The following is a 69837-nucleotide window of genomic DNA, read 5'->3' on the forward strand; positions in this document are numbered from 1 at the left end:
GACCAACTGAATCAAAATTTGTATTTGAATAAGATCCCAGGCAGATTTGCATGCACAGTAGATTGAGCAACATTGGTCTAAACCCCAAGGAGAGAGCCAACAACACAATCTGAGATGAAGGAGTTGATTAGAGGATATCCAAGCTCCCAGACCTGACAACTCCAATCCAATTCCACATGTGGCTGCTTGGTAGGGGCACAGGGGCCCAGGCCAGCTGGAATAAGAGGAAAGGGTGGGTGAGAACCCTCCTGACTGCCTCCCCATTGTCTTCTCCCCCTCGGCCTGCACAACCAGCCTCAGGCAGAGCTGACCAGGTTGGGTGAACAGCCAACACTCAGGCCTTGTTGGGGTGCACCTGGGTTTGTCACCTTGGAGATCTTTCTGCAGGACCTGGGCCAGGCCCAGAACCTCAGCCTGCCCGGACCCAGCTGGTCAGCATAGGGGTTTCCTCCCGGGGACCCAAAGGCCTGTGGCAGGCCAGCGGAAAGATAGCCCAAGGGGCTGGGACCTGGGCCAGTGGTGCAGCAGAGGAACTGCTGGTGGATGGAGCAGGAGGTGAATGTGCCCCTGTGGAGCACGGAGCCGTCTATAGGAGACCCGGTGCAAAGGGTGAGTTGCAACCTCAGTCCAGAAAGCTTCCCCTGGCTGTCTCTGCAGACCTGGGGCCTGCTGTAGGGTCACCTGAATGTCCTCTTGCTCCTTTTTTAGGGTGAAGACACCTACAGTCAGAAAGTAGGTGGCTGATTCTCCCCTCCTAACCCCTTTCTATACCCCACCCCCCATACTTTCTACAGCTCTAGATATTTCAGTCTAAGGTCTGGTTCAGCCTCACCTGCAACACAGCTGGGACAACTCCTATGTTTGCTAACATTGCTAGTGTGTGTCACCACTCCGTAGAAACAGGCATTTGTTTTTTAATTATTTTTATTTATTTTTGGCTGTGTTCTGTGGCTTGTGGGATCTCAGTTCCCCAGCCAGGGATTGAACCTGGGCCACTGCATTGAAAATGCTGAATCCTAACCACTAGACCACCAGGGAACTCCCAGAAACTGCCATTTTGTGACACCCATTTTATAGATGAGGAAACAGATGGAGAGTCATAAAATAACTAAGGTTGGGAAACAAATCCTGTCACCCCACTGCTCAGCCCTACAGCCTATCAGCTGCTTCTACTCCCCAGGTAGAGGAGCAGGGCAAGAACCCTGATCCTAAACCTGACTCTGCCCATCCTGAGCACTTCCAAGCCCAGGGTAACTATAAGACAGCAACTTGTTAAAAAAAACCCCAAATGTATTTATTTAATATATTCATCACAAGGGCTTAACCAGACACTTAATTTAAAAAACAGAAACAAAACAAAAATGACACCACAGATAAGACACAGGGTCCTGTACAGAAATCGAGGAAAGGACAGACCATCTAAAGAAAAAAAAATAAAAAGACAGCACAAGGAGAGCTGGACATCCTGGGTCAGGGCTCTTGGCTGGAGACCTGCTTTGAGTACGTTTCTTGCAGGTATTTCTTAAAGGCTGGAAGAGAACAGGCAGGTCTCAGTGAGTGATGGGGACAGGGATTAAGGTGGGAAGAGGGCAGTGGCAAGGATACACATGTGGGAGGAGTTTAGGGAGTTGGGGAGGGGTTTCCCAGCACAACAGATTGACCCTCTGCTGTCTACCCAGTCAGGTTTCCTGGACTGGCTCTGCTTCCAGGGAAGCTGGGGAAGGGACTAGGGGCCCTTAATGAGCAAGTCATTTGCACAAAGTTTTGCCTTCTACTTAAAAAGCCTCCACAACCTATACTAATGTGAAAAGGGTTGATTTTTCCTGATTTTATAGCAAACAGGCAAACCAGAAACACCAAGGCAGAGGTGGAACTGGTTTACCACCCTCCCACCCGCCCCTGCCCTTCCCAGTCATCAGGACATATTCCCAGGTCACTGGAATCCTTTGGTTGTTTGAAGGAGCCTTTGAAGGTTGGGGAGGGATGGCCTGGTACCCTGAGAAGGACAAAGGACTCACCTGTGGGGTTTTTCCAGAGCTCAGCGGCATGTGTGTTCAAAGGGCTATCGATGTTAGGTTCTGCAGGTGGAGAGAAAGAGAATGGTCAGGTGGGGGTAAAGAGGTTGCCTGGGAGGAGTCCTGAACTGTCCCAGGTTTCAGGGGAGGGGCTGGTCTTGGCAGTCACCTCCGAGCAGGCTCTGGATGGAGAGCAGGATGGTCCTGACATCGTACAGGGCGGACCACTTGTCTTTCAGGATGTCCAGGCAGATGTTACCCTGGGTGTCCACGTTGGGATGGTAGCAGGGCGTGAGGAACTTCACCGTGGGCGCGTTGTAAGGGTAGCCGCTGGGGAACTCCAGGGACAGCTTATACCTCAGGTCTTCGTATACCTGGAGAAAGAGATTCGGGGAGTAACCCTCCCACCCTGAGCCTCAGTTTCCAGCCCAAGCCCCACATAAGGGACTTGCCAGGATCCCTGAGTTTTGACAAAGCATTAAACTAGTCTGGTGCTTTCTCTCACATCTGGTGGGGTCATCAGTGATCCTCTGGTCTAAGGCCCATTGGCCTAAGTCCTCAATTGTCCTTCATTCTTTTCCTTGCTGTCTGGTCTCCTGTCAGCATCTAAGATGGAGAGCCCTGCCTTAAACACAGCCTCTTACTATACAGAGGGAGACCAGGGCCACAGGCTCAGGGCACCAGAGCAGACACAGGGGAGTGTCCTGCCAGACAAAAGACTTGAAGCAGACCTGTCACTCAGACACCTCCCACCTCTCCCTGGACTCAGCTAAGTCACACTCACCTACCCCAACCCTACACTTACTGTGCCAGCTGCTCCGTGGATGGTCCCCACCCATTTGAAAAGGTTGTCTGATTCAGGGAAGGCAGAGATTCCTTTATCGCCAGACATCTGGGGAGGAAACACAACACATGCTGGGTTGAAGAGTATGCTTGTGGGGGGGGGGGGGGCCAGTGGGTGTACTCTTTCCCCTTAATCTCATCACATTTTGATCCAAAATAAAGAAACCAGGTCAAATTGATAGGCTTTCCTGAGGAAATGTCTAGATCCTCGGGGCTGAATGTGGCTCTCAGAGGAGTATGGGGATTATGGAGGTTCATCACCAGGCTAAGAAGGGAGGGGTTGTGCAGGGAAACAGAAGGCAGCTCTGTAACCATGATGCTGGCTGCTGGGAATTCAATTCAACGTGCTACTGAGTGTACTGAGTGCGGGTTATATACGAAGCCCAGAGACTATTCACAGACTAGGAAGATAAACAATACGGCCATTGAAGGATTTGACTTGAACATCCAGGGTTAATGTAGAAAAGATCACCCAGGAAGGAGGCATTCCAAGGTACGAGAGGATTAGAAACATTAAGAAGGATGGAGAGTTGCGTGTGGATAAACCTTAGAGCAGGGAAGTAGGACCAGGCAGGACAGGGGGAGGGCCTTGTAGGAGAGCTGTATTTTAGGGATAACCTCATTGTAGGGGGATGGGACTGGGAGTAGAGACTGTCTGGAGAAAAGGTGTGTAGGTGGGATGGATTAGTTTCTTCCCAGAAGAGAGCAAGCTGGACTCATCTTTTTACCACCATGCCTATCAAAGAGCCTGATGTAGGAAAGAAGGCTACCGATAAGTGACTGGGAGGTGGGAGGGTGGACCAACTGGTTGGGGCTCTGGGCATCAGTCACTCACCATGAGGGTCATCAGCTCCTGCTGTAGCCTGCAAAAAGAGCACTCGGGGTCACTTGGGAGTCTAGATGGGCCAGGGCTCCAGGTGGTGCATCTCCTCCCGCCCCAGTCTCTCTGGAGCAGCTGTCACGGAGGCCTCCCTCTACCCTGAAATCGGACTTAGTTGGGGGCAGTCACTCCCAGTTCCACAGGACGGTCGTGGTGAGTCCTCACCCTCCCTAATTCCAGGCTCCCGCAGGGGGCTCTGGCTTATTCTTAACCCTGTCTGCTTCTCTCGCGTCTCTCTGTGCCGTATCTCCATTTCTCCCCTACTTCCTTCCTCCTCCCCTGCCGCCCTCCAGCCAAGACACCGAGGGTCCCTCCCTGGGGCATCTTCATCTTGGCTCACCGACAGAGGATCCTGGCAGCATACCCCTTCCGCCCCTCTTCGGAGGGTCTCTAAAAGCAGGCGAGCTCCTGGCGTGTCCCTCTACCTCCCATATCTCACCCGTCCCAGGAGGAGGTGGGGGTCTTCCGGAAGTCTTCGCTCTCGGCCCCAAACGCCCAGGCCAGGCCCGGTGAGTGTTACCTCCGCACCACTCACCTCTTGCCCACGGGGCCCCGGGCGGCCCCCCCGCTGGGCTCGGCTCCTTTACGGGAGGCGGCGACGCTGGCGGCAGCTGGGTCGCGGTTCTGGGAAGCCATCCGGGCAGCGCCGAGAGAGAGACAGGAACTCAGAGTACACGGAGACTGCAGCTGCAACTGCGGGACTGCGAGCCCGCCCGCCCGCGTTTGAATTGTAACCCTCCGGCAGCGCTGACCAATCAGCGGCTCGCTTGGGTTTGATCCAGCCAATCGGGCACTCCGGAGCGCTCCGTCACTGCGCAACTGCTAGGCCTACCCACCAGAGTACCACTATTGAGCGGCGGGATCCTGCTTCTGATGGACGATTGGCAGGAGAGGCTGTCATTAACTAACGAATCTGTAGCGGATTGGCCGTCTTTGGAAAACGCCGACCATTAAAGGGCCTAGAACAGGTCCACGTGGGATGAATCCCTTTAGGTCAAACGCCTGGCTGCTGTAGGAACACCCTGCACGCCCGGCCAGGATCCCTTACTGCCACGGGAAGGAAGGGTCTCTAATCTTGTGGCCCTGGTACTCTTCCCTCAAACCGGAAACCCCAGCTCCTCCACCTGTTATTAATGTCCTGGGCACTTTGGTGGGGGCTTTAAGAGTCTGAACATTAGGCGAGGGTTAAAACTAGAGGCTGATAGAGCCAGAGACTCCTCATTGGAAAACAGGTTCATCAGCTGCCTCTCCAACAGTTTGCTGTGTTACCTTGGGCACATAATTTAGTGTTTTAGCCTGTAAAATGGGGGTAATAAAAGCCACCTTACATTTTTCTTCTGGTTTGTCATCAACTTTCCATGGTGCCAGCCATCACATTCTGCTACTTCCATACCTTAGTTGGGTGAGGAAATACAAATAGAGGGACAGGGCTTCCCTGGTGGTGCAGCGGTTAAGACTACATCTGCCAGTGCAGGGCACGTGGGTTCGAGCCCTGGTCTGGGAAGATCCCACATGCTGCGGAGCAACTAAACCCATAAGCTACAACTACTGAGCCCACACGCCGCAAGTAATGAAGCCTGTGTGCCTAGAGCCCAAGCTCCGCAACAAAAGAAGCCACCACAATAAGAAGCCTGAGCACTGCAACGGAAAGTAGCCCTTGCTCTCCACAGCTACAGAAAGCCTGCGCACAGCAGTGAAGACCCAATGCAGCCAATGAATAAAAAAAGAAAAGAAATAAAGGGACCGAGAAGACTGGCAAGATACATGTTGTCCCCACCTTCATCTCACAAAGCAGATATGCGTATGGGGCACTGGGCTTCCTGGGGCTAACCTGGGATGGGGGAAGGGTGCCTGGTCCTTTTTTCCTACACCCACTTCCTCTGGAACCCTTGATGTTTTGTCAGTCCCTACCAGGCAGACCTCACAATAGGCTCACCATCTGTGTTTATTACAAACTGTTTAATTGCTTCTTATCCCAATAACTTTACAAATATAGAACCACATGCCAGTCTGGGGGTGCTCTGCAGTGAGTCACTAAAACTAGCCCAGGCACAGCTTTAATGCTGCTGAGATCCATCTAGGAGCAGTCCCAGCAGTGGCCTCAGCCATGTGGGTAAGACGGCCTTGGAGGAGGGCTGCCAAGTGTAGCCAGGGGACCTGGATTCAGGTCTGCGGAGGCGCTTCGACAGCACGATGCTCATTCTCTGTCCGGAGGGTCTCCATGTACTTCCGCATCTTCTCAACCATCCAGGAGGGCAGGACAAAGGATTTCAGTTCCTCTAACTTCAGGTCCAAGCATCCTCTGGAACAGACATCAAGGAGGAGAGTTGGAGCAAGGGAGGATGGTAGGTCCAGGCTCATCCCAGGGGTGAGGGGAGGGTAGAGACTACTGGTTTTACCTGTAGTCATCGCTGGCAGCGAGGTCCCGAATATCCTCCTCAATGAGGAGGTAGGCCTGGGGCAGGAGCAAAGGAGAGTCATCATTGCCTCTGAGTCATTTCAGTCCAACTCGATTAACACTTTATTAAACATCTGCTTAATGTAAAGGCTGGGGGGGCGGGCGTGCAGTTATAGTTTATATACGTAATTTAGCAAGGGAGAGTAAGTAGGGAGAGACCGGGGAATAGTTCTTTGAGAAAATCCTTCACGCAAGTGGAAACTTGATGGGTGGGAGAGTGGGGAATGATGACTAATTTATTTATAGCTGCTGTCTCTTTTAAAAAGGGACCCTGAAGTAGCTTAAAATGAAACGGTCAGAGAGCTAGCAAGATACACATGGAAACAGGAAATAAGAATTCTGCAACTAGGATAATTTGGTTTTGAACTTCGTGGCTAAAGGGAAAACATGATAAACCGCACTGCTGTCCAGTAACTGGGCTGTGTTGCCTGGGGGCCTGCAAAGCTGCCTTGGCATGATGCCACAGTCTACAGAAGGAGAGAGCCCTCTTGTGAGCTTACCACGTGGGGGATGCTGTTAATCAAATGAGAAAGTCTTCTGCGAGAGACATTTCTTTCCAGTCTTAGGGGCAGGAATAACTGTGTGTCCCTTGAGTCATTTGACTGTCTTCATCTTAGGGGTACTGTGAACTATGTAACAGATCAGGTGTCCTTGAGTGGGACCTGGAGCTGAAAACCTATAGTCGTACACTGGTCTCCCAGGCTGGCAATTAAAAAAATACCTTTTTTTAAAAAAAAAAAAAAAAAAAAAAAAAATACCTTTTTTAAAACTAGTCTTGCTTGTGGCTTAATTTTAGATCCTGCCTTTCCTTTTTTCCCTATTTCTTATTTATGTTATGTGTCAATGGTAAGCTTCCTGAAGTCTTTTTTGAGAGTGTAGCATAAATATAGTAGAAAATTAAAAAAAGCTAGCTTTCGTTGCCAGAAAGGAGATGGCACACTGGTTTGCAAGGCCGTTGGATTCTAATAGGAGCAGTGCCAGTGGTGGGACTAGGTGAGTCTTCAGGTGGGTGACAGTGCATGTATGATAAATCCCTCCACAATAATTTTATTTTATTTTATTTTTTGGCGCACGGGCTTAGTTGCTCCGCGGCATGTGGGATCTTCCTGGAGCTGGGATTGAACCCGTGTTCTCTGCATTGGCAGGCAGATTCTTAACCACTGCGCCACCTAGGAAGCCTTCCACAATAGTTTTAGAACACATGCAACGATGATTTTCTTAAGGTTGTTGCTTGATTTGAGCTGAGAGGTCTTTAGGTAGAAGTGTTTCTGGAAGGGGCTGCCAGGTGTGGCAAACAAGTTTCACTGCATGTGCTAATTTCTTCTGATAGTGGGTGCTGCCTGGAGCACCGTGTTGAGAAGAGATTCCATAGCTGCATCTGGTGGAAGAGTTGCGATGGAGGAGTGAAATCTGTCAATGGGCAGCACATGACGGGAAAGCACTGTTCAGTGTGTCCTGTACCTGCCATTCTTACGTATAGCTAATATGATCTACGTATGAGGGTGCTGTGGGAGGGGGAGGTGTGTGGGAAACCTGGGGACGGGAGGGAAGCCAGGGACTACAGTCTGGTCTTCAGCATGAAGGAATCGACCCTCTCTACTCTTACAAGTCTCCTTTCTCTCATCTGTTGGGTGTGGAGTCTCTCAGATTTGGAGGTAAGCTGCCACCAACAGCCCTGGTCCCTGGGCAGGGTGGGCCTCTGGTGGTGGCACATGCGAACAATACTCACCATCTTCCCCCCGGTTGCCCGCATGTGATGCTGCTCAGCCAGCCAGTGCTTGTCCTGGGGGTCAGCTGCATACTGTGAGGGATGAAGTCACAGGGGAAGATGTTAGCCTGGTGTGATGGGCTTTTCTCATTCGGTCCAGGGCATACTCTTGGCCCTTGAGCAGTTCTTAGCAACGAGACCTCATCCTAGCCTGGTGGATGTAGAGCGCTCACCAACCTCTTCAGAGCAAGCAGGGCCAAGCCCAGGAGACCAGGGTATGGGACTCAATTCCCGGAGGTTTAATACACTTCTCATTCCTGCCCCCTTCCTTTTTTCAAAATTTAAAGTTTTTTTTTTTTTTTTTCTGGCTGCAATGCGTGGCATGTGGTATCTTAGTTTCCTGACCAGGGATCGAACGCAAGCCCCCTGATTGGAAGTGCGGATCTTAACACCACTGGATCACCAGGGAAGTCCTAAATTTTTTAAAAATGTTTAAATTTTGGCCACGCCACGCAACTTGCAGATCTCAGTTCCCCAACCAGGGATTCAACCTGGGCCATGGCAGTGAAAGCAGTAAGTCCTAACCACTAGACCACCAAGGAACTCCCCCCTTCCTTTCTCAAAACCCAGCACTTCTGGCAACTGGTCAGACTGGTGACTATTATTTTAGAGCTGTATTCCTCTTTTAAGAAATGACCTGAGGTGGCTTACAACACATATGACTATTATGGTGACCAAATTTTCTAAAACAAAAATCAGGACACTTCATGCCCTGGAGGAGGCAGAACAGCACTGGGCTTAAGAACTCAGTTGTGGGGTTCAGAGCTCAGCCCACAGGGAATGCATGTGGTGGGGAAGGTTGCAAGTGAGCATGCGAGGGTGGCCAGTCTCGCCTGGTGGGCTTTTAGGGGGTGGCAGGTTAAAAAAAAAAAGAAAAAGAAAAAGAAAAGAAAAGACAAGAACTTGGTTCAGAAATTCTGGTTTCTGCTACTTATTAGGTGGTGTAAACATAGGCAGTGATTTCCTTGAGGCTCAGTTTCTTCATTTGTAAAACAGAGTATTAATGCTTATCTTATAGGGTTGTTCTTAAGAATAAAGGAGATAGTGCATAAAAGGTGGTAAGTATAGTGCATGACAGATAAGTGCTCAATAAAGGCAGGTTTTATAAAATAGGCAGGTCATTTGAAATGGAGACCAAACTGGGAAAGCTGTATGGTTACCACAGATTTAAATAATTAAATTAATTAGTTCACTTCCCAAGTAATATAAAAATCAAAAACTTAAAAGTGTGTACTTTCTGACCCAGCAATCTCATTTCCAGGGATTTATCCTTTGGATTCATCCACATATGTACACAAGGATGTTTGGTGCAGCACTGTTTACAATATACTTTTTCTGTAAATATTGATATTTTAGGCTTTGCTGGCCAAATACATCTTTGTCACATAATCTTCATTTTCTTTTTTTAACAAAATCACCCTTTAAAAATGTCCTGAGCTGGACAAAAACAGGCTACAGGTTGGATTTGGCTCACAGGCCATAGCTCGCGCTGCCTTAGAATGTAAGCTCTACGAGGGCAAGGAGTTGTGTGTGTCTGTTTTGTCCACTGCTGTATCTCTGGCAGTTTGAGAATGCTCAACACTCAATAAATATTTGCTCAATGAATGAATGGATTTTGGGGTGAAAAAAAGTCAGAACAATATATATAGTATGAACCCAATAACATAAACAAAATATCACTAAAGGACAAGGACACACACAAACACACACTCACATTCATGCAAAGACAGGAGACTGAAGGATGCTACCATGCTGCTGGAGGTGACCTTTAGGGGAGGAAAGTCAGAGTCAAGGGTGAAGGGGAACTTTGTGTTTTGCTCCCTATTAGCTTTAGTGTATTGTTTGAATCTTTTTAAAATAAGAATGGGTTTATGTATTATTTCTATAATTTAAAAAAGTTAAAAAGGAAAAGAAAATTTGAATAACGCCTTTAGAAGGACAGAAAAATGGGCAAAAGATAGAATAGGCAGTTTACAGAAGAAGCACAAATAGACTCTAAATGGATGAAAAGATGCTTATTATCACTAATAAAGAATTAAAACAACAAAAATATTTTCCCTCTACTTATTAGCCTGGAAAGATTAAAATGAGAGATAGCATCCACTGGCAATGCCGGTATGGGCTGGGAGTTTATTACAGATGATGGGTCTAAAAAAGTAAAAAAAAAAAAAAAAAAATTAAAACAGATGATGGGTCTAAGAATCGGGAATGTATGCTGGTAATGATGACCATTTATTGAGCCCTTGCTATGCCAGGCACTGTCTGGGAACTTTACTGGGCTTTCTCTCTCGCTTTTTTTTAATAGAGGAAGTCGGGTTTTTTTTGTCTTTTTTTTGAAGTACAGTTGATTTATAGTATTATATTAGTTTCAAGTGTACAACATAATGATTCAATATTTTTATAGCTTATACTCCATTTAAAGTTATTACTCAAAATGACTATATTTTACTGCTTTCTCTCTGAATTCTACCAACCCTAAAAGGCTAGTCTGCATCATTCTCATTTTTTTTTTTTCTTTCTTTTTTTTTTTTTTTCTCCCGCCCCCGCCGCCCCGCGGCCGCCCTCCCTGCCGCCTCCATTCTCATTTTATAGAAGACAAAACAGGCTCAGAAATGTGAAGCCACTTGTCCAAGGTCACACAGCTAGTAAGTAATGGAACCAGGAAGGAAATGATACTCTTAGCCATTGTGCAACAGGAACTGGAAGTAGATCTGAGAGCACAGCCATCTGGTGGATGATACAAGCAAGGGTCTTGGAAGAGGCAGATCTTACAGAACAGTTAGGTGGAGAAAAGGGTAGGGGAGGAAGGTCATCAAAGAGAACAGCAGGACTGAAGACACTAAGAGAGGAAAATGAAGTAGCAGCAAGCAGGCCAAACTGTCTAGGTGTTGGGAATCCCCAAATGTAAGACTGAAAAAATAGAGGAAGTAGGTGTGTCCTTTGAAGAACTTGAACTTGCACCGAATGTAGGAGACAGAGCCCATGATTCTGGGACCCCAAGAAGCTGTGCAATTCTGACAAGGGGCACCAAGTCTTGAGCATAGGTGCCAAAAAATATAACTCGAACACATGTACATTACCTTTTTTCTAAAATATGTGGATGCTCTTGTGACTGATAAAATACAAATTCATTTAAGAGGGTGAATTCATGCCCCCACCCATGATTTTCTCAAACAGTGGAGACCGAAGCATAGCTCAGGAGAGGAGTCCCCTCTTTGAAAAAGGTTAGAACCGCTGCCTTGCTCCGATCTCTTCATCTTATAGACAACTGAATATAGTAGTGGTTAAGATCTCAGGCTTTGCAGAAGACAGAATCCTGACTTACCACTTACTAGCTGAGTAATTCTGGGCAAGTCACTTAGCCTTCCTCAGTCTTTGTTTTTGTTTTATTTTAATTTGTAAAATAAGGATAACAATACCTATATCTCAAAGGACAACTCCAAGAGATAATGTAAGTGTAGCACTTAAAACCGTGCTTGGTAAACAATGAACATACGAGGAAAGTAGCTGTTGTTACTGCAGCACAGAGGTGTTGAGTAAATTATAAAAGGTAAAGGTTAAAGGCAGAGAGGCAACTAGAACCCAGATGTCCTGCCTCTGCAATCAGTGTTTACTCCATGGTTCTCTGTGCCATCGAGAGTTCCCAGTGCCACCTCCTCCACTGCACTGGTCTGCCTGACTCCCAGCACTCACCTACCTTAAAGAGATGTGGGTGCTTGATGTAGATTCTCCCTCTGGTGCCCCCCATCCCAAGGGCCCTGCAAAGTAACAGATGAGTGGTAAGGATCCCAGCAGTTGCGGATCTAGTGGTGGACCCGTGAGCTCCCCACTCCCTCAGCACCAAAATGCTTCAGACTTACTTGTTGGCTCGAGATCCCAACACAAAGGTGGTAGATTCATTCAGCCGAGCTGGGTCCCACTGTGCAAAAAAACAGAGAGGCTGGTGAGGCTGAGGCTTATCTGGTGGGCAGGACAGAAACACTCCTCCCTGGCCCTCTCCTACCACCACCCTTGTCCATTATTCATCCAACAGCTGATTCAAGAAACTGAGTACAGTACTTTTAATATGCTAGGCCCTCTGCTACATATGGGGGTGGGGGTGGGGGTGGGGAGCAAAGGAATGAATTGGAGGTAGTCTCTGTTCTCCAGGGAGCCACAGACATATGTACAGATAATGATACCATCATGAGATGGGCAGTGACACAGATGAATGCAAGGCATTATGGGAGCCAAAGGGACGGTAACAGGATGGCTTCCTTGAGGGGGTAATTCCGAAGTTGGTTCTGAAAGGGAGAGCACAAGTTGGACAAGGCAGAGGGGAGGAAGGAGGGGCAGCATGAACAAAGGCAGGTGAGAGTTGGGTTGGCTTGTTGGGGAAACTGCAGCAATTGTGTTGCTGAAAGAGACTGAGCAAATTAGGGAGTGCCCACTGATGAGGCTGGAGAGGGAAGCAGAGAGGGGCTGGGGGCCCTCGCACACTATGTGGATGGCTTTTCATTCTGTTCATTCTGTAGGCGACAGGGAGTCACTGAAGGCCTCTAGACAGAGAGACCCAGGTTTGCGCTCAAGATAGTTCGCTCTTCTGCAATGTGGTTAACGGGTGTGAAGTGGCGAGACTACAGGCTGGGCGAGCATCTTAGAGGTAGTTGTAATTACAGCAGTTTTGAAAGATGCAGGCCAGAGTTAGGACAGCAGTAGGATGAAGAAGTGAGAATAGGAACCGTGATACATGTATTTAGGAGGTAGAATCATCCGGGACTTGACTGGATGTCGGGAGAGGAAGGAAAGGGAGAGGCAAAGGTGACTCAAGTAGATAAGGTCGAAGTAGGTCTGGGGGAAAGATTCTGATTCCAATTTTGGATACGCTGAGTTTGAAATTCTATGGAGATTCCAGGCCGAGAACCCTAGCAGACAGTAGTATGTAGAAGTTTTAAATTAGAGAGAGAGGTGTGGGACAAAGAAAGAGGTAAGGCAACTTCAGCACATACAGGTCCCCGAAACCAGAAGAGTGGCTGCTTTAGACCATGCAGAGAGAAACTTTCGGTGGAGAAGTGGACAATGGAGAGGTTCTGGGGAACGCCCACTTGTACAGGTCACTGCTGAGGAAGGACTCACCAGGGAGAGAGAAGTGGTGTTTGGAGAGAAAAAGAAAGGTCTAGGAGGCTCTAAGGGAGCAGAGTTGAAGAAGAAAGGCATGGTCACTGGTGGAAGCAGAGGGCTAGTGCAATAAGGGGTGGACCGTTTCTACTGGTCACACCCTCAACCTGGACAGTGGAGCTTTCACCTACCTTACCGGGCTTCCATGTATGATTTTAGTTGAAAAAAGGATTCTACTCTTAAAAAAGCTTGCAAACAACTGTTCTGAAGGCAATAGAGTCCAACAGTTAAGAGTACAGACTGATGTCCATGGACCTTGGTTGGATTTGACGCTCGGTTCTGCCACTTATGCAGTACGTGACTTTGGGCAACTCTGTGGTCCTTAGTATCTTCAAGTGTATCAAGTGTATAAGATAACCAGATAAATAAGATAATTTCTACCCACTAGGAAAGAGAGCTCCTGAAGAAGGGTAACAGAATCTACCTCATAAGGTTATTATAAAGATTAAATGAGGGAATCCATACAAAAGATTTAGGGCAGTGCCTATGACATATTCAGTACTGGATAAACATTAGTGATAACTAGCTTTTACAGGAGAAGGCTTCAGCAAAGACCAAGTCCTCACTCTGTTTTGCCCATAATTTCAATCCCTACTTGGGATCTTTCTGGAAGGCTGAAGTTGGGAGGTGGGGCAGGAGGTGAAAGTGGCTCTGGAATGGCGTGCACATGTCCTTCGCCACCCCCAGCCCCTTTCCCTCAAGGTGGAACCCAGAGCCTGGATTGGGTCTCCCTGGGACAGCGGTCAGTGCCATGCTCACATAATCATACCTTAGGGCCTTCCCGGCGAATTGGTTCACAGGATTTTGGCTTCCATCTGATTAGAGGGAAAGAAGAAAGGTGAATTCTCCAAAATCAGGTCTAGAAAGGTTGCCTCTGCTGGTGGGAACTCCTTGTACACTCTCACTCCAGCCCTGGGTAGACTGCTTCCTGGTGCCCATTAGAGAAGGTGCAAAGGGGAAAAAGCACAGGGACTAGAAGCCGTTCTAGGACTCGCTCTGATGTCACCTAGCTGTGTGGGCAAGTCCAGGAACCTCTCTGGGCTGTAGTTTTCTCATCTGGCAGAAGGAGACAACAGCTGCAACTCCCTATCTTGTGTTAGTGAGGAATGAACTTGCTTCTGGCAGGGGACAATCTAAGGCATGAAGATTACACTAGTCCATCTCCGAAGTCTGTGGTTTCAAACTATCTCCATCTTTCTTAACCAGACCAGTGTGGCTTCCCTGCCTGCCCCCTGCAACGCTGTGCGGCTTGTGGGATCTCAGTTCCCTGACCAGGGGTTGAACCCGGGCAGTGAAAGCCTGGAATCCTAACTACTAGGCAACCAGGGAACTCCCAGACCAGTGTGGCTTTGTCTGTTTTACATATTTGGCTTCCACGTAAAGTTCTCCTTGAAAAAAAGATTCTGTTGCTTCAAAAATCTTTGAAAATGACCATCCTTGAGGCAGTGTAGTACAGTTTTGCCCTTTATTAGCTGTCTGACTTTGGGCAAGTAATTCTGAGTCTGTTTCCTTATCTACAAAATCAATTATACCTTCATTAGAGGGTGGTTGTAAGGATTAAAAGGTAAAGTATACATAAGGGGTTTAGACCAGTTATGGCATATTACAAACATTCAGTTCACACTACCAATAAAGAAACCCTGGTGTTATAATGAAGCTGTGCTGAACTGTCCTGGGGTAAAAACAGGATATGACAGCCTCCTCCTCACTGCCCCTTTCCCCGCCTCTCAGACCAGAGAACGCTCCTCCATGGGGACCTGCACAGATGGATCTGATTTCACCAGGCAGGGAACTCTGGCCTCTTTTCCTCCAGGCCCACTCCCTCCCTGCTCGTCCCTTTGGCTCTGTTGGCCCCTACTCACACCATGCCTGCGGCTGCCCGGTCATTTGACAGGATGTGTCCCGGAGGCCGTCCCTTCCTCTGCCACAAAGAACAGCTGTCAGAGGCCTGACCCTGTGGGAAACCCCCACCCCACTGGCAGGTCCAGGGTCACTCTGTTTCCCAACAAGACCACATGATGCTTGAGAGTGAACAGGGAGGTTGACTGTTTCCAGGGCTCATGCCTCTCATGCTAGAAAGGCCCAAAGGTGCACTGAGGAAGTCCACCCCCTTCAGGAGCTGCAGGGCCTTTTCCCAGCCAGAATGAGGAAATGGCTTACCTTTTTGGGAATGGGGCTTCCTCGGTGGGCACACTCCTCTTCTGCCTGCCGGCCACGCTGAGGGAGAAGGGAAAGGAGTCAGTAGGAGGCCAGTGCCTGGGAACTGCAGGTGCCCTAGGGCTGCAGGAGACAGAGCCCCTGGACCACACCCTCTAGCCCATCCCTGAGCCCCTATGTGCGGGACCAGGTCTAAATAGCATCAGCAGGCATGATGCTATTTAGACCTGATCCCACAAATGGGTGGTCTGTGGAGCCTCCCCAGACCACAGAGTTCACCTGCCTCCCAGTCTGATCGGTCTCCCCCTCCAAGACCCTAGGACACAGTGACTCTGACCTTTATTCCTGGAAGCTCATGGGTCAATCTGGGTACTACTTTTTCTCCATCTGAAAACAGTAGTTTAGCCTGAAGGGACAAGACCAAGTGTTAAAAGTCACTCTTATGGTGGATAAGCCTCTCTGCCCCCATTTTTATAGATATAACTTCAAACGGGGTTAAAACTCTTTCATAGTCAGTACAATGGGACCCTGAGATATGCACACAAATAGATATCTTTTTTTTTTAATTAAAACATTTTAAAAAAATTTAATTTTGCTTGCGCCGGATCTTAGTTGTGGCATGCATGTGGGATCTAGTTCCCTGACCAGGAATCGAATTCCGGCCCCGAGCATTGCGAGTGTGGAGTCTTAACCACTGCGCCACCAGGGAAGACCCTAGATATCTTTTTTTAAAAACTTGAATAGTTAATGATCATTGCTGAAAAATTAGAAAAATGTAAATACGCAAAATTAAAAAAAAATCAAATCTGAAACCTCAGTACCCACAGGATACTATTAACATTTCAATGTAAATTCTTCCTTGCTTTTTTCCATGTAAACATATGCTGTATATTTTTTCTAAGTAAATGCAGATATTAAACATATTCCTCAGTAAGCTGCTGTCTTTCATTTAATAAATAATGAGTGCCTAGTACACAAGTGCTGGAGACAGCAGTAAACAGCACAAGCAAGGGCCCTGATCCCGTGGAGCTCATATTCTGTGGGTGATCGGGAAGATAAGCAAGCAAACATAAAAACAAGGTGATTTTGGATCATGAATTCTTCTCTGAGAAGGAAAAAACCCTAGCTAGGCAGATGTGACAGAGAATCACCAGAGGGGAGGACTACTTCGAGTGGGTGACCAGGGAAGGCCTGCTGAGAAGGAAGCCTCTAGGCTGAGATGTGAGGAGAAGGAGCCACGTACAGATAAGGTTGAGGAGAAGTGCGTTTCCGCTGCAGGAAGGAGTGCAAAAGCCCTGAAGTGGGAACAGACGTGGCTCATTTGAAGAAGAAGAAGATGGCCTCTGAGTAAGGGCGAAGGAGAGAGTGGAGAGTGAGAAGCATGGGGAGGCTGGCAGGGCCTTGCAGGCCTTTGAAGAATCGGGATCACATGGTCTCCTGGAGCAGCATTCGACAGTCCTGAGTGCTCTCTCCTTCCGGAAACAGTCTTTTACTGGCTCCTGTGGCCACACTCCCTGGTTCTCCTCCTACTTCTCTGGCCACACTTTCTTAGCCTTCTTTGCTGGCTCATTCTTCTCAATCCGGTTCTTTTCATTAGAGATTCCGTCTGTTCTCATTTACGCTCATGGCTTCAGTTAACAGCCATCAACTGATGACTCCATAATTTTCTGCCTTCAGCAGTAGCCTCTCCTTTGAGTTCCAGATTTATATATTGGTCTGTCCCATGTCTATGTGTGGATGTCTCAAATTTGCTAAGTCCAAAATTGAACTCTCCTCCAAACTCTGTCCCTGTTCATATCTCAGTGTGTAATTTTGCACACATCTGTGTGGTAATTTAATTCAGACCTGTCTGCCTAACTAGACTGTAGGTTCTATGAGAGCAGGAACCCTGCCTGTTCATTTGCCGTGTTCATTCATTCACTCAATCACTCAATAAACAATGCACACATATTAAGAGTCATATTCTAGGTCTGGGAATAGAGTGGTAAACAAGATCAGGACTCAACTCTTGTAAAGCTCAAGATTTTAGCAGGGGTTGGGGGTGGGAGGGAGGTAGAAAATAAACAGGTGAACTATTAATAATTTTGGATAGAAATAAATGGTGGAAAAAACAAGTAAGGTGAAAGAGATTAACTGAAGGTAGGGAGGGAGTGAGATAGCACGCAGGGGTGGGGTGGGGTGCTACTTTAGATGGTGTGGCCAAAGAAGGCCTCTCTGATGAGGTGCTATTTAAGCTAAATCTAAAGAAAAGAAGGAACCAGCTTTGTAAAGAGTTAAGGGTAGAGCATGCCAGGCAGTGAGAAGAGCAAGCACAAAGGCCCTGAGCTTAGTGCGCTGGAGAAGCAGAAAGGATTCCAGTACAGCGAGAATGTGGTCAATGAGGGGGAGGTGGGATGAGATAAAGAAATATGCAGGAGTGGTCTAGGTAGGGCTCTGTGGGTCACGTAAGGCATTGGGGTTTATTCTGCCAGCAACGGGAAGTCACTAGAAGGTTTTAAAGAGGAGAGTGACACAATCTGATTCATCTTTAAAAAGATGGGTCTGGCTGCTGTAAGGATGGAGTGGAGGAAGGCAAGAGGAGAAGTAGCTCAGGGCTGAGATATATGTTTGGAAATCATTAACAGTTAAATTGGCTTCAAAGCTTCAGGACTAGATGAAATCACCTAGAACGAGAGGGAGCCACAGAAGAGATGGGATTTGTGAAGAAAGCAAAACAAAGAGCCTTGTTCACCACTCAGCTCTACAAGGGTGAAGTTGTAACCCACTGCAAGTAGACAGCCGCCTCCCTCCCCCCACCCCACACCGTTCTTTGTGATTAGCAGTAATCTTTTGCCAAGACCTATGCTTGACTGCAGCCCCCCACCTCCCATCATATATAAACAGGCTTCTCCCTACCTCTTCAGAGCAGTCCCGTCAGAGCCTCTGAGAGGCTGTCTCCGGGTATAGTCCTCAGTAAGTCCCTGAATAAAACTTAAAACTCACAACTCTTATGTTGTGCGTTTTTCTTTAAGTTGGCAGGTCTGGGAATGAACTTGGGAGTGTGTCAACAGTGAGCGGTAGAGAAGAGCTGGCTGAGGAAAGTGGGGAGCAGTGACCGATGAGGCTGGTGCAAAGTCAAGGCACTGGAGCCAAGAGAGGAGGGCTCCAAGAAACATGATCCACTGCAACAAACGCCACCAAGAAGCTGAGTAAGCTGAGCAACATGGAAGCTACTGGTGACCCTGACACAAGAGGGGTTTCAGTGAACTAGGGGGACTGAAGTCAAAACAAAGTGAGTGAAAGAATGAATGGAATAAACAAAACAAAAGAAAAAAAATCAAAGAAAACGAACCAAACCAAACCCAACCCCCCCAAATCAGGGAATTCGCTGCTGGTCCAGTGGTTACTACCGAGGGCCCTGGTTCAATCAGCTGTGTGGTGCTGCTGGGGGTGGGGGACAGAAAAAACAAATGAAAGAATTAGTGGAATGAACGAGAGGTAGCAAAGCAGAGTCAGGGATAGCAACCTTTTCCAAAGTCTGGCTGTAAAAGGGAACAGAGAAACAGTGTGGCCTCTGAAGGGGACTGTGTGTTCAAGGGTGGTCTGTTTTCGTTCTCCATTGTACTCTCAGGGCCCCAGTGAATGAACATATGTGTATAAACATACATAGGGAAAAAAAGGAAACACATTAAAATGTTAATAGAAGTTATTGTTGGCAATAACATTATGAGAAATTTTAATTTTCTTCTTTGCAATTTATATTTTCTAATTTTAATATAACATCAGCAGCAGGTAACATTTATTGAGTCTTTGTGATTGATCTGAATGCTTTAAGAGTATTGCCACATTTAATTCTCACAGCAATGCTATGAGGCAGAACCTCTATCTCCACTTTGCAGATGAGAAATCTGAGGTTTAGTGAGGTGAGGCAACTTGCCTAAGGTCCCATAGCCAGTCAGTGCTGAAGCCAGGACTCACATCTGCGCAGTCAGAATCAAGAGAAAACTTGCATTCCCAGCCACTATGCCACATTTTTCTTAGCAAATGTGTACTACTTGAGTAAATAAAATGAAGAAATAAAAACAACTACCCCGTAAAACAAAATCAAGCAAACAAAAACCCCAAGGCCATGGGCCATAGATAAGATCAGCCATTTCTCCCTAAGAAACAGCTGTAAGAGGTAGCGAAGGAGATTAGGAAACACCACTGAGATGGGCAAGATGTGGTATGAAAGGTGAAAACAAGCCAATCAAGTCTTAATCCCACTAAAACCAAGAAACCATCTAGTCTGATTGCATCATGTCCAGTCTGAAGAATCTTTTACTGTAACAAGAAGTTCTGCATGCAGTTTAGACAGAGGGACCCCAAAGAGCTTCTAAAGATCCTGAAAGTGAGGCTCTGCTGTGAGGCAGCAACGTGCATCACACTATGAATGTCCCCAACACGTACTCAGCATCCAGCACGCCCTGTATGTAGCCATGCTGTGCTGGGGGTTTACGTGCATTATGGCATTGAATCCTCACAGCACAACAGTGATCTTATTCCAAAAATTAGAAAGGAGGAAACTGAGCATCAGAAAGGTTAAAAGATTTGTTCAAAATTTCTTTTTCTTTTTTTTTTGGCCATGCCTTGTGGCTTGTGGGATTTTAGTTCCCCGACCAGGGATTGAAGCTGGGCCCTTGGCAGTGAAAGAAGCATGGAGTCTTAACCACTGGACCACCAGGGAATTCCCCCAAATTTCTTGATTTGTCTGGTTTTAAGTTAGACTTCGGGCTTTCTACCTTTCTGTGCTCTGAGTCCATGTGTTCTGACCACATAACCTTCTGTTCCATTAGGGAGAACTCTAGAAGGTGGACGTGGGGAAAGGTATGAACATTCAGGGGTGTGGAAAGGTATGAACATTCAGGGAGTGCAGGTTATGCCCAATTCATGTTAACTCCATCTTCACCTTCCACTGGGACTCCTGGACAGTCTCATAAATTTCCCTTTCAATCTCCATGGCAGATTCCCAAGCCAATCTCCTCAAAGTAGCCAGAGTGATCGTGAAAATGCAAATTTCATTAGGTAGCGCTTCTGCTTAAAATTCCACACCTATAACTTGGTTTGCAGTGCTCTGCCGTCCTCTCCAATCTCCGAAAACCGAAAACCGACAGCGCTGGCTTCTTTCTGTCTCCCCCCTGCCCCTGGACTCGGCACCCTCTAGCGCACTCCCTCATGGCCTCCTATGCTTATAGCACTGATAACAGTTTGTGATTATAGACCTATTGTACGATTACTGGAGTAATGTCGAGGCTCTGGGGGCAAGGACTACGTTCATATTGCACAGCACTGCGGGGGCCTGGCACATAGTAGGCCCTCAATGCGTATTACGTGAAGACATAAATTCAAGAAAGCATTTCATGAGAGGGAAGGTTTTATCAATTTAATCTTGATCAGCTCATACTTATAAGATTAGTGCTAGCAAACTGCCAAGTTTTATTATCAGCACTTGTCACAACTGATTACAACATATTACAGTCCCGGGGTGAGTTAATGAAATGGTCTCTCATGAATCTGGTTAGCTTAAATTTAATAGTCTATAAGAGGGTGGGAGGGAGGTTCAAGAGGGAGGAGATATGGGGATATATATACACATACAGCTGATTCACTCTGTTGTACAGCAGAAACTAGCACAACACTGTAAAGCAATTACACTTCAATAAAGATGTATTAAAAAAGAAAAAAAAAGGTCTATGAGAACCAGATCAGCTTTCACTGCCCTGACAGGATGGAGTTCTGCTTTTTCAGAGCTGAGGTCTAGGCCCTGGTCTTGCTCATTTCTGAGGCTGTGCCTGAGTAGCTAGTCAGCCAGCCTCCTAGAAGATGTTGTTCTCCTATCTCAGGGTAATTACCCTCACAGGACTGAACTCAAGCCTGCCCTCGTGGCTATGGTTATGAAGAAATTTCGATCTCTGACAGCTAATGGTTTCACAGTTAAGCACAGAATCTGGGTGATGCTGACAACTCCTATTAATAACAGCAGCTGACACATGCAAACAGGTTCACTACTATCTTGAGAACGCAGCCATTTCTAGACCTGATGTCATGCCTCCTGACCACACCTTGGGAGGCAGGGAGGCAGAAAGGGTGATAGTTCTTGTGATACCAAAAGGGGCTGCGATTACTTGAAGGATCAAGTCACCAAGCACTTGCAGAGGCAAGCTAGACCTTAGCTACTCTACCTCCCGCTTGTTCCAAGCCTCAATTTCTTCATCTGTAAACTAGGGATTGAAACATGCCTTCTGTACAGGTTTCTTATGAGATGTAAATGAACTAATGCAGGTGAAACATCCACTATAGTACTTGGCATCTAGTAGCTACCTCCCTTTCCTTCTGTCAGCAAAGTGCCAAGCCCTATCTAGATGTAAGTAGCTCGCCGGGAATCCCTCCAAATACCACTGATGATGGGACTGCATTTCTTCGCTGAGCCCTGAGGGCTAAACTTTGTGCGTACGTCTCTTTTCCTCTTCGATCTCACCTGCTCCAGGCAGCTCCGACAGGCCTCCTGGATCAGCTGCTCTGCATCTACTTCTTCCCCAACGTTGTCTCGAACGTTCAGTGCTGCCTTCTGGAAGAACTAGGGAGAAATACAATAGAAGACAAGGTCAGAATTCCTGCTAATTTGCATCAACTTGAAGGGAACAGGATATAAAACAAAAGCTTTCCTCCTATGCTCAGAAAGGAAGGAAAGGTGATTAAGAACATGGTTTTGAGATCAGCCAGACTCAGATTCACATCCCAGGCTCTACTTCCCCACTCTATCTTCTCTCAAGGAGGAGAGCTGGGACTTTCCTGGTGGTGCGGTAGTTAAGAATCCATCTGCCAATGCAGGGGCCATGGGTTCGATCCCTGGATCAGGAAGATCCCACATGCCGCAGAGCAACTAAGCCCATGTGTGACAACTACTGAGACTGCACTCTAGAGCCTGTGAGTCACAACTATTGAGCCCATGCACCTAGAGCCTGTGCTCCGCAACAAGAGAAGCCACCGCACTGAGAAGCCCATGCACCACAATGAAGAGTAGCTCCCACTTGCCACAACTAGAGAAAGCCCGCACGCAGCAACAAAGACCAAACACAGCCAAAAATAAATTAAAAAAAAAAAAATGAGGAGGAGAACCATCATGGTGGCGCTATAAAACTCCTCTGGCAAAGCAATAAAGCTATTCTTTTTTTTTTTTTTCTGGCTGTGCCACGTGGCTTGTGGGATCTTAGTTCCCTGACCAGGGATTGAACCTGTGACCTCAGCAGTGAAAGAGCAGAGTTCTAACCACTGGACCACCAGGGAATTCCCTAGGAGAATATATTTTTGACATGAAAAGGTATTCATGATATATTGTCAAGTGAAAGAAGCAAGTTATAAAATAGTTTGGGATAATATGAGCCTATTTATGTAAAAGAGCAAAAAAGCAAACACAGACAAAAGAACTATAAGAATAATATACTACATCAGAGTAAAAGCAGTGATAGAATGATTGTTTTCTTTTTTTTTTTTTTCCTTATCTGTATCTTCTCAATTTCTATAACATACATGTTTTACTTCTGTAGAAGAAAAAAAACCCATGCCAATGCCTGAGATGAACAGATCAGGGAGGCCAGAAAAGACCCAGAGAGTAGAAAAGCCTAACTGAATTCTGACTTCACCAACCTGAAAGAAATATCTGTAGGCTGAGAGGGGTGAGACTTGGCCAGGGCCCCAGGGTATCAGCAGCCCCAGCTGGCTGGGCAAGGGAAAGGCAGAAGGTTCCTCCATTGGGTAAGAGGGAGAGCTTGAGTGAAAACACCAACGCACAAGGTGATATGAGGCCCCAAACCAAGACACCAGGAACACGTTTGTAATGAGAGTCCATGTCTCTAGAAGAAAGTGTTGGTTTTCTCTAGCAAACAGAAAAATTCAGGAACCTATAACGCATGCTCCTGCTGTGGGAGACAACTATGGGGAAGCACTATCGTCTTATATTTAGCATTTTATATATATGCCTTTGTTGTTAACATCAAACCAAGGAGAAGAGTGTGAAAGCATTGGATTAGAGACCTCAAGAGTTAAGGGGGAAAATTCTAAAGGCAAAATTAAATGAAATGATCAGATGAGTTTGACTTCTAAACAAAAAACTAGAGATTAATACTGGTGGTTCGATGTTGACTACTGACTAAATGAAAGCTAGTTAAAATAATCTCTACATTTTACAACCAGCTTGTGAGGTGGGCAGTGCAGCGAATAGATAGGGGTGAGCGTAAGCTACTTCTGGATGTGAGAATGAAATTCAGTCATGCATAGGGAATTCTCAAACACTATTGGTAGAAATGTAAATGACACAAACTTTCCGGAGAGAGGGACTTCCCTGGTGGTCCAGTGGTTAAGACTCCGTGCTTCCACTGCAGGGGGCACGGGTTCAATCCCTGGTCAGGAAACTAAGATCCTGCCATGTGGCACGGAGCCAAACAAGCAAACAACAACAAAACTTTTTGGAGAGAAATTTTCTTGAGGGGAAAATTGTTTCCCCCTTTACCCACCAATTCCATCTTTAGAAATTTATATCCCAGAAATACCCTCACAGGTGAACAGATATACATTCAGGGCTTCCTAGGTGGCGCAGTGGTTAAGAATCCGCCTGCTAATAAAAGGGACACGGGTTCGATCCCTGGGCCAGGAAGATCCCACACGCCACAGAACAACTAAGCCTGTGCGCCACAACTATTGAGCCTGTGCTCTAGAGCCCGTGAACCACAACTACTGAGCCCATGCGCAGCAGCTACTGAAGCCCGTGCACCTAGAGACTGTGCTCTACAATAAGAGAAGCCACTGCAATGAGAAACCCGCACACTGCAACTCTCGCCACAACTAGAGAAATCCTGCGCAAAGCAACGAAGACCCAATGCAGCCAAAAAAAAAAAAAAATAATAAAATAAATCTTAAAAAATATAATAAATAAATAGGGGAGAGCTACTGTTGGGTTTACATTTGAGAGATCACTGGCAGCTGGATGGAGGGCGGACTGAAAGAGGAAAGAATAGAGGCGGTTAGGGATTACACTGGGAGCCTGAATGAGAACTAATGAAGGCCTGAACCAAGGCAGAGGCAAGGAATAAGGACCTGCTGGTCAGATGGTGGGGTGGAAGGTACAGGACCCAGCTACTGGATATGGAAGACGGAACAGAGGGCAGAGCCACTGGACTCTGGTTTCTCAGTGAATGATGCTCCCATTCGAACTTGTCCAAAACTGAGCTCCTGACTTCCCCTGCTTGTTGCCATCTTCCTCGCATCAAGTCAGCGGCAATTCCACCTGCATAGCTGGCCCTGGCAAACAACTCTGGAGTTGTTTACTTCGCTTTTTCTTTTATCTGGCACATGTGAATCACTGGCAAATCCTGTTGCTACCTTGAAAACACATACAGAACCTGACTCTTTCCCAACACCTTTACTGCTAACACCCAAGCCCCTATCATCTCAAGCCTTCCAACTGGTCCTCCTGAAGTCTATTCTCTATACAACTGTTAGAGTGACTCTTTAAAAATGTTCACATCATGAACTCTGCTCAAAACTCTCCAAAAGCCTCTAGTTTACTTGCAATAAAACCCAAAGTCCTGTCGACTGGAAAAAAAAAGGCACAACCTAGAAGTTGTGCAGACAAAGTTGTTTAGCGGACAAAGCTGAAGACTTAAGCCGGGGACACAACATCTCAGGTAGCTCCGAGAGACTGCTCTGAAGAGGCAAGGCGGGGGAGCCATGATATATAGGAGTTTTTGCAACAAAGACCCAGGAACATCAAAAGATTACTGTTAAATAAAGAAAACCAGATATCTCAAGTTAAGGAATTTATCACTTTTCTATGTAAGGGAAGATGCAAGAGTCCAGGCTCACTGAAATTATTCCTTTGATATGCACCTTGGCTATCTGGGGCCAGTATCCTGTGCTTTCTCATCCTGAGTCTCCTCAAGGTGCACTGTCGGGGGTGGCTGCAGCAGTTGACCGCTAGATGGCGGGCATCCTGTTTCTATCCTGAGTTCCCTCAGGGCTCAACATCGGGGTGGCTGTAATGTGATAGCTTGATGGCTGCAACATCCTTTGTTTCCTGATATGGCAGACAATATTTTTCATCCACAGTTCTCACCACGGCTTCAAAGTTCTGCCTGAGCTGAGTCTGTTACCTGTCTGGTCACTTCTCCTACTACTCACCTTCTGGCTCTGCTGGCTCCAGCCACACTGGCCACTCTGTTGCTTTGAATGTGCCAAGCATGCTCCTGCCTCAGGTCCTCTGCTCTTGTTCCCTCTGCCTGGATTGCTTTCCCTCCAGGTATCCGCATGACTTGTCCTTTCCTCACTTTATTTGGGGCTCTGCTCAAATGTCCTCTTAGCAGAGGACTTTCCTAGCCACAATCTATGAAATAGCATCCCTGTTCGCTACAGGTCACTCTCTTCCCCTTCTCTCTGGCGTTCCCTAACAAAGCACACATTTATTTAAAGAGGACAAGGACACTGTCCATTTTGTTCACTGCTACATCCCTAAGTGCCTAAAATAGTGCCTGCATTATGGTAGGTGCTCAGTAAATACTTCTTGAATGAATGAATAAACTTAAGAGGAGGAGGTTTAAGAAGAAAAACAAGAGTTCAGTCCTGAATATGCTGGGAATGAAGCATCCATGGGACATTCAGGTAGAGCCATGTAGAAGTTTATTAACAGATCTTGAAAAGAATTTTAAATAGTTAACAATGGTGATATTATTAAGCAAGTAATAAAAACACTTGCATTCCAGGCACAGCGCTGAGCACACTACACTTAAGTCACTTCATCCTCACAACAGCTTGGCAAAATAACTGAGCAGGACCCTATGGGGCCTTCCTGGGTGCAGACCCCTCCCCATATCCTCTACTTTAGCTCCTACCTGAAGTACCTAGATAATAGTATCTGATGCACATTTCCTGAATTGTCTTACAGGTGCTAAAACCATCACCAAAGGGAAGAAATTAACTACTTGATGAATATGAGCATGCAGCCACCAGAGCCTAAGGATTAATAACTTTAACCCCTGTGACACCACCGTTACCTCACTATCAACCAATGAGAGAATTGTGGAAGAGCTGATCACATACCCTGGGATGCCCCTCCCTCACTTTGCCTTTAAAAATGCTTTGCTGGGACTTCCCTGGTGGCGCAGTGGTTAAGAATCCACCTGCCAATGCAGAGGACACGGGTTTGATCCCTGGTCTGGGAAGATCCCACATGCCATGGAGCAACTAATCCCATGTGCCACAACTACTGAGCCTGTGCTCTAGAGCCTGCAAACCACAACTACCGAAGCCCGCATGCCTAGAGCCTATGCTCTGCAACAAGAGAAGCCACTGCAATGAGAAGCCCACGCAGTGCAACAAAGAGTAGTCCCGGCTTGCCACAATTAGAGAAAGCCCGCATACAGCAACGAAGACCCAATGCAGCCAAAAATGGATAAATTAATTAATTAATTAATCTTAAAAAAAAAAAAACAAAACCAAAAAAAGCTTTGCTGAAACCCATTGGGGAGTTTGGGTGTTTTGAGCACTAGCTGTCCCCAGACTCCTTGCTTGGTGCCCTGCGATAAACGCTGCACTTTCCTTCACCACAACCCAATGTCAGTAGATTGGCTTTACTACACGTGGGCAAGCAGACCCAAGTTTGATTTGGTAACAAGAAGAGGAATTCAAATTATCCCCAAAGAGGAAAAACATTCTTGGGAGGAGGGGTTCAGAACTGGAAAACTTTAGATTATCTGTGTGTACTAGAGAGACTGTGATGCAGGAAAGGACTGCCCATGAGTCTTTACTCCTGTGCATTTCTTATCTTTGTGATCTTCTCACCTTCATGTACTTGTTGAAGACGGTCTGGATCTCCTCATTGATGCTAGGCTGTAGGACAGCTCGGAGGAGATCCATGGAGATGGCAGGATCTGTGAAACTGCATTCAGGAGGGAGACAGTCAGGAGGCATGTCCCAAACATCCTTTCCTAGTCTGCCCAGCCAATTATTGACATAGGCCCCTTTAATAATAATAACAGATGGCTTTTACAGAAAACTAGCTATGTGTCCAGGTTCTTTGCAAACCATATAGATGCAGGGCTTTATTTCATACTCATAACTCTATGAAATGGGCAGTATTTTTCAAGTGTTTCAGAAGTATAATACTTAATACGGAAAAAGTCTATACACTTTAACAGTTTTAGTGCACATCCATTTTATCACTACTCAGGTCAAGAAACATATATAACCAGCATCCTAAAGACTCACCTTGTGCTCTCTCCCTTCCCTGAGAGGGATACTATTAGCCCCACATTTGTCTTACTCTCCATGCTATTCTGCCTCTTTGGAGCCTTCAAACACAGAGCCAGTGAGTGTTAGAGACCTTGGGCATTGTTTAATCAATGTGCCCCCCTTGTTTTGAGTTCAGAGGGGAAATGACTTGCTCAAGGTCACAGAGAGTTACAGAATCTGAATCTCCTCTTTCTACTGGCCCATTATCTCTTTTCAGCCCTGTGCAATGGGGACCCAAAAGCTGCCTCCCAAGCCAGTGCCAGGGAGGAAAATCCCACCCAGGGCCAGCCTTACCTTGTTGTCATCTGTGAGCGGCGGCCCCTCCGCTGCACCTGCCGGTGCTTTATCATTATGTTCCAAGGGTTCTGTGGGGACCAAGGGAGCAGATGTCACCGAGGTCCGTGACACTGGGGTCGAGGCGGAGGGTGGGTATTAAGTTAAACCTAGACAGTCCTGCTTCTCAGGTGCTTTCACTGTCTCTCCCACCTTGGGGCGCGGGGGGGGGGGGGGGGGGGGAGGGTAGTGGTTGGAAGGTCCTGCCAGGGAAGAGGAACCGAGGAAAAGTTTCCTAGCTCTAAAGCCCAAACCCCACCTTTTCAGGAACGGGTGGAAGAAGGGAACCAGTGTTTACCGAGGGCCTACTCTGTGCCAGATGATGTGCTGGGCGCTTTATCCGCATTTATTTCCCTCCCCACAACTTTACGAGGCAGGGACTAATCATCTCCATTTTCGAGAAGAGAAAACTGGAGCTCAGGGGCTTGACGGGGCCGGCCCACGTCACCTAGCTAGGAGGGCGGCACCAGAATCTGAAGCTAGGTCGTCGGACTGCGACAACGCCAACCCCCTCGGCGGCACCAGCCACCGCGTTCTCTCGCCCGCGGGCCAGGGTCCCGGGAGCCCGAGGCCCTGCCCGGCCCGAGCCCAGGCCCGGCCGGGGCCTCCCCGGGGGCGCCCTCACCGTGAGAACCAGCTGCCCCGCTGCGCCCGCGTCTCCCAGCTCGGGGCCGCCCCGCTCTGCCCCGCCGGGTCCCCGCGGCTGCTCGGCGTCGCCAGTGGCCCCCATGGCGTCCCCGGCCCCCACAACTTCAGCCGGACTCTGCCACCGGCCGGAAAGTGGCCCCGTGACGTCATTGGAGCGCGTCGCCCGCAGGCTCCGGAAGCGCGACGCGGCGAGCGGCGGGGTTACCAGGGGAACCGAGCCGCGCTGTCTGGCCGGGTCTCCGACGCTTAGAGGCCTTGTGTGTCGGGTGGTCGGGGGCTCCCTCTCGGGAGCCGCCGGGCCTCGGGTGTAGACTGTGGGGATTCAGTCAAGGATCGTTCTCTGGCCGGGCCAACGCCGGTGGAGAAGTGCGGGGCAGGAGGAGGGGAGCAGGTTTCCACGGGCTGGGGTTGGGGAGCGGAGGGGAGCGTTTGTTACTGAGGCGTCTGCAGTTGTTTTTGGGGAACTAGATTTTAATATGCCCGGCACTCAGCCCCCGGAATTGGATGGGCCTAATGCGAGGATCCCGACACCCAACAAGAAGGGTCTGGCCCATGCAATGCCAAACACTCACCCAGCGGTCTCTCCGGGCCTTGACCCCAGCGGTTGCCTCTTGGCGTCTGAAGGTATCTGAATGAAGATTCTGGGCTTCTCTCCCTAGATGGATGATACTGGCATGCGCTGGAGATGCAGGGGTTTAACAGCTGTGGAGTTCCCCAGAGCCCCTTTATCTCTGCGTTAGAGGTAAAACGTCCCTGAATAGAATTGGAACTACTTATGGGTGGTAGATAAGGTTACTTTTATCAGGTCATAATCCCGGGTAGTAGAAGGTGCATGAGTTTTGCAGTTAGAAAGATCTGAACTCAAATCCATTATGATATGGTGATTAAGAACGTTGACTATGGAATTGGACTGCTTACCTTTGTTCTACCACCTATTAGCTGTGACCCACATTTCTTTCTGTGCCTCAGTTTCCCCATCTGTAGAATGGGAATAATAGTACCTAACTCATAGGGTTGCAGTGAGGATTAAGTGAGTTAATACATGTAAAGTACTTAGAATCTTGGCAGTAGTAAACCCTCAAACGATGCTGTCTGTCATTACTATTATTAAATTACAGCAGCCACTACTTACTAGCTTAATGACCTTGGCCAGTGTTCCCTCTGAACTAGTTTTCTTACTTCTGCAAGATTATTGTGAGAAATAAAATAAATAATGTATATAAAGCGCATGTTAGGTCATCAGTAAAAGTTAATTATCTCCATGCTCCAATATCAGCCTTAAAACAACTTGGCAACTTTCTGGCACCAAATTCTTTGGACCTGTTAAGGAGGTTTTTACCCTTTAACCTTATTAGGCTAAGCAATGCCAGTGGACCCTGTTAAGTATAAGGGTGTGTCAAAAATTATCTGCACTCCGATTATATTAAAACTTCTGTTGGCTGCACTGTCTTATCAGCGCTTTCCATTCAAGGCTACTGTCTCCCCAGTCACTGCTGTGCAGCTGTGAATGTTACATCAGTTTATTTGTAACTGCAGTGCAAGCAAAAATGGATGCCCCACTTGTAATTTACATGAAAGAAGAGCAGCCTGCAGTGATTTATTTTTGTGGTCTGAGGGTGTCTTTATTTAAAAAAAGACTGTGCACAGTATGGAGAAAGTTTTTTGTTGCAAAGAAGTGTGTATGAGTGGATAGGAAGGTTGCACAAATGTTAGCCATCAAGAAGGAGCTGGGGGACTTCCTAGCTGGCGCAGTGGTTAAGAATCTGCCTGCCAGTGCAGGGGACATGAGTTCGATCCCTGCTCCAGGAAGATCGCACATGCCGCAGAGCAACTAAGCCCGTGCGCCACAACTACTGAGCTTGTGTTCTAGAGCCCGCGAGCCACAACTGTTGAGCCCATGTGTCACAACTATTGAAGCCTGTGCGCCTAGAGCCTGTGCTCCACAACAAGAGAAGCCACAGAAATGAGGAGCCTGGACACCACAATGAAGAGTAGCCCCCGCTCGCCGCAACTAGAGAAAGCCGTAAGCAGCAACAAAGACCCAACGCAGCCAATAAATTAAAGCAAGCAAGCCCAGATTCACTTCTGATGAAGAAGTGAAGACAGTGTTGCATTCGTGGCTTGCAGCTCAGCCTAAAACATTTTTTAATGAGGGACTATGAAAGCTTGTTGACAGATACACAAAAGTGTATTGAAAAGCAAGGAGACAGATTATGTCGAAAAATGATGTATTTGTCTTTTCTAACAGTTAATTAAAATAAATTCTACAGCGAGAGTGTGGATAATTTTTGACTCACCCTTCTATCATGGTTGACCGAAGGGACAGATAAAGAAAAAGAAATATAGAAAGAAGAGATAAAGAAAGGGAGTATATGTGATCTAGGTTACTACTTGAGTCATAGCAGCTGTTCTTTTGGGTTTTGTTGACTAGCCTTTGTATAGTCCAAGAATGCCCTATATGGGCTAGAGGGACCAAGATATAAATTTTTGGTGCATTTATATTAGTTCTGAACAAATCCAGACACTGCTTATCTGTAGTTTTTGGATAGTTTCTAAGCAGTCTGTTCCATTCTCTCTGTTTTCTAGGTTGCTAGGATGGACAGGAGCCACAGTGCATTTTATTAGCTTTGGTTCTTTCGTCATGTCTCTAGTCCTTTCCTCTCTCATTTCAGCTGTAGCTGTGTCCTTCCAAAACCCTCCAAAGCTCTCTTTGATCCTTTATCCAATGGCCATCCCTCCATTTTCCTGGCTGCCCACTAGATTCCTCATCATTGTCCAGGGGTGTTGTATATATTGCAAAGTTTGATCATTCCCATCACGTGTGTCTTTTGGTAGTGCCAGGAATTTTCCAGCACACCAGCAACCAGTCACTTTTCTTCTCATCAGGAGAAGACATCCTTGGGGATTATTGCAAAAGGGAAAACTTTGGGCCTGGGCTTAGGCCAATCCCCTAGTCTCGCCCTTCCCAGTTGATGTATTGATATAAGGCAAGGAGTACATGTCTGGCCTGAACTGAGTTCTCATCTCAACGCAGCATCATCATCATGTCAAACTGCCTCTTCCTCCTGAAGGTACTTCTTGCTCTTGGGTCCGTGGCATCCTGGGTGACTGCAGGAGAGCATGGTAAGCTATCATTTGGGATCCCTGGCTAACAGTAATAGAAAATGACTAGAAGTCATTCCCTGCCTCCTCCCAGAGTGAGGGCCCTCATTTGGGGAGATGGTCTTCTCTGTAGGACAGAACTGGACACACAGATTCTTAGGGCAGCCAGGATAGGTTTTCCTGCCTTTCTCTAACCTCTCTGGACAAGGAGAGAGCACTTCCAGTGTGGTTTACTAGAGGTTCTAGCTTTTCCCAAGGGCTCTCACCCTAGGGTGAGAATAGGATCACCCCAAGCTTTCTCTCTCTGAAGAATGGCTGGTCCATGTGTGGTGCTGGGTGCGTGTTAGCAGCTGTGTGGGAGGAGAGGAAAGTGGTTGCAGAAATATATATATATTTTAATTTACTTTATTTATTGGCTGCGTTGGGTCTTCGTTGCTGCACACGGGCTTTCTCTAGTTGATGCCGAATGGGGGCTACTCTTCATTGTGGGAGCACAGGCTCCTGATTGTAGTGGCTTCTCTTGTTGAGGAGCACAGGCTTTAGGCACATGGGCTTCAATAGTTGTGGCACATGGGCTCAATAGTTGTGGCTCATGGGCTCTAGAGCACAGGCTCAATAGTTGCGGCACACATGCTTAGTTGCTCCTCAGCATGTGGAATCTTCCCAGATCAGGGCTTGAACCCGTGTCCCCTGCATTGGCAGGCGGATTCTTAACCACTGTGCCACCTAGGAAGTCCCAGAAATATTTTTGATAGAAATTTTGGAGAGACTAAAAGTCCCTGAAGTGCGTCTGCCTTCCATTTCCTGTTTCTTGAGCCCTCGCCAGTTACTCAAATCTCAAGTGATATCTTTTGCAGTGAAAGAAGGAAAATGCCCTCCCGATAAGAATCCATGCCAAGAGCCGTGCCAGGGGGATGAAACCTGTCTGGCTGGGCAGAAGCACTGCAATGCAGGCTGTGGTCGGCTCTGCCAAGGAGGCGTCCCTAAGGGTATGTTGGTTTGAGAGGCAAAATCCAAGTCTTCTTTTCGATCTTCCCTCTGGGCTAGATGGACCCAGAGAGTGTCCTATCTCCTAGATTGGCTCTTGAAATCTATTGATAACTCACCTAGAACACCTTTTCTCCCCCCTTCTGGCAGATCTCTTCTCCCTTAATCACTCGTATCCCCAGTTCTTTGCCTTCTGTCGGGAAAGAACAGGCCATTGATTGTCTGCATCTTTTACTTTGAACTCAGGGTTCCTGTGCAGGCTGACCTCCTTCCAGCCGAACCTCCCCAGGTAGCCGGCCCCTTCCCTGTACCCAGTGGGGTTGCCTGTGACTGGCTCTGGCAGCTCCCTTGGGCAGCCTGCCCATAAGAGAGAATAGAGGGTTGTACTCTTTGCCAGGACTCTTGAGGCCCAGCTCTGGAACCAGAGCCTGGGAATCTGTCTCACAAGGATCACTCACTGTCAGCTTGTCGGGCCTGGCCTGGTACAATCTTTGCAGTGTTTGAAGGTGATGGCTGATTGCGGGGGCTGAGGGTGAGGCTGACAGCCAGGCAAGGCACCTTGGTGAGCTGCTCTGGGCCCTGGCCAGCCCAGCTGGGGCTTCCTCTTTCCTTGGAGCTTGGCAGGTTAGAATAGTGATCTCTCTGCAGCTCTCCCAGAGCCCACTGGCTGAGTGGGGTTCCTCATCAGCTGGGAAGTGATATTGGCTGCTGGGTTATTAGTTAAGTACTTTTCTACAGTTCCAGTCCTGGAGGAGGGCTGGCCCATCCACCCAATGGGACTCTTTGCTACACCCCACTGCACAGGGAGCTCTCCTTCCTGGGTGATGAATAATTTCTGCTTTCATTAAGCTCTGACTTGCCAAAGGCTTACCGTAGCCTGTGCTGTCAATTTGGAAAGGTGGAGGAATGTCAGGGTGCCTGAGGGCACAGGGCAGGCCCTGGGACCTGCTCCCCTGAGGCAGTTTGTGTCTGAGCATGGGTCTGAATTTGGGCTCCTCTGCTAGCTTGCTGTGTGGCCTTGGGCAACCTCATTTTTATCATCCTTAAGCTGGAGATAAGGATATTTACCTCATAGAGTGATAATGCAGTGTCCCTTTGGGCTGCCATAACAGAATACCATAGACTGAATGGCTTATAAACAACAGAAATTTACATCTTACAATTCTGGAGGCTGGGAAGTCCAAGTTCAAGGTGCCAGCAGATTCAGTGTCTGGTGAGGGCTTGCTTCCAGGTTTGTAGACTGCCGTCTTTTTGCTGTGACCCCATGTGGCAGGAGGGCAGTAAGGGCCACTAGTACTCACGAGGGCTCCAGTCTCCTGACCTAATCACCTCCCAAAGACCCCACTACCAAATACCCTCACTTTGGGGATTAGGTTTCAACATATGAATTTTTGGGGAGTACAAATATTCAGTCTACACCATGCAGTTGAGGACAAATGTATGTGAGAAGCTTGTATAAAACCTGCCAAATGACACCCAACAGCTCATATAGTTATGCCTAGAAGCCTGCTGTTCAGGTTCCCTCCCCACCTCTCTGAAGTCTGGCCTGTCTACTCATTGGTTCACTTGTAAATGGATCCAGTGCATCTGGAGTGTCTAGTCTACCTGGCATTTGGGCATCCAGGGGTGACCAAGACAGCCATGGCCCTTGCTCTCATGGAGCTCACCCTTTGATGTGAGACATGGTAAATAATCATAAACGAGCAATAATAACCACCAATCAGGATGAGTGCAATAAAGGGAAAGAAAAGAGAGGGAAAGAGGAGGTATCATTTTAAGTTGAAGAATGAAAAGGAGCTGGCCACTGGGTGGAGCGCTATGAAGAGGGAACTGCAGGGTCAGCGGCCATGGGGTAGGGCCGGGCTTACTATTTTAAGGAGGTGAAAGGTCAGTGTGGCTGGAGAAACGAGATGGAGAAGGAAGGTAGTTCCAGTTGAGGCAGAGTCCAGGCTTTGGGGGAGTCTCCAGGGCCTCTGTCTTAGGTTTTATTATAAGTGCAATGGGAGGCCTTTATAGGGGGCTATAAAAGCAGAAGAGGCCTGATTCAGTCTTCATTTTAAAAAGGCTACTCTGCTGGTGTGTGAAGAATGGATGGGGTGAATGTAGAAGATGGCAGGCCAGTTGAGAGGCCATTGTGGCAGGCTGGGTCGGGGGTAGTCATGGCTTAGATCAGGGTGGTGACACTGCAGACCTGGAAAAGTGGCAGACTTGAGGTACTTCTGATGGTGGAGCTGACTGGCCCAGGGAAAGAAGTTAGCAGATGTGGGTGTTGAGGAAGAGGAAGTGTCAGGAAGGGTGCTGAGTATCTGGCTGGAGCCATTGGGTAATGGTGGTGCCCTTTACTAAGAAGGGGACAACTTTGGGAGGAGGAGGTTTTGGAGCAAAGATTCAGATTATAGCCTAAGAGTGGTCCCCTTTGGCTCCCTCATGGCCTCCCTCCCACTGCGTGAAACTTGACCCCTCCTGATCCCCTGTGACCCTCTGTTTTGCTTTTCACGACGTGCATTATATCATTCGTATGTATTGGTGGCATGGGCTCCCAGTGTGTTTGGGTCCCCTTCTGAAACCTCACTGCTGGTTGTACAGCAGAGTTAACACAGCAGGCCCAAGACTGATATTCTCAGAAAGGCCTGCTCACAAGATCGGGCTGGGCTGGCTTCTGCCAATTTGTAGTTTGAGAGGTTTCCTGCCACCCTAACTAATAAGAGTGGTACGAGCTAGGCAGAGAGCCCCCATGTGACCAGCCCCCAGGAAAAACCTTGAGTCTCCAATGAGCTTCCGTGGTAGACACCACTTCACACGTGTTGTCACAATTCCTTGCTGGAGGAATGAAGTCATCCTGTGGGACTCCCCTGAGAGAGGGCTCTTGGAAGCTTGCGCCTGGTTTCTTCTGGACTTTGCCTCATGCCATCTCTTCCCTTTGATGATTTTGCTTTGTATTTTTGTGCTGTCATAAGTCATGGCCATGTGTACAACTGTATGCCGAGTCCTGTGAGTCCTAGTGAATCACCAAAACTAGGAGCCACTGAAATGAGGGGGCTCCGGACACACTAGTTTATTTATGTTTTCCTAACCCCTAACACTGTTAACCACTGGGTCTTTTGGCAGAACTGAGCTGAGTCCCAGTGCTTGTTGATTTGGTTTTGGGTGAGCCTTGCGGAGGGTAGGGGATCAAAGTGATGTGGGTTAAAGGGCACTGGACCTAGTGTCAGAGCTGGGGGTTTGGGACCCAATTCTGTGACCATTGACTTCAGGCCAATCCCTCCCATTCTGGATGTCTATTGGCCTATTTATAAGAGAAGAAGAGCAGGTTTGAGGGCTCAGAGGGCCCTTCTTGGCTTAAGAAGTTTTGAAATTTCACTTGTCTGCCAGCAGCTGGTGTCCTTCCCTAGTGGAAGGTTGGAGCTGGGGTGCAGTAGAGACTAAGCGTGACTATTTCCTAGGCATCAGCTTTTTATTCTAGTTTTCTGGTGATAGCTTGGGATCTTGGGATAGGGGCATATCTGGAGGCTGAGGATGACCATCCCCTTTCTGGCTATCATTCCTATTTCTCATCCTGATTCCTGCTAAGATACCTGTGAGGTGACTGGAAACCACGTGGTATGAGAAACTGAGCTTACCTAGCCTGGCAAAGCTGAGACAGCGAAAGGCAGAGGGTGTCTAAAGAGATGGCATGAGCTGTGTTTCTGCCAGGTCTCTGGGGACAGGAAAAGGACCAGTGGATAGAAACAGATTTCAGTTGAGTATAAAGAACTTTTTTATACTTAAGGCTGTCTAGCTTAAGTATAAGGATGGCGTAGTCTGACTTGGAGGTAATGAGACCCCCTTAATTCCAGCTGTTCAAGCTGAGAGTAGGGGGTTGTTTTGCAGGGATTCAAGCATCAGATAGGGTGGCCCTGCAGGGCACTGGTCCGAGGGGAAGTGCCCTGATGCTTAGGGCTTCAGTCTATCCTCCAACGGTCCCTTCATTGCTTCTAGTATTTGATAAAACCCCGGGTAGCTCAAGGAAGCCTGGCCTGGGAGAGGGTAGGGCTTTGGTCTCTATGCCTGGTCCTGGGGATGAGGGCAGAGGTAGCAAGGCGCTCCTGGCATCGGTTACTTCAGAGTCAGGCCCAGCAAAATGGTGAAATCTGGAAAGTGTGGTATTCTAGGCCTCCACTCTCTAGGGTACAAGGTATAACTTGGTGAGATGTTTATGTTGCTGTGTTTTTCCCTACCAGGGAGATTTTTATGCCCAGCCTCTTCCACCGTGGACTAAAAGGCTTTGGTCTTTGTTAAATGGATTTTAGTGTTGGTGAAGCAGATGGGGAGGTGTGGGGAGAAAATATGATTTCAGTGACCATATTTTCTGAATAATAAAAAAAATCAAGACAGTTGTGACGCAAGCTGACAATGGCATAAAATATTTGAAATAGGGGCTATTCAGAAAAATCCTAGGATGCCAGGATACCTTGATTTTTTAGCTGCACGTGTTCTCTTGGAGTCCAACACTTGTTTTTTCCATCATGTCAGACTTCCTGGAGCCAGCCCTGTCCAATTGTATGTACATGTTCTTTCTCAAAGGCACTGGGCCAGTCCTGTCTTGGTTTTCTACAAAGCCTTGAATTGCCTGTCATTTCCCCTCCATTGAAAAAACTTGAAATAAACACAGAGAGGAATGAGTCACAACGAGTGGGTTTGGTTTGGATGTGACTTCTTGGGTGTGCCTGCCCCCATGGACCTGGCCTGTTGCCCACATGTCTTAGGGGTGGTGTAGTAGAAAGAGTGCTTCATTGCAAACCAAGAGGCTGAGTTTTGTCCTGCTTTGCCGCTGACTTACTCTGCAGTTCTGGGCCAACCCCTTCTCTTCTCTGAGTTTCACTGTCTTCTTAGGGGCTGTGAAAGGGCACATCAAGAATGTGTTTGGCTACATGCAACAGAAAATGAACCCAACAGAGATTCTTCTTTCTCACACAACAAGAAGTCCTGAAGTTGGCGCCAGGGCCGGTGCAGTGGCTCCACAATGAGGCTATTTCTCTTTCTCTCCTTTGTGGTTCTTGATTTTGTCTTCATACAGGTTGCCTCCTGGTTGAAAGAAGACTGCTCTGATTTGCTGTCTGTCTTTGGACTGGAAGAAGAAACGAGGAGGCAGTTTGATATTTGTATTCCCTGAGTCCACAGTGCAAAAGTTTTCCCAGTTTATGTCTTAGTCTGTGGTCACCCCTAGTTACAAGGGAATATGCGGGAAGCAAATCATTTTAGCCAACTGGCCTCATTGCCTCTCAGAACAAGCCTGGGGTTCTATTAACAAGTGTTTCAGTTAGTTATTGCTGCCTAACAAACCATCCCCAAACTGAGCGACTTAACACAGTACATCCCCCCCACCCCCCCAGCCCCAATCCTGAAGTCATCAACATTAACACAGTGCATTCTTTCTCACAGTTGTGTGGGTTTGTGGGCTGGCTGGGCTTGGCTGGTCTTAGCCGGGCAGTTCTTATACCAATGGCACAACTGAGGTCCTTCATGCAGCTGGGAACTCAGTGGCAAGCTCCACTGTGGCTGGAATGTCCAGGATGGCCTCTCCTCCCCCAGGTTCTCTGCCCAGGAGAAGTCTCATCATCCCACAGTCTAGCCCAAGCTGCTTTACAGCATGGCAGCTGGTTTCCAGGAGGGAATATTCAAGCCCCAGTATGCAAGTGTTGCTCAAGCCTCTGCTTGCACCTTACTCGCTGGTGTCCTGTCGGTCAAAGCAAGTCACCCAGTCAAGCCCAGAGACAGTATGGGAGGGGGCTACCCAAGGGCATGAATTCCAGCAGCCACCAGTGTTGATGTCGACCACAGAAAGCAAGGAGGGAGGATGAATATGGGGGTGGCAACTAGTGTGTTTGCCACAGCTTGTTAGATCGCAGCAGTGCTTTTCAACCTGTGAGTCTGAATATCAATGTAGTATTTTGTGGCCAGTAGTAAAAAAAGAAGAAATAGAATGTAAAGTGTCAGCATTGCATATACATGTAAGTGCATAAATATGTACGTTAAAAATTTTTTTTAAAAATTTATTTATTTTTGGCTGCATTGGGTCTTCATTGCTGTGTGCAGGCTTTCTCTAGTTGTGCTGAGCAGGGGCTACTCTTTGTTGCGGTGCATGGACTTCTCATTGCGGTGGCTTCTCTTGTTGTGGAGCATGGGCTCTAGGCACGCAGGCTCAGTAGTTGTGGCACATGGCCTTAGCTGCTGTGTGACATGTGGGATCTTCCCGGACCAGGGATTGAACCCATGTCCCCTGCATTGGCAGGTGGGTTCTTAACCACTGTGCCACCAGGGAAATCCCTGTACATTTAAAATATAAATATGTATAAAATACACAGGGGGCACAGTGGAAAATGTATTTTGTTCTCAGAGTCCCCATAAAAATAACTGGAAACACTGGGCTTGAGCACCTCTGGCCCCAATGCTCTCTTTCTGTGGCAGAGCTTGGCCATGAATGTCCTGCTGACCCCCTTCCGTGTGAAGAGCTGTGTGATGGGGACACGTCCTGTCCCCAGGGACATAAGTGCTGCAGCACTGGCTGTGGCTATGCCTGCCGCGGAGACATTAAGGGAGGTATGTCGGCTCTTTGGGGAAGAAATCCTTGAGTGCTCCTGGGGTCCCAGAGTTGGTTTGGGAGGGAGCCATCTGTGGGCTTCTTTTCTTTCTCTTCGTGGGAAGGGTCAGAGTTCTGATCCTTTCAGTCCTCCTAAACCCTCAACGCGAAGCAACCCTCCTCCAAGGACCAAGGGGCCCATGTTGGCATTGAAAGAACTAGAGGAAGGCAGTGGGGGTTAGTAGGAAGTCCAAGCATGGGGGGAGAGGCTGGTGGTCTGGGAGCCTTGCTCCTTCTGCACCCCACCCATCCCCACCCCCAAACCTACAGAGACATTAAATCCCCAGATACCTTTAGGGAACTCCCTGTGGGACACCATTTGGAAATTATTAGTCCAGATGCTCTCTTGGGGCCCTGCAGGGGCTCAGATCCTCCAACTTCAAGGTTTCTCAGCCAGATCTTTGGTTAAGATCTAGTTAGAATCGGGTGGATTCATTGGGAGCCTCTGTGTCTATGTCCCAGATGGGAACTTGGAGTCATTGGAGCCAACCCTTCTGTCTCTATACCTATGCCTGTTTATCCTGCAGGGCGGGGCGGTAACTGTCCAGAAATTTTGGTGGGCCTGTGCATTGTCAGCTGCATGGTGGATGAGGACTGCCAAACTGGGGAAAAGTGTTGCAAGTCAGGCTGTGGCCGCTTCTGTGTCCCACCAGTCCTGCCACCCCAACTGGCCCTGAACCCCAACTGGACCATCAGGTCTGATTCTGAATAAGGTGAGTACAGTCCATTGTTATCAATAACAACGGACTTAACTGCTATGTACAAAGCCGTGGTTTGGGTGCTGGGTGGGGACTTCAGAAGGGCAAGACAGTTTTTGCCCTGGAGAGTCCAGTTGGAGAGAAAGATTCTATGTCACAGATCAGAACGCTTGTATAGGCAGTATGGGCGTATAGGTGATCAGAGTAAGTGTGGCTCCTTGGGAAAGTCCTTCTCCTAGAAGTAGGACTTCATCTAGGCCCTAAATTCTAGGCAGGATGTGACCAAGGCGGGAGAGCACAAAGAACATGCTTGACAGGTGGTCTGGTGACTGTCAGCAGAGGCGCAGAGGGAGGAATGTATGTGACATGTTTGGGGAGCTGGGATGGGGTGGTGAGAGAGTGGGTAAGGGAACAGACAGACTATTTTTATAACAGGAAATATAAGGCTGGTCACTGAATGATGAGACTCTTCAATGCCAGTTTAGACTGGATTGTCTGGGAAGCAGGGAGCCATTTAAGGCTTTTGAGAGCAATCTTTGCCAAACTTCTCCAGGGTGGAAGGGAAGAAAAACATGTTGGGGAGCTGGAGCCAGGAGGCCGCAGTTGTGACCCGATGTTTCTTCTTGCAGAGATCCTGGTGCCCCAGCTGCCCTAATGTGCCCTGAGTTTCTTCGGTGCCTCCATGGGGCTTGTCCTGGCAGCCAGGAGAGGATGATGTCCTGGGGCTTGTGATACCCTCAGGGACTTTCATTGCCCTCTCTGCTCTGTTTCTGTTCCTGCTCCTGCTGCTGTCCTGAGAGTAGGAAACCCAGCCCTCGGCTTGGGTAGTGGGTGTGTGGTGCTTCTTTTCCCCAATAAAGGCTGGCGCTGACCCTCTTGTCTATGCTGTTTGAGGGCTAAGATGAGGAAAGAGAGCAAGGGGGTCTGAGTGTGGCTGTGGGATTATGGGACTAACTTATTTAGAAAGGATGGGGGCTGCCCTGGTGGTGCAGTGGTTAAAAACCCACCTGCCAATGCAGGGGACATGGGTTCGATCCCTGCTCCAGGAAGATCCCACATGCCGTGGAGCAACTAAGCCCGTGTACCACAACTATTGAGCCTGCGCTTTAGAGCCCATGAACCACAACTGTTGAGCCCATGTGCTGCAACTATTGAAGCCCACGTGCCTAGAGCCCATGCTTCACAACAAGAGAAGCCACGGCAATGAGGAGCCCGCTCACCACAACGAAGAGTAGCCTCCACTCACAGCAACTAAAAGAAAGTCCGTGCACAGCAAAAAAGACCCAACAACATAAATAAATTAATTAATTAATTAAAAAAAAGTTGATGCCTTATAAAGATTTTTAGGGGCGTCAAGAAGGGGGAATGATGAGGAAAAATTTGGAGTTCATAGCTTTATGCCTGCTTGCCTTTGTTTGAAAATCCTTTGCACGTAACACCTAGCAATTTCCTTGCTCTGTAATCACCTGTAACCTATGGTAATTGAGTAGCCAATCAAATAATCCAATCAATTAATGCCAATTGTAGCTATGTGTTTTAACCTATATAAGGAGAGAATTCACCTAGAACAGGGCCCAGGACTTTGGAGCGTTAGCTCGTCTGGTGCCCTCAGCTCAATAAACCTGAGTTCTCCAACCCTCCGAGTGTGATGCTTGGTTTCTCGTGGGATCGATTTCTGCAACAGAATCAGTGCAGAGAAGGGCAGCCTCATCTAGATTCACAAGCATCAGTAAAGAATGAGGAAACCCCCCATAGGAGTTAAGAGGGAACACTTTATAAAAAAAAATTTATTTTCTGGCTGCGTTGGGTCTTTGTTCCTGCGTGGGGGCTTTCTGTAGTTGCAGAGAGGGGGGCTACTCTTCGTTGTGGTACATGGGCTTCTCATTGCTGTGGCTTCTTTTGTTGCAGAGCGCAGGCTTTAGGCACGCAGTCTTCACTAGCTGTGGTGCACGGGCTTAGTTTGCTCTGTGGCATGTGGGATCTTCTTGGACCAGGGATCAAACCCATGTCCCCTACATTGGCAGGCAGATTCTAAACCACTGTGCCACCAGGGAAGTCCCAGCAGGGAACACTTTTTGAGTACTGACTACGTCCCAGGCACTGAGCTAAGAACTTTCCATGCACAATCTCATTTAATCCTCATAGTGGCCCTAAGAAATCCCATGTTTTAAAGCTGAGGAAACCGAGAGACAGAAAGTTAATTTTTTTATTTAAAATTTTTTTATTTTATTGAAGTATAGTTGATTTACAATGTTGTGTTAATTTCTACCATACAGCAAAGTGATTCAGGTATACATATATACACATCCTTTTTCATATTCTTTTCCATATGGTTTATCGCAAGATATTGAATATAGTTCTCTGTGCTATACAGTAGGTCCTTGTTGTTTATTGTTTATATAATAGTTTGCATCTGCTAACCCCAAACTCCCAATCCACCCCTCCTCCACCCCCCCTCCCCCTTGGCAAGCACAAGTCTCTACGTCTGCGAGTCTATTTCTGTTTTGCAGATAAGTTCATTTGTGTCGTATTTTAGATTCCACATGTAAGTGATATCATATGGTATTTGTCTTTCTCTTTCTGGAGAGTCAGAAAGGTTAAATAACTTGCTCGAGGTCCCAGAGTAAGTTGGAGGGCTAGTGTGAACCTTGGCCTGTTTGACCTCAAAAGCCTTCTAATTAAAAAAAATTTTTTTACTTATTTATTTATTTTGGCTGCACCAGGTCTTAGTTGCGGCATGTGGGCTCTTAGTTGTGGCATGCAGGCGGGATCTAGTTCCCCGACCAGGGATGGAACCTGGGCCCCCTGCACTGGGAGCGTGGAGTCTTACCCACTGGGCCACCAGAGAAGTCCCTCTTCTAATTTTGATATTCTACTTTCTCTAATTATAAAGTAGTGATAGGCTAGTGGTTTGGGATCCACTGTGATAGTTTGGGAAGTAAGAAAAAGAGGGACAGGCAGGGGTAATGCTGCATTATACTCTGCCTTTCATACTTCCTCATTCATACTCTGTCATCATGTTCTTCTATACTAACCATCAGACCATGAGGTAACAGCTCTTGAATTGCTTTCTTCCAACAACAATCTGGCCCCCAGCTGCAGTCTGGAGCAGGATACCAGCACACCGAGGACAGGGAAATGAAATGGAGTTTGTGAGTGTCTCATCCATACACTGAAGATGAGGTGAGGGTGCTCAGTGAGGGATCCAGACCTATTTTGGTGATGGTGGTAGGTCTCAGATGCTCCTCCTCTGGGGCCCCAGGACTAGCTGCGCTCTGGGGGCTGGGAATTTTGAGTGAAAAGAATTCTTTGTTCGTGCTTTCATACTCAGAGCCACCAGAGGGCAGCAGATGTCTGTCAGACCATTTCCAGGCAAGAGAAATGATATTCTAGAAGCCTAGTTAAGACAAAAGTCTGAGTTCATCCCAGCTTTTTCGATCCACTTTGGGAAAAATTTACATAGCTGGGTCTTGTCGACTAAAAAAATGCACAACGTGAGAGTTGTGAGTTGAGTTTATTTGGGGTAAAATGAGGACTGCAGCACAGGAGACAGCATCCCAGATAGCTCTGAGAAACTGTCCCAAAGAAGCAGGGGGGAAGATTAGTGTATATGTATTCTTGGTAAAGGAGGAGGACATGCAATCAAATACATTTTTTTTGTAGGGGGTTTCTGCTAGTCACGAGGAGCAGGCATCACCATGTAGGGATTTAGTGCTTTTCTAGATATGAGGAGATGCAAGGGTTGGGCTCATAAAATCAGCTCCTGAAAACATCTAACTATCTGAAGCCCTGTTTTGCCCATTTTCCAAAGCACAGAGTGCCTCATTCCTGGTCTCCACCCTGAATTCCCTTCAGGGGATGTGGAAGGTCAGCAGCTGCAGCAGCGCAGTGTGATTTGATCCTTGTAGAGGTAGATGGCAAGTGCCCATGGCAAGTGCCAATTTGTAGTTGACAGTCTATACTCCAGATCCTTACTGAAGTACATGTAATAAAGGAAGACCTAATGTTATGACCTTCCTTTTCATATGATGTGGAATGCTGCTGCACTTTTGGTAACATTTATCTTGGGGACATTATCCATTATGTTGTATCAGTGTTTCTTGTACAGACTTGTACTGAGCAAATTCCTTGTGGAGCTCAAGATCAGGAAAGTTTCCCTCTCATGATAAGCTCTCATGAGAATGGGAAGTAACTTATTGGACATTGCTTTCTAGAGATGATGTTTCATTTTGGCTATTGGGAAGCCAAGAGCTTGTTTTTGTTGTTGTTGTTGTTGCTTGTTTTTGTTTTTGTGTTTTTTTAAAATTGTAATATAGTTGCTTTACAGTGTTATGTTAATTTCTACTGTACAGCAAAGTGAATCAGCTATACATATACCTGTATCCCCTCTTTTTTGGATTTTCTTCCCATTTAGGTCACTGCAGAGCACTGAGTAGAGTTCCCTGTGCTATGCAGTGGGTTCTCATTAGTTATTTATTTTATACATAGTGTCAGTAATGTATATATGTCAGTCCCCATCTCCCAGTTCATCCCACTCAAGAGCCTGAGTTTTGGAGTGAGGGCTGGGTTTGAATTTAGATTCTCTGTTGCTTATTATCTCTATGCAAAAATGAATGAGGATAATAACATCACTTTGCCCATCTCACAAGACTTCTGTGAAAAGTCAATATATAAACAAAGCACTTAGCACAGAGCCTGACACAAAATACACACTCAATGAAAGTTAGCTATTGTTACTCAGTTTCTCTACTCTCTTTTATTGTCCCTGACTTTTTTTGTTTTTACTCTTGGTTCAGTGATTTTTCAGTTTTATGGAATCTGTTTTATAGTATTAAGTTCCTCAAATCCTGTTTGGAGGAAGATGGAGTATACGTATATGAGAGGTGATTACCAGTTAGAATTCCTAGGCAGAAAGAAATATCTAGAGCAGCACTCTCTAATAGAAATATAATGCAAGCCACATTTTCATTTCAAATTTTCTCATGGCCACATTAAACAAAGAAAACGTTTGGTGTTTACTCAGAAGTTAAAAATAGAATTACCCTAAATCCAGCAATTCTACTCTCAGGCATATACCTAAAGGAATCAAAAACAGGTGTTTAAACAAAAACTTGTACGTGAATGTTCGTAGAGACACTGTTTGCAATCACCAAAAGCTGGAAGCAACCCAAATGTCAATCAGTGGATAAATGGATAAACAAAATAGGGCATATCCATCCTATGGAATATTATCTGGGCTTAAAAGGAAAGAAGTACTGACGTATGCTACAACTTGGATGAGCCTGGAAAACATGCTGCTAAGTGAAAGAAACTAGACACAAAGGACCACATATTGTATGATTCTATTCAAACAAAATATCTAGAATAGGCAAATCCATGGAGACAGAAAGCCAGTTAGTGGTTGCCAGGTCTGGATTTAGAGCAGAATTACAGCTCACCCTTGTACAACATGGTTTTGAACTGCGTGGGTGCACTTAAGTGTGGATTTTTTCCAATAGTAAACACTACCGTGCTGGTTGGTTGAATCAGTGGATACAGGACCGTGTATCCAGAGGAAATGTGGATACAGAGGAGCTTCATATAGGGAGGGCCGACTATAAGTTAATACTCAAATTTTTGACTGTGCGTAGGTTCGGTTCCCCTGACCCTGGCCTAGTTCAAGGGTCATCAGTACCGAAATGGGCATTTTAATGTGCGGATTTCCAAATCCCATTCTAGATATTTTAGTTCAGTAGGTCAAAGCTGAAGAAGCCAAAGAAGCTGCTTGTTTATTTATTAGTAGCTATTTAAAAAATGCTCCTCAGGGGATTCTAATAGATGATCTGGTTTGGGGATCTCTGAATTAGAAGTTTGTGAAAATGAAACAGAGCAGGACTCTGTGGGGCTACTGGGCACGGAAGCCTTTCTGTGTCCCCCCATTTCTTGGGAATAGGCTCAGCCTTCAGGACCTTCCCTGAGTTCCAAAGGGCAGATTCAAACTGTTGCTTATCAGGGAAGGGAGGGGATGCAGAGACCAGGGAGGAACAGCCAAGAAACAGTAGCGCAGCCTTGGGGCAGGTTCTTGGTTCTGCCTCAAAGTATACACATAATAACATCTTTGAGCGCTTCTGTGGAACTAAAGCAGCCAACAAATGGAAGATGAGCTACTTGATGAAGCATTCTTCATTCCAGAGAGAAGATCATAGTTTGATAACTTCCGAGAACCACAAAAGCTCAGCAGGAGACCACCTGAGGCCAAATTAAAGGAGTACAGGCCCTGCACTTGCCCTGATTGTTATCAGCAACCTGGCCCTTGACCCAGTGCTATAAAACTCCTCACCAAATTCCCCCCTCCCCCTTTGCCTGGCAAAACAATAAAGCTATTCTTTTCTATTTCACCCAAAACTCTGTCTGTGTGATTCCATTCGACATCTGTGTGCAGAGGCCAAGTAAGTTTTCAGCATCAAAAGCCCGTCTCAGTAATCCTTTTTTTTTCTTTCTGGCTGCGCCACGGGGCAACCAGGATCTTAGTTCCCTGACCAGGGCTCAAACCCACACCCCCTGCAGTGGACGTGCAGAGTCCTAACCACTGGACCACCAGGGAAGTCCCCTTTTTCCACCTTGAAATACAGGCTTTTCTTTCCAGCATTCTCTCACCCAAGGCCACATAAAATGAACAACTTAGTCCCTTCTCTCCCACCTTGTTTTCTTCTGCCTTCTTAACAGTGAAACTCGAAACTAAAGCAAGCCTGTCTCTGTCTCCATCAAATAGCCCAGTTCATCAGGGTCCCTAAGAATGAACAGTTTAAGGTACTTAATGCAAAACTTATATTTATATGGAAATGAAAATAGTATCTTTCTGGTTTTCCTGATTACAAATTCCAGTTAAGTTCATTAACGCTGAACGGTTTAAATTAGTTTGCTGATGTTTTAAGTGCATGTTTAGCCTAGCAACTTGTTGAGACTGCCCTGTCCTGGAATGAAGCCCTCATCCTGCTAGGTAGTTGTGTGTTAAGGTTCTTGGTTACCAGCAACAGAAAGATGCTGGCTAACTCATGCAAATGGGAGTGTGCTGGAACAATATTGGAGCTCACATGATTCTTGGAAAGCTGGGGCTCCACACCTGGAGCTCATGGCACCCTGGAGGGTCAAGAGGGAGAAAGCATCATCTAGGCAGGAAGGTCATCTAGGTTGGGTCCCAGTGGTGTTGGAGGAATCGGTAGAGGTAGGCAGGACACCGAGGCTTATAAAGCAGGAAGCAATGCTTATTGTACTGGTACAGGCCCAGTGGATTCACATCCAAAGACTGAGCCCCGAACCAAAGGAGAACTTCTCCTTTTATAGACCAGTTCCCGCTTTTGGGAGCCTATAGCTATGTTTATCTATGCAGAAGCAATGTACAGAAGCCAGAGTGCATCTGTTGACCCAGATGTTTGCGCTGCCCCTGGCAGGGTCTTGTGAAAGAGGCCATAAGTTATTTATTCCCTGGGGCTTGCATTTTCCTATGTTTGCTTTGTCCTTCCCTGTTTTTGTTATTAACCTGCCTCAGTGGCACTATTGTGGGCAGTTTGGTGGGCATGGCTGGTCCTGTTCTGGTTGGTTGCCAAGCCCTGCCTTGTGTGGAGGCTGCCAGCCCGCTGGTGGGTGAGGCTGGGTCCCAGGGCAGCTGGCTTCCTGGTCCAGGGGGTCCCAGGGCTGGTGCTGGCCTGCTGGTGGGTGGAGGGACCCCTGGGGAGAGGGAGGAGTCCAAAATGTTGCTTGCCAACACCAATGTCCTCGTGGGAGACTGAGTTCCAAAAAATGTCTTCTGCCAGTGTCTATGTCCCTGGGGGGAGGCCTAGTTGTCTCCTGCCTTCTCTCCAGGAGGCTCTCCAAGATCAGCGAGTGGGTCTTCCCTTGGCGCCTTTCAAATGACCACCTCTGCACTGACTCTGAGCATATGAGATTTTATGTGTGCCCTTTACAGGTGGAGTCCCTGTTTCCTACTGTTGCCGTAATAACGGCTGCTTTGTACACCGAGGCCTAATAGAAATATGGAGACAGAGATTTTGCAGGAAGAGAGAGATGGCTTTATTTTTCTTTGCCAGGCAAAGGGAAGACACAGCAGGTTAGCGCCTCAAGAACTGTGCCCCCCATCCTTGGGAGCTGGGGAAGATTTTATACGTGGGGGGCTCGCAGTCTGGGGTATGTGATAAGGATCAAGTAGGTGGAGGTCTTGCATTCTTTTTCCTTTGCATTATTCTTTTTTTTTTTTCTTTGCAAGATTTCAAAACAGTCATAGCTGGCTGGGGTCTGGCAGTTTGTTGATTGTCTGTTTGCCTGGCAGTTTGTTGATTGTCTGTTTGCCTGGCAGTTTGTTGATTGTCTGTTTGTCGGCTGGGGACCTCTTTTCTGAAATGCAAAACAAACTATAGGGATAATTTTGTTACAAAGGTGCTATGGAATGTAGCTTCCAAGTTGTAAATAAGGTTAGCAAATGACAGGCAGGATGTAACTCACATAGAGTTAAGTATCAGGGAGTTAGCTTTGTGAAGTAAAAATCTAGTAACTAGGGATATCTAGTAACTAGAGATTAGTGACAGCTAAAGTAAAACAAGGAACGATTAACTCTTTTAGGCCAAGTTATCTTTCTCCTCTAGCCTGTTTAACCTTCTCTTTGTTTTCCTTGCTCTCAAGAGGAAAAAGAACAATCACTTCTATTTGCATTGCAACAATTTCCCCCACTGCTAGTTCATTCCCCCCATATCAATGGAGAAGCTCACTTTTATTTGTCTTGCAACACTACAGCCCTCTGGCTTTCCTATACACAAGTCCTGCTGGCCTTCAAAGCCAGACAGTTCTGGCGGTTCATCTTCCCGATGCAGGACCCCCAGGTTGGGGAGCTTGATGTGTTGCCTACCTGGCGGTGTGGGTCCTGACTATACTGCGGGGAGCAGCCCTGAGAAAGGGGTCCTGCTCCCAGGACATGGCCCTGGGAGCTGCCTTAATTCAAGGATTTGTGTAAAACAAACATAGCTCTCTGTCCCACCACCTCGACCTTGAGTATGTGTTCCCACAGACTCCTTATCGTATGAGAACATCCTGAGACCATGTAGGGTGCAGGCTACTATGCAAGTTCCTGGTGCCCTTGAAGAGATAGAACAAGTTACAACAAAGAAGGAGTCATTTCTTTTGATGTCCCCCTTTATTCTGAAAGTGTATTAAAGGCCACCGCATAATAAAGAAGTTTGTCAGTTGCCCTAGAGGCTTCTGATCCTCTCGACCCCATCTTTTGTCTGTCTTTCTTTATTTCCTAGCCGCGTCGTGTTTGCCTAAGGACCTGATCGATTTTGCCGGCAGGCTCCGGCACTATACCGTGACTCCGCCCCTCCTACCCATCTCATTGTAGTTCTTTCTTTGTGTCTTTAGGCATGGAAAAATCTTTTCTGCTAGTCTTCAGGTCATTCTCAGAGATGGTTGCTCTGTAAAGAGTTGTAATTTCCGTGGGCCCGTGGGAGGAGGTGAGCTCAGGGTCTTCCTATTCTGCCATCTTAGCCACACCTCCCAAAACCTTCACCCTCATTTGTGACTACCAAAAGTGTCTCCAGATATGGACACACGTCCTCTGGGGGGAAAATGGTCCCTGGTTGAGAACCTAGATCCTAACTCATGTTCTGCCCCTTTGTGGTGAGATGTGTAGAGAAAAGATCTGTTTCCTTGACTTCTGACTTGTGTTGTGGTTAGCGGGCACCTGGAATCAACCCTCATAAGATACTGTAGACTGGATGAAGAGCATTCCCTGGAAAGAAATAGGTTTGCTACTAGGAAAGAGAAAGGGATATTAAGCAGCTTGCTTGAAGTCCTCAGGGCCATAAAGATCCCTGTTAAGAGCTTTTCACATTTTATGGGTCCAAATCATAGATAGCTGATGCAGGAGAAACTTGCATTCTAAGAAGTTATGTCAGGGTCTTCCCTGGTGGTCCAGTGGGTAAGACTGCACTTCCACCGCAGGGGCCATGGGTTCGATCCCTGGTTGGGGAACTAAGATCCCACAAGCCGAGAGGCCAAAAAAAACCCCCAAAACAAAAAACCAAACAAATAAAAGAAGTTATGTCAGCTAGATCTCCTTTCCTGACAGCTTCCTGATTTCTCACAGGCTAGTACTTGTGAGATGAGAATACGCATCACCAAAGGTTCTTTTTTTTTTTTTTTTGTGGGAATTCCCCCAAGGGGTCTTGTTAACACACAAATTCAACAGTTCTCAGGTGGGCCCAAGAGTCTGCTTCCAGGGAGTGTTGGTGCTGCCGTTTTTTGTTGTTGTTGTTGTTTGTTTTTTAAAATTTTCCTTCTTATGTTACATTCTCTTTTTTCCTACCCATTTAATTAAAAAAATTCACAAAAGTCATTCTTTGGAATGCTAGAATATAGTTCTGAAAGACTCTCGAGGAAATGACACTTGAGTCTTGTTTATATAAGATAGTGTTTCACAATAGTCAGAGGGAGGATAATCTTCAGAATCCGTGAATGGGCACCAGGTAGGTTATATCCATGATGTCAGGCCTAGAACAATATTTTATATGGACTCAGAACAGTCGAGATACTAGACTCCAACTTAACGCCTAGGGGCTACTTTCTAGTTTCGTTTGTCCTTTTCTGCATAGGAGTAATTCCTGGGTAAGGGGCTGGGGTGACATCGCTAACCTATGCTTTCTTCCAACGCCCGAGGTTTCTCCAGAGCTGTGCCCATAGTCCAGGGGCAGGGGTTGCCATTGATGGAACTGAGCTAGAATGTTCAGCACATTCACATGTGGCTTTACCCTAAGCTATAGTTCCCCCTACCGTTTATGGCCCGTAGCATATTGACCTACTCTGCTCATATCTCTAAACTCATTTGTGAGGCTGGGCCCTTGATGAGACTGTGAATAAGGCAATTAGGGTAAAGGGGAATGACCCTCTCTACTCTTACTGTAGAGGTTCAGCTTGATTTAAGACTTGTAGTTTCCCAGCTGTAAAGTCACAACTTCTGTACTGCTGGCCCTTGGGGCACAGGAGACATTTCCCTAGTATATGAGTATTGTTGGGGGTTGGATGCTCATTGATTGGAGGCAGAGGAAATAATTTAATGATGATTGTTTGTGTGCCACTTACATGAAAATCCACTGGGGTCAGTGACAAAATACAGAAACAAACTCAGTTATGGAAGATCATGCCAAGGAGATAGCAACGAGTGCCTTTATCCAGACTGATTCATTACATGGGTAGGTTGGTACCACAGAGAGGTCATTTGTAGTCTGTGTTGGAGGAATCTAGGATGGGAGAGATGAATGAATTTAGATCAGGGCTGACATACAGGAATTTTTCAGTTAAAATTTTATATATCTAATCAGCATGAAAGGCAAAGCTGGGCAAGGAAATTAGTAAGAACTCTGAATTCAAAAACCTTCAAGCAATATAGTCCAATATATTTACTCAGAATAATTTCTTATTTTCTTCAGCGTAATTCTCATGAAGAACATTTCTTTTTCCTTGTTTCTTCCTTCTGTCGAATCAAGCTGATTTTTGTTAACTTCTGTCACTGTTAACAAACAAACAAATTTAGCAATTCATACAGTCGTTAGCAAAATCAATAGGTACTTTACACATTAGCAGAACTTCATTGCTGTTTTTAATACTAGTATCTCTCCTGATCCGTACATCTATCTGTAAAATATTAGTGAGCAAATATAGTGCTAGACCCTGAAGATAGCCAGGTTAATAAAGTGATGTCTCTGCTTTTGAGCATGAGTCTATTGTTTAGCCACTCACTATAGAGATTTGAACCATGGTATTTGTTTTCACCTACTCTCCTGACACTCCCATAACTGCTCTTCTTTTTAAAACTATTTTTAAATTAATTAATTAATTAATTAATTTTGGGGGCCGCATTGGGTCTTTGTTGCTGCACACAAGCTTCCTCTAGTTGTGGCGAGAGGGGGGCTACTCTCCCTTGTGGTGCGCAGGCCCTAGAGCATGAGGGCTTCAGTAGTTGTGGTGCATAGGCTCAGTAGTTGTGGTGCACAAGCTTAGTTGCTCCGAGGCATGTGGGATCTTCCCCGACCAGGGCTCAAACCTGTGTCCCCTGCATTGGCAGGCAGATTATTAACTACTGCACCACCAGGGAAGTCCTGCATAACTTCTCTTTTAACTGTGCAACCATAAGGTGTTGGACAGGATCTCCAAGACCTGAGGCCATCATGGTAGTAGTGGCATGCTGTAGAGAGAACGCCGATGGTCTGGATCTATGTCCTTCTTCTAAGTGAGCTTAGCAAGTCATTAGCCTCTCTGGGGACAGTTTCAAAATTGTCAATTTCATTGGGCTAAATGACTTGAGACATTGCAATTTGTGCCTATGACTGACTGTCCTCAACCCAAGTATAATGTCTTGTCCCTTTGCTCCATCTCTCCTGACCTCTTACTTGATTTTTCTGGAAAAACCATGGTTCCTAGCATTTAGTGTTGTTGGAAGTGGAGGAGGGGGTGGCTGAGAGATTTACCTTTCAGGAAGACAAAATTTTTCACAGGTATATTTTTGTCTAAAGTTGTTTCTGTTGCCTCCGCAGCCAGAGAAGATGAAGGGCTCACACATGTACGTCAGGATGTTGTAGTAGTACCTGGTCAAAGTTAACTTGCAGGTGCCAAACAGTGGAGGGTAGTTGCAGATATCTGTGCAGGAAAATGCCAGAGTCAGGTTATCTTTTCTACTACCAAGCTGGCATTCTTCTCCTCATGAACTCGGCCTACTAATGCTCTTCAACCCATGGGAATCTGCCTGATCCTTTAACACTGGGAGAGCTCCTTGAGCATAAATTTCACTGTGTATGTGATATGGGGCAATGATTCTAGTCTGTAGACTGGGTCTGTGACTCAGACACACAGCTGGAGAAGGACAGTAAGGTAGCTCTACCACCTTAGAGATGAAAGCAGGAAAGACCTGAGGCTTCCTCCATTTATCACAGTACTCTTTCTGGACTTTAAATCTATTCCATTTCCTGACTCTCTACATGATTTCCCATGTCACCAGAAGTGAACATCTCATCTGCTCCCCCAGGGACACAGGTCAGAGCTGACTTTCACCTCCATAGAGTCTCTGCAAACATACAAGCTAAAAGGGCCTTTGACCCTCTACGTCTACTCCAGAAGGATAGGCTTGAAATGCCCAGTCTGGCAGAAGATCTTCCTCTCCTCCACCAGAGTCTGTGTCCTCTTCCATCCAGCCTCCCTTTGCGTCTATCCATTCAGACTCACCTTTTCTCACTGAGGCCATGGAGATGGGTGGTTAGAGCCGGAGCAATGGTGACCATATTGGAGACAAAGAAGGAGTTAATGTCAGTCTTCTTGAAGTTCAACTACAGCCCTTATCCACAATGAGGAATTTGCTCTATTTACCCTGAGTGTTTTATACATGTCCAATAGAATGTGAATTGAGCAAATTAATTTAAGTAAGTAGAACTTGAGTGCCCTAAGTCTGTGAATGATGGCTTCTGCTTCCCTGTATCTGTGGAATGTATCTGTACACAGTGGGCCTGTACATATGGGTTAAATAGAGTTGAAATACACAACACACACACACACACACACTCTCACACTAACTCTCACACACATATATATCCACACCAATAAAGGAATTTCCTAGACACTCCTGACATCGATCCAATTTCCATAATGCCCACTCCTCTTACACTGAAATCTCTTGGAAAAAATTTAAGTCGATTGTATTTTCTGTCTTCCTCCTTCTCCCATCCTTAGGCAGAACTCAGATGCTCTGGAGCCATACAGTTTGAGATAGGAGGAGGACCTGATTCCTGCTCATCTGCAGCAGCAGCCTTGGAGCTGCCTAGACCCTCTTCTCCTTCACAATGCCCTCCTTGGCGTCCCCTCCTATTTTGCCTTACTTCCAAGATGTCCACTTTCGCATAATTCTCCTTTGAGAGTTGGAGAAAAGATGAAACCTGAAAGTGTATGGAGGGGCATGGAAAAGAAGAGGCACAGAGAAAAGGGAATCCATTCCGACTTCATGGTGCTGCGGATAGTAGATAGAAGCGTCCTGAACGGGGCTGATATATATTTGGGGTGAAGCTCCTTCTCCTGAGAGTTGAACCCATCTCTCTGATTCCATCTCCCCAGGGCCCATTCCCCGGGCAGGGCTTTGGTGCATCCAGAATCAGCCTAGTGATCAGGACAGTAAGTGCTTGGGCACCCAGCCATGTAGCTTGCAAGGTCACGTTTCGTCAAAGCTCTGTGGTGAACCCCAGCCTCCCTGTCTCTCCTCCACATCTAGGGATCATGACTACTCATGGCTCAGGACATCAGCATCACATCAGTATCTCAATAATGAACAGCTGTAAATGAATTATTGTCAGGGCCTTAATATATAAATACAAACATTGGAAAATCAGCTAATGTAGCCTTGAACTTAAACTGAAATGAAAACAGCAAAATAAAAGTAAAGTAGACAGAAGATATTGATGAGGATAGTAATTGAAATGGATGAATTAGGAAAAAGAAACACTAAAATTGCCAAATAAAATGAAAAGTTTGTACTTTAAAAGCACCATTAAAATGACAAAACTTTGACAAGCATGGTTAAGAAAAACAGAGAAGAAATAAACATGTGAATGTGAAAAGCATAGCACTCAAACATGAAGAAGATGAAAAATTTACTAGGAAATAGTTTTTGTGTGTTTTTATGGGTAAAAATATAAAACTCTCAATAAAATGAAATTACTCAAACAGACTCAGTATATAGCAGAATGCCTGAGTTCATTTGTAAACATGCATGCAATTTAAATAAATGCTGATTTTACTGGTGAGACGATTATACTGGTAAGTTTGATCAAACCTTTGTTAATCATTTTCTGTATATTTTAAACCTTACTAGAAAAATATTTAAAAATTACAGAAAAATAAAAAGGTATCTATCCCTATCAATTTCTTTTTCAAAAAATAAATTTTTCTTTATTTTACAAAAATTTTATTTTTGAAATCTGTAGATGGCTTATTTTATTTTATTTTTTTGGACACACATTGTGGCATGTGGGATCTTAGTTCCCTGACCAGGGTTTAAACCTGTGCCCTGTGCATTGGGCCTGTGGAGTCTTAACCACTGGACCACCAGGAAAATCCCTTCCCTATCAATTTCTTTATTGACTTGGAGAAAGTAAAGAAAGTCATTTCTCTTGGCCCCTCCATCCAATCTCCAACTTTTCCCCACGTGCTTAAAAACCTATTTCTAGGTTTCAGTGTTCTCTGCTCCTCCAAATGGTAGAATCACTCTTTTGAGGGTAATTATGTTTTAGCCATCTATTACCCGTGCCTCCCAAGGTGGGAACAAATCAGTTGGTATATTTTATATAGGAAATGGAATGCTAATTAATTCATTAAATGGGTTTCATTAAGAGTGCTTCTATCTTAGTTTAAAAAATCCAAAGACATAATTGAAACCAGGCTATGCAATACATCTGGGACTTACTTTTTTCCCTTAACACTACACTGCTGAGCTTTTAAAATAGCCACATGGATTACATCAGTGTATCATCATTTATTTAATCTTTTGGTATTAATGGCCAATTAGTTTTTTAAATTTTATTAAAATATAGTTGATTTACAATGTTGTGTTAATTTCTGCTCTACAGCAAAGTGACTCAGTTATATATATATACATTCTTTTTCATATTCTTTTCCATTATGATTTATCACAGGGTATTGAATATAGTTCCCTCTGCTATACAGTAGGACCTTGTTGTTTATCCATCCTGTATGTGAATTTGCACCTGCTAATCCCAAATTCCCAATCCTTCCTCCCCCACCCCTTTCCCCTTTGGCAACCATAAGTCTGTTCTCTATGTCTGTGAGTCTCTTTCTATTTTGTAAATACGTTCCTGTGTCTTGTTTTATTAATAGATTCCACATATAAGTGATATCCTATGGTATTTGTCTCTCTCTCTCACTCTCTCTCTCTTTTTTTTTGTGGCCATGCCACGTGACATGCAGGATCTTCCCCCAACCAGGGATTGAACCTGTGCCCCCTGCATTGGGAGCGGAGTCTTAACCACTGGACAACCGGCGAAGTCTTATCTTTCTCTTTCTGACTTACTTCACTTAGTATGATAACCTCTAGGTCCATCCATGTTGCTGCAGATGGCACTATTTCATGCTTTTTTACAGCTGAGTAATATTCCATTGTGTGTATATGTATTTTTTTAATTAATTAATTAACTGAGGGGGGGACTTGTTGGGTCTTTGTTGCTGTGCATGGGCTTTCTCTAGTTGCAGTGAGCGGGAACCACTCTGTCGTGGTGCGTGGGCTTCTCATTGCATGTCATGTGCAGTGAAAGTCCTGTACTGAATGTCTTTGGAAGAAGAAAGTGTGATGTTCCATTTCAGTGGAAGGCACACAGTGCAAAATTTTAGATGAAAGAGATGGGAGGCAGAAAACAATGAGGGTCATTAAATTTCCTTTAGTTTTTTTTTTTTTTTTCCCCAAAGCTCAAAGTGTTTTCTTTTTTTTCTTTTTCTTTTTGTATTTTTTTTCTTGTTAGTAATGTATGCATGGCAATCCCAATCTCCCAATTCATTCCCCCCACAACCCTCCCCGCTTTCCCCACTTGGCGTCCACATGCTTGCTCTCCACATAAATTTCCTTTAGTTTTTTTGCATTGCATTTTCTGCTCTGCCTAGTAAAAACTAATAATTGAAGGTCCCTGAGAAATGCTTGAGACACTCAAGTAACCAGAAGCATTCCATCAGAGAGAAGAAGGAATTTGTATTGGACCAGGCAATTTCATTGTAGGTATATTTCACTTCCCACGAAGCCTCTTTTTGCTACTGTGTCACAGCTTCCTTAACCCACACAACTGCCTCAATTGGAATTCTCTTGTACCTGGTAAAGCAAAAAAAAAAACATTGTATTTTTATCTAAAGTGAATGAGCCTGTCAAGCTGGATATTGTTAATGCTTCACTGTAGGGCCTCTGATGCCCTAGAGCATGTATTGTACATCATCTAAGGTGGTAAAGGTTCATGGAAGCTAGAAAGCATGAAAGCCTGAAAGATGGAAAGATTAAAAACTACCCAGGAAGTTCCACCATGAGCTCATATTTTTTTCTGTCTAGGATGCTAATTTGGGTTACCCAATGTGTGAAGAGCCCAGTTGAACAGAGGCTCTGGCCAAAGGTGGAACAATGTGGAATGTACAATATTTAGAGGAGGGATGTTGTTAAAAACTAGCTACAGCCTTATAAGATACAGCACAAATATGCTAACTATTTTTCCCTGTTTTGTGTTATAGAATTAAATGAAATTACCTCTTTTCCATTTTACCTAATGTTTAATTTAAGATATGTTGGTTGATGTTGAAATTGTCATTTGGTACACTGGTTGCAGAATTTCCTGCCAGGATTAAGGTAGTGCTAAGAGAAGGGACTTTACCTGTAAAACCCTAGCTCTGGAGCTAGTTGAGGTATTGAACAGGACTTCTGATGATCTGTTTTGGGTTGTGTTAAATGCTTTTGGCTACGTTAATCATAAGCCTTAAAATAGTTTATGAATGTAAAAAACAGTGTATATGAGTTGAAGAGTCAAGGGGCGGAATGTAGTGAGTATTTTTGGTTTCTGTCTGCTATTCTCCATCTGGTAATAGCATCCCAATTTTTCTTTGCAGAACTTTCCCTCCACATATTAGACTCTCAATCATGGTGTCCTTTCTTTCCTATGAGTGTGGGCAAGAATAACTCATGAATGGGAGAATGGGGAGCTGTGAGTATTTGGGTAAGAGTCAGAGAATCTAGACTTTTCATGTTCAGGGATTTTGGTTCATATTGGGCAAATCTTTTTTTTTTTTGATTCTTTAGCCTTGCTGTGCAGCATGTGGGATCTTAGTTTCTTGATCAGGGATCGAACCCGTGCCCCCTGCCTTGGGAGAATGGAGTCTCAACCACTGAACCATAAGGGAAATCCCAGGCAAATCTTAATTCTTTTATCTTCTTGGTGCCAGGATATTTGCTTTTTGCTAAGGGGATGAATTATTATTTTGTACTTTGGACATTATGAGTGAGAAAGGATTAAAACATTTTAGCTTGTAATGTGTAGAGTGTATTAACTCTGTTATGTATTATGACTCCACATCTCCATGTGATTAATAATATATATCCTATGTGGCAACAAGTATAAGCAACCTTGATATGGATCTAGATGGGACATTATTTCTGAAAAATGTTAAACTTATATTTAAAAATTTCTGATAACCTTGAAATGCTTTTGCATACTTGAGTTCTGGTATGCCATTATGATCCAGTCCTGTGTTGATAACATAATCATTATACAATTACTTAGTTTCTATGCTATGCTAGGTCACATACTGTTAGAGAAAGCCAAATGAGACATAATTCCTTTTGTTTTTTAAGGCTTTCATAATTAAATTGTATAAAAGACTTGAAATCTGATTTAATACTCAATGGGTAGAGGCTAATTGTGTTGGCTGGAGTACATTCTCCACAGCATGGAGAAAGATCAGGGCCAGAGGCTGGAGTAAAAGGAATCTGAAGGTTCTGGTTCCATGCTTCCGAAAAGGTCAACATCTTTGTTTCTCCTTTTAAAAAAAAAAATTAATTAATTTATTGGCTGCATTGGGCCTTCGTTGCTGCGCGTGGGCTTTCTCTTTGTTGCAGTGTGCGGGCTTATTGCGGTGGCTTCTCTTGTTGCGGTGGCTTCTCTCGTTGCGGAGCACAGGCTTTAGGCGCGCAAGCTTCAGTAGTTGTAGCACAAGGGCTCAATAGTTGTGGCTTGCGGGCTCTAGAGCGCAGGCTCTGTAGTTGTGGCGCATGGACTTATTTGTTCCGTGGCATGTGGGATTTTCCTAGACCAGGGCTCGAACCCATGTCCCCTGAGTTGGCAGGCAGATTCTTAACCACTGCACCACCAGGAAAGTCCATCTTTGCTTCTTCTGATCACCAGCTCCATTGTCTTTATTAGAACAAGGCTGAATAGTGGCAGGGCTGGGTGACAGAGGCCCTAGGCTATGATGAAGGAATAAATATGTTCCAGAGTACTGGATGCCTTGTATTTTTCCCCTATGTGTTCAGAAGAAGGGCTACTTGATGGCATTATTATTTAAATATTGGGTTCCTGAAGTTCCCTTATGGTCATGTGCAAGCGTAGGGGTGAATGTTCAGAACTGTGGGTCCTTAAGGAGAGAAGATGAAATGTTCCATTCCAGTGTGTGGGGTCTAAGACACCGGGTGAAAATGTTATGGGGTGGAAATCAGTGAGGGTCATTAACTCCCTGCTTTGTCTGGAAAAAGCTTATAAAAGAAGGATGCTTGAGAAAAGCTTGGAGTACCTAGTAAATCTATTAAAAGTCTATTTAAATAAGGGAGGAGTCTACATTAGACCAGTTATGACATGGTCCCAAGGGCACAGGTAAATTTTATGAGCAAGCATATTACACTATCAGCCCATGAAATATACTCTTCTTGTTGTGTTGTATTGTCACAGTATTTGAAATCCACACTTATGGTTTCTTCAGGAATTCTCAAAGACCAGATGACTAATGGTGAAAAAATGGTCTGATTTGCACAATCCTTCTGTGTATGTATGTTAGGACTGATTGGAAACAGCTGCTTCAACATCTATAGCTCCATTACCCTGAAGGGCAGCTGGGAATGAAAATTTCCGAGTGGACAGAACTTGAGAAAATATCTGTTCTTGTCCACTTTACCCAGAAGCAAAGACAACCTAATTCATGGATTTATGGGAAGTTATAATGGTCTGCTGGTATCGCAAGGGTAGTGGACACAGTAAGATTAAAAATTGGTGAGAACAAATTTTAGAGAAGGAAATGTGAAGGGAACTTCTATTATGACACACAATTGTTGCTTAAGAGTAATTTAGGGAATAAATGAACCCATAATGTGAGACTATTCATGTTCATTAGACATCCTCAATATGGAAGGTATTCCTAATAATCAAATGGACCAGATATGTCACTTTGTAAATGTCATGATCTTCTTGCTTGAGCAGCCCAAACCTTGGTCAATAGACTCATGATAATCACAGCCGTAGTCTTAGATGTAGAAACTATGTGTAAATTTAACCAAAGATACAGCCAACCTCCAAGTGTCCCATTTGCTATAATGTTAATTTATTATGATTCTGCAATGGTATCAAATACTAGATCATTTGGGATGTATGTTATATGTACACTGTTATAATGAACTTAGATTTTTTAACTGTGGTAAAACATACGTATCATAAAATTTACCATTTTAACCACTTTTAAGTGTGCAGCTCTGTGAATTAAGTACCTTCATATTATTGTGCAACCATCACTACTATCCATCTCCAGAACTGTTTCATCATCCTATTAGACTAGCTTTTTTGTTCATCATATTTTGTCAATACCAACCTGAATGGACTTAATGAAAGCTTTATTGTTGTCCTAGTAAATAGTATTATATTGTCCCTGACTATTTTAGAAATTTATTTCCCAACCCAAGAAGCAATAAAATGCCTGTAAATTCCCTTACTTTATGTTTTCCCATCTCTAGAAGCATTTTGTCTTCTTCCTCCTACACTTTCTTCCCCTACCTTGTGGAACTTATTTTAGTCTCTTATACCCATCACTTTCTTTTCAACCACAGGGTTTTTGTAGATGATATTCTCTCTGCCTGGATTGTTCTTCCATTATCTCATCATTCCTCTGCCTCATCCATTAGGTTTTGGCTCAATTGTGATTTCTTCTATTAACCTTTCCATGGCATCCCTGATCAGATCAAGCCCTCTTTTCTATAATTTTATAGCATTATGTACCTGTCATTGGTAACACTTATTAAAGTTGTACTTTTATTTGTTTATTAAAAAATATTCATTATTTATTTATTTATCATTTTTATTTGGTTGCACTGGGTCTTAGTTGCGGCTTGTGGGCTCCTTAGTTGCAGCATGCAGGCTCCACCAGTTGTGGCATGCATATGGGATCTAGTTCCTCGACCAGGGATTGAACCTGGGTGCCTTGCATTGGGAGTGTGGAGTCTTTTTTTTTTTTTTTAAGGATAGACGTTATTTTTTTTTTTATAAATTATTTATTTATTTATTTATTTTATTGGCTGTGTTGGGTCTTTTTTGCTGTGTGCAGGCTTTCTTTAGTTGTGGTGAGTTGGGGCTACTCTTCATTGTGGTGCGAGGGCTCCTCATTGCCGTGGCTTCTCTTGTTGCGGAGCATGGGCTCTAGGTTCATGGGCTTCAGTAGTTGCAGCACATGGGCTCAATAGTTGTGGCTCACGGGCTCTAAAGCCCAGGCTCAATAGTTGTGGCACATGGGCTTAGTTGCTCTGCGGCATGTGGGATCTTCCTGGAGGAGGGATCGAACCCGTGTCCCCTGCATTAGCAGGCGAATTCTTAACCACTGTGCCACCTAGGAAGTCCCTATACTTTTATTTATATTGTATTTATTTATATACTGCTTGATTATGTCTAATTAATTGTTTGATTATTTGATTCAGTCTCATCTACCAGAACTTTGAGAAATGGTGATGGTTTCACTAGCTAAAAGTCCTTGCAACTGAGGATATGTTTCCTTGTTTTTTTATCAGCCTCAGAACATGGAGGGATTTCTTCCAGACATATCAATTGTTATGATTTAATCTCTGATGGGCTAGGTATGTCCTAGGTTTAGAGGAATGGAGAATGGGTGGAGAAATGCAGAAGACTTAGATGATATGATCGTATCACTCATGGACTCAAAATTTGGCTATGGAAGAAAAAAAAACATTTATCTATAAGAGATATGTGTCTTGTTCAATTGCAGTTTGTTGTACTTCTTGGAGATTTATCTTCATATCTTTCACCAAATTTGGGAAGTTTTCAGTCATATTCATCAAATATTCTATCTTTCTTTTCTGTCTCACTTCTCCTTTTGGAACTCTCACAATGAGTATGTTGATATATTTTGATGATGTCCCACAGGTCTTTTTGCTTTCTGTCTTCTAGACTTGATAATTTCCATTGTCTTATGTTCAGGTTCACTTCTTTTTTCTTCTGCCCGCTTAAATCTGCCTTTGAATCCCTCTAATGAATTTTTCATTTCAGTTATTATAATTTTCAACTCCAGAATTTCTTTTCTGTTTTTAATTAAAAAAATCTTTTTATTGATATTTCCATTTTATTCATAGATTTTCTTGACTTTCTTCATGTTAGTTCTTTGGGCATCTTTAAGACAGTTGTTTTAAAATATTTATCTAGTAGATCTTCCATCAGATCTTCTTCAGGGACAGTTTCTGTTGATTTATTTTTTAAAATTTGAGTGAGCTGTACTTTCATATTTCTTTGTATGCCTTGTGGGTTTTTTTTTTTAATGAAAATTGGACGTTTGAATCTAATAACATGGTAACTCTGGAAATCAGATTCTCCTTCTTTCCCAGGGAGTGGTTTTATTTTGTTACTGTTTTTGTGAGTTTTATTTTGTTTTTGTTTTTTGTTTGTTTTTGATTGCTTTATTCTGTCCCTGTGCTGAGGATCAGCCTGAACTGCAAACTTAAGATACTCTCTCATCTTTTCTGAGCACTTTCCTGGATATGTATGCTCACTTTCTAAGTTTTCCTATGTATGTCATCTTTTAAATGTCCTAATCTTTAATGTCTGGCTCCCAAAAAGAGAAAAATGAAGAGTAGGGAAAAGGGCACTGGCCCTTTAAATCCCTGGAAATCGCTTTGGCCTGAGGGGGAGGGGCTTGTAACAATGAGAGGAGGTGCTTCTTTATGTGATCAGAAGCAGCAATCAGCAGTCAGAGCATAGGTCCCTGATATCTGGAGAACAGAATTCTTTTCCCCTAAGTTGGCTGCCACAGCTATGCTTAAGCTTCTCCAGGAACATGTGCACAGCTCTCTGCCATGTGGCTGGGGGTGGCTTAGTGCTACTCTGCTAAGAGCTGAAATCGACTGAAATTAATCGAAACTATTATTCAAGTCCTCCCCTGGAAGTTGCAAGCCTTCAATAGACTCCAGAGTTTCAAAATAATTACATCAGAAGATTCTGCCAGTGCCATTGTTATCTAGGTGGGGAGACAGATTTCTGGTGCTTCCTACTATGCCATCTTCCCCTCCTTAATTTTTATTTTTAAATAAATAAATAAATAAATAAATAAATAAATAAATAAATTTATTTTGGCTGTGTTGGATCTTCGTTGCTGTGCGTGGCTTTCTTTAGTTGCCGAGAGTGGGGGCTACTCTTTGTTACTGTGCATAGGGTTCTTATTGTGGTGGTTCTCTTGTTGAGGAGCATGGGCTCTAGGCAAGTGAGCTTTAGTAGTTGTGGCATGTGAACTCAGTAGTTGTGGTTCCCAGGCCCTAGAGCACAGGCTCAGTAGTTGTGGCGCATGGGCTTAGTTGCTCTGAGGAATGTGGGATCTTCTCGGACCAGGGATCAAACCCATGTCCCCTGCATTGGCAGCTGGATTCTTAACCACTGCAGCATGAGGGAAGTCCCAAACCCTGTATTTCTTGTTGGTTTTTCTTTGTTGATATATGTTCCTGCTTTAACATATCAATATCCACTCTTATCTAGTTGAGAATATTAATTATGTTTATTTCATTTATCTCTTCAACTAATTGCAGGTTATTTCCTATTGGTTATTTAGCTTGTTGTTTCTCTTTGTTGCCATGTTTGTGTTAAAATTTGTTTGTGATCATTTGTCCATCAGAATATGAGCTGTTTTTGCTTCTATTGTGTATGTATGTAGTGGATGGGTTGGGGTCAAAGGGATGAGGCAGTGCTGGGAAGAAGGGCCAAAACCCAAATCTCTTACCTGGCAGCACTTCTCTTGGTTGATTTAAAGTGGATGGTGGAAAATTCCAGCCAGAGATGACACAATAATACAATCTGGGCTTATTTACACTCATTTGCTACTTCCTAAATAACACGATCCCCCTCATGCTCAGGGAACTTAGTTATACTTCTGCCCTTGATGTGTTTTCTATGGTAACTTTTTTCTCTTAGGTTTAGTTATCTATCCTTTAGTGTGTGTAGGAGGAAGGGAATATGATAAAGTCTGTCTGACTAGTTCAATTGCCCCTGTTTTTGTATACTCCTTACTCTAGCTGGGCTTTGGAACCACCACTATGTTATCTCAATTGCCCTTGAGGTATCTTGGGGCTGTTCCTGCTTTGGCAAGGGAGCAGATGCAGACAGACTCAGATTTCTGTGCTGGGGAGAATAACACAACTCGAAAGCTGTCACCCATCTCATTCTCTCACCTTTGGTGTCCAGCTCTCCATCTTGGGCATCCAAATATCCTTTTCTCTCCAAGATACAACTGCCCTCTTTCCTCAAGGGATTCTTAGTCTTGACTTTAGTTATTGATATTTATATACCTTTTTTTATAAAGTACTTTATTTATTTATTTATTTGGTTGCACTGGGTCTTAATTGCGGCAGGCAGCATCCTTAGTTGCAGCTCGCCAGCTCCTTAGTTGTGGCACATGAACTCTTAGTTGCAATGTGAATGTGGGATCTAGTTCTCTGACCAGGAATCGAAACCAGGCACCCTGTGCAGTCTTAACCACTGCACCACCAGGGAAGTCCCTATACCTTCTTTTTACTTCTCTGGCTTTTTCAGGAGTTGACTGGAAGAGGGAGCAAACAGGATATGGGAATATGTTATTTTGTCCCCAACAAGCTTTCCGTTTCTGGGACACTCAGCTTCATGACTCATGATAGGAAAATCTCAGAACTTTCATTTATGTGGACCAGTCAAGTTAGCTGAGTGCCTATATTTCAGGGTTCTCAACATGTCTCCTACAGCTGATGGGGCTCAAGAATGATTTGTAATTCTAGAGTCTTCACCAAAGTTGCAATGTACACATGTTCAGAGTAAACCCTGTCTGGATGAGGGTCTGATTTTGAAGTAATCAGAATTTTTGCAGAAAATGGTCTCAGTTTAGGGGATTGGTTTTCTTATTCCTAAGATTGAGCAGAGACAAGACTTGCATGTCTAGCTACAGGATCTCACTGGTTCACAATGCCTTTGACATTGGCCCTAGCCACCAGTGGTCCAGGATGTGAGTCCCAGGTGAGGGATTGGACTTTTTCAACAAGATGGACAAGGTAGGTGTTCAGGGAAGGGATGCCTGAAGAAATTCAGAGATGAGATGACCAAGCTGAGTATCCTACAGCTGGGAAGATCATGGTTATGCCAAACCTTATAGCAATATATTCAGAATACTTGGAAAACAGTGGTAGGATGACCATTCTCTTGGGAGCTAAAACACAGACACTGAACTGAAGCTGAGGGTTCTTTTCCAAGAAAGAATGAGAAGAGCAAAGCTGAATGTCAATGAGGTACTAAAAATGTCCAAATAATGATGCTCAATAGAGATTACATCAGAAAGTTAGTTTAACTAATCAGGATTCCTGGTTCAGTGAACATGAATCGGAAAACATCACAAAGAAAAAAATTTGTTATGTGTGCAAGACCATTTCATTTGAGTGTCAGGTTCACTGTTTGCTTTGATTTCAAGGACAAAGAGTAGCACAGATTTGGTACTTTGGTTCTACTAACTACTCAACCTGAGAGGCGAAGTGATACAAACCTACCCAGACTTGGCTAATCACACCTGTAGCAGTGTAAGCATTGAGTACATGCATGAGGGATGGTTCAGGAGGGAGGGGGAGTAATGGATAGGACCAGCTTACATTCCAGCTCTGGATAAGGTGGTGGGGGGCCTGGGGTGTGGGGGTAGAGTCAGAGAGGAGGACAGGCTGACATAGAAAGTTCTTTCATTTTAATGATCATACAGCTATTTCTCAGGAAACACAACACTAAAGTCAGGAAAATAGCAAACGGATGCAAGGTTCAAGCATTATGGAACTTACAAAGATCTTAAAATTGGTCTGATTTTTCCTACATTTGTGTTTCAGACGGTGTATCAAGAAGCTCCAGAATTTTTAAACTTGTAGTCCGCTATTCACTGTTTAAGCAAAACAAACAAACAAACAAAAAACAGATCTGTGTTACAGGTTTTGGAGAGTCTCCCTGGACTAATATAAGTTGTTTTTATCTCAGGGGAAGCCCAGAGGATGCCATCTCTTTCAATGTCCCTTCTTTTCCATTGATTAAGCCCTCATTCTTCCATTAATCTCTCAATCTTCCATTAAGCTCTCATTCTTTCATTCCCTCAAAACTTAGTCATTGTCTCCTGTGTGCCAGGCACTGTAAAGAGTCACTAGGGGGAACTTCCCTGGTGGCCTTCCAATGCAGGGGGTGCGGATTCAATCTCCTGTCGGGGAGCTACGATCCCACGTGCCTCGGGGCCAAAAAACCAAAACATGAAACAGAAGCAGTATGGTAACAAATTCCATACAGACTTTAAAAATAGTCCACATCAAAAAAAAAATCTTAGAGCAAAAAAGAGTTACTTGGGATATGAAATAAATAAAACAAAATTTCTGCTTCTGGGTTACTCCCAAGGCCAGGCTCCATCTCACCTCTGTGGACCGCCTTCTAGTTCCTGTGACTGTGAAATGGTGACGTGTGGGCAGGGAGCTTAGTTGTATAAAGCAGCATGTTGCTATGGGAAGTTCCCAGGTCTGGGAGTTCAGGGATTGGGTCTAGGTGATTTTGTGCATGTAAGATGATCCAGCCCTGGATGATCAGATTTGGTTAGAAATCTTGCCATGCCAGTTAATAATGTGACCTTGGGCCAGTGAGTTACCTCTACTGGACTTGTTTTCCTCATCTGCCATATAAAAATAATGGTACACATCTATCTTAGGGGTGATTTAAATTTTAAATTCTGTCAATAGGTGTAAATTAGTGTACTTAGCACACGGTAATTGTCCAATACCTGATGGCTGTTATTTTCTCTCTGGACTTTTGATTTCCTAACTGCAAACCAACGAGTGATTCTAAAATCCAACCCAACTATTAAACCTTTTGATTATGACAGCCCTCCCTCTTCCCATCCCAAACCAGAGCCTCTCCTTCTCCTCTCCCCAGGGTCCAAGGACAAGATTGAATTCCTTACTTCTGCTTTATTTTGTACTCTTCCTCGCAGGCTACTTGACATTCTATTTTAAGCTTGTAGTTGTTAAGATTGCCATCACAGCCAGAGTAGACAAAATTCTCACATCTTTGGGAAGTTTTGTTGTAGAAATATCTAAAGTGAACTTCAAAGCAGCTGCCAAATCTGGAGTCCATTAAGCAGGGATCTGCGCGAGAGGTTCCCATTGAGTTAGGGGGAAAGAGACAGCTTGTCTTCACAAGCCCTTAAAAATTTCTCACGTTACTTTGGAAATATTCCCTATTCGAAGTCACTGAAAGACATTTGATTTTCTACTGGAATTAGGATCACTTGGCAAGGTTGCCGTTGGGCATACAAATTGATTAAAACTCTAGGTTCTGGTCCTGGGCAGTGACTTGGAGACATAGTCAGTGGTGAAAAAAGTTTGTTCTACCAGTATCTTGTACAAAGTAATGAGGTTTACCTTTCACATCTTACGTTTTATGAGAGCACAGTCTCCTGCTTCTCCATACTTTAATCTTTCTCTCCTCTTAACAGCCTGCATAGGACATACAATGCTCACCCTCCAGTTTTCATAGACTCACTATACTAACCATGCCCTCCATTTCAGGTAACTGTGCCTGCTGCTCGAATCAGGATACATACCAAGTTGCATAACCCTGGAGACGATACTCTTTCACCCTCATACCCTGTCATCTCTCCCCCTGTCCCCATCCTAGAGGCAAGCCTTCTGTTTTTATTGCTAAGAATCACATAGCGAGTATCCCAAACAGCTACAACATGACTGTATTGGCAACCCAGAAATTGTTGTTCATCCTACTCAAGCAGCCAGGCTGCAATATTTTCCTTGGTAAAAGTAGCTGTTTAAATACAGTTACATGCATAATCTTATTTTATACAAACACCCTCTGATACAGGCATTTTTCTGATCTACGTTTTACACCAGGGAAACCGAAGTTAAGGGGAGGTAAGGGATTGAGTGACTTGAACAAGTGTACACATTTGCTAAGTGGCAGGGCCAAAATTTGGGGTGTCTGACTCACATTGTAGACTGTGTACCTCCCCATGTTCTGGAAGCATTTGAGCCTGTACGCATTATCTGTGGAAGAAAACTTCATTGTCTTTCACATCTACATTTTGAGTTCCTCTACACTGCAGCCATGTGTTCAAGTGTTCTCTACTCCCCCAGAGATTAGATATTGAAAGTGCCTTAGTCTGCTTAGTTTTCCTTTTTTTCTTTCATCTCAATACATACTCTTGAATGGTCTGAGATCTTTGAAATTTGCCGTGAAACCCCGAATTAAGAATACTTCCAGTCTTTTGCACCTCCTACAAAAGACAGTCCCATCCCGAAAGGAATTATTTGCATCATAGTTTTTTTTTCTTTTTCTCTCATCAGACAGCCACAAGATGCCTAGAGTAGATAATGCCCCAAGTCAAGGTAGTAAGAGTTTATGGGTATTGACACAAAAGGAGGACCTTCCTGGACCACCTGGATATCAAATTTTTTCTAATTCTTTCTTCCTCATTCATAATTGGTCTTTGGATTTATTTTCTGCTTCAATTTCATACCTCTGAGTTTTCCACATATTGCTTCAGAAATCTTAGTAATACCACCCATTAGTGGGGTTGTCAGCAAGAAGATGGTGAAGAGCCCCAGAAGAAATCCCAGCTCAGTAGACTTCATGGTGCAGCCAGCAGTGAGTAGGAGAGTCCTGGTATCAACTGATGTTATATTTTGGGTCTGATACTTGAGAGGACGGAGCCCACCTACCCCAAGGGCCAGGACTGGGCATTTCCAGGTATTGGGTTGGACGGCGAGTACTTGGGTATCCAGCCATGAAGCTGAAGGTCCCGGGCTGATTAGACCCCTGATAGTGAGTCTCTTGTTTATTTAGAATGCAGAGCTTCTGTGTACATTTGACCACGGACGGTGGAACCATCAGAGCATTGAATTAAAAAGGGATTGTTTCCTTTCCTCATCTTACCCTTCTACCTCAAGGAAGAGACTGATCCTGGGGCAACAGGAAGAGTGTAATGAACACAGTCGTGATGATAGGAGCTGTATGGTCAGGTCACTCGAGATGGCTGTTCTCTCGCTCTCTGTACATCCCCTGCTTGACCAGTGCCTGCTTCACCTATACCGTATTCACGACTGACCTTCCTACATACTTGCCCCAGGACCCAGCTAGTGATTGTTCTTATTAAAGGCTGGTGAAGGGCACGCCCCCTTGCTAGTTTCCCTGGTAACCGATGAGCCAACCTGCCCTCAATTCCCTCTTTAACTGTTAATCCCCTCCACCCCCGCTGGCCCCCAGAGCAAAGACTGCTGCCATATCCTGCCCACTGTCTGCTGCACACGGTGGGGTGTTGCTCCAGGACCTTGCTTCAGACGTGTAAGATCCCCCATCCATTAAACCACTGATGTCTCTGTTGCTGACTCTGGTGGTCTTTCTTCGCTGGGCAAGTACAGGCCTTACAGGCCTGTGCGGTGCAGCCCAATTGCAGCTAACCCTTATAGTAATTCCTTCATGCAAATCACTATTTATTTATTTATAATTAATTAATTAAGTAAGTAAGTAATTTTTGGCTGCATTGGGTCTTTTTTGCTGAGTGTGGGCTTTTTTCTCTAGGTGCGGAGAGGGGGACTACTCTTTGTTGCAGTGTGTGGGCTTCTCGTTCTGGTGGCTTCTCTTGTTGCAGAGCACGGGCTCTAGGTGCACGGGTTTCAGTAGTTGTGGTGCATGGGCTCCATAGTTGTGGCTTGAAGGCTCCAGGGTGCAGGCTCAGTAGTTGTGGCGCATAGGCTTAGTAGCTCAGCGGCATGTGGGATCTTCCTGGACCAGAGTTCAAACTCATGTCCCCT

The 69837-nt window shown here is 45.3% G+C and overlaps 4 protein-coding genes across 7 annotated transcripts; 1 reads left to right on the forward strand and 3 right to left on the reverse strand.

The window, feature by feature from the left end:
• Nucleotides 1-1273: 1273 nt before the first annotated feature.
• On the reverse strand, nt 1274-5537 carry UBE2C (ubiquitin conjugating enzyme E2 C). Its single transcript, XM_057702578.1, has 6 exons — nt 4274-5537; nt 3694-3721; nt 2821-2907; nt 2185-2389; nt 2019-2078; nt 1274-1529 (listed from the first exon to the last, which is right to left on the reverse strand). The coding sequence occupies exons 1-6, from the start codon at nt 4372-4374 to the stop codon at nt 1471-1473; spliced, it is 540 nt and encodes a 179-aa protein (XP_057558561.1). The 5' UTR covers nt 4375-5537; the 3' UTR covers nt 1274-1470.
• Nucleotides 5538-5682: 145 nt separating this feature from the next.
• Nucleotides 5683-28696, reverse strand: DNTTIP1 (deoxynucleotidyltransferase terminal interacting protein 1). Its single transcript, XM_057702576.1, has 13 exons — nt 28537-28696; nt 27873-27943; nt 27129-27225; nt 21775-21873; nt 15616-15684; nt 15282-15338; nt 14984-15042; nt 13891-13936; nt 11825-11883; nt 11662-11722; nt 7926-7997; nt 6138-6193; nt 5683-6040 (listed from the first exon to the last, which is right to left on the reverse strand). The coding sequence occupies exons 1-13, from the start codon at nt 28639-28641 to the stop codon at nt 5902-5904; spliced, it is 990 nt and encodes a 329-aa protein (XP_057558559.1). The 5' UTR covers nt 28642-28696; the 3' UTR covers nt 5683-5901.
• Nucleotides 28697-28747: 51 nt separating this feature from the next.
• On the forward strand, nt 28748-41996 carry WFDC3 (WAP four-disulfide core domain 3). Of its 4 annotated transcripts, none has more exons than XM_057703634.1 (6): nt 29056-29301; nt 31594-31682; nt 32519-32650; nt 39096-39227; nt 39795-39980; nt 40595-41996. In XM_057703634.1, exons 2-5 carry the CDS (start codon nt 31604-31606, stop codon nt 39977-39979), a joined length of 528 nt encoding a protein of 175 aa, XP_057559617.1. In that variant the 5' UTR covers nt 29056-29301; nt 31594-31603; the 3' UTR covers nt 39980; nt 40595-41996. The 4 variants fall into 4 exon arrangements, with proteins under 4 accessions (XP_057559615.1, XP_057559617.1, XP_057559616.1 ...); XM_057703633.1 differs by having other exon boundaries at nt 31631-31682; XM_057703635.1 differs by having other exon boundaries at nt 29109-29183.
• A 24974-nt stretch (nt 41997-66970) lies between these two features.
• On the reverse strand, nt 66971-68658 carry SPINT4 (serine peptidase inhibitor, Kunitz type 4). Its single transcript, XM_057704034.1, has 2 exons — nt 68544-68658; nt 66971-67158 (listed from the first exon to the last, which is right to left on the reverse strand). Exons 1-2 carry the CDS (start codon nt 68656-68658, stop codon nt 66971-66973), a joined length of 303 nt encoding a protein of 100 aa, XP_057560017.1.
• Between the last annotated feature and the right edge of the window lie 1179 nt (nt 68659-69837).

Source organism: Hippopotamus amphibius, chromosome 12 (genome assembly GCF_030028045.1).
Source record: "Hippopotamus amphibius kiboko isolate mHipAmp2 chromosome 12, mHipAmp2.hap2, whole genome shotgun sequence".
NCBI lineage: Eukaryota > Metazoa > Chordata > Mammalia > Artiodactyla > Hippopotamidae > Hippopotamus > Hippopotamus amphibius.

Bases quoted from the DNA above. Each gene is read 5' to 3' on its own strand.
- UBE2C (XM_057702578.1), bottom strand. From the start codon at position 4,374: ATGGCTTCCCAGAACCGCGACCCAGCTGCCGCCAGCGTCGCCGCCTCC. The intron at 3,722-4,273 runs GTGAGTGGTGCG...CTCTTTTTGCAG, and splicing joins CGGGGCCCCGTGGGCAAGAG to GCTACAGCAGGAGCTGATGA. The intron at 2,390-2,820 runs GTAAGTGTAGGG...CTCTTTCTCCAG, and splicing joins TCCACGGAGCAGCTGGCACA to GTATACGAAGACCTGAGGTA.
- DNTTIP1 (XM_057702576.1), bottom strand. From the start codon at position 28,641: ATGGGGGCCACTGGCGACGCCGAGCAGCCGCGGGGACCCGGCGGGGCA. The intron at 27,226-27,872 runs GTAAGGCTGGCC...TCCTGAATGCAG, and splicing joins CGCTCACAGATGACAACAAG to TTTCACAGATCCTGCCATCT. The intron at 7,998-11,661 runs GTAGGTGAGTGC...CATCCCTCACAG, and splicing joins AGCACCCACATCTCTTTAAG to TATGCAGCTGACCCCCAGGA.
- WFDC3 (XM_057703632.1), top strand. From the start codon at position 29,036: ATGCCCGGCACTCAGCCCCCGGAATTGGATGGGCCTAATGCGAGGATC. The intron at 29,184-32,518 runs GTATCTGAATGA...TATCTTTTGCAG, and splicing joins TTGCCTCTTGGCGTCTGAAG to TGAAAGAAGGAAAATGCCCT. The intron at 39,228-39,794 runs GTATGTCGGCTC...TTTATCCTGCAG, and splicing joins CCGCGGAGACATTAAGGGAG to GGCGGGGCGGTAACTGTCCA.
- SPINT4 (XM_057704034.1), bottom strand. From the start codon at position 68,658: ATGAAGTCTACTGAGCTGGGATTTCTTCTGGGGCTCTTCACCATCTTC. The intron at 67,159-68,543 runs GTATGAAATTGA...CCTCTCGCGCAG, and splicing joins AATATGTGGAAAACTCAGAG to ATCCCTGCTTAATGGACTCC.